This window comes from Tinamus guttatus, unplaced genomic scaffold (genome assembly GCF_059628265.1).
Source record: "Tinamus guttatus ecotype Peru unplaced genomic scaffold, ASM5962826v1 Tinamus_guttatus_pri_ptg000018l, whole genome shotgun sequence".
NCBI lineage: Eukaryota > Metazoa > Chordata > Aves > Tinamiformes > Tinamidae > Tinamus > Tinamus guttatus.
In genome coordinates this window covers 526,777-598,598 of record NW_028288552.1, presented here as the reverse complement: position 1 = coordinate 598,598, position 71,822 = coordinate 526,777, and the positions used below count along the sequence as shown (strand labels likewise).

Sequence of the window (71,822 nt, the reverse complement as noted above, 5' to 3'; positions counted from 1 at the left end):
ACAAACCAGATGTGTGCATCTGTGTGCATGCAAGTTGGATAATGCATTCATCTGTTCATATATGTACAGTACATGCCTTTCGGGGCTGCGTGAAGATGAGCTAATATTGTAATTTGTTCTTCTACATGCAGGATGCCTCTGTCTGCATGTTAATGTTCCTCAGCAACTTGCCATTTGAATCAGTCATTATGTAAGGAAGGCTGCACTGCTTCCCAGTGGAGAATATTTATTTTAGGTTTTCATTTTCTGAAATGATTTCAAGATGATGCTCCACCGTTATGAGAAAAAAAAAAAAAAGTGTTTTGACTGACTGAACTATTTATTGAGATTGGGAGCAATGATAAACGTGGCACTTCAGGTCATTTCTGAATTCAATGGGTGGGATCCATCTCTCCTAATGTTAGCTGTCCTCAAATCAGCCTAGTCTAGGCCGATTCTTTCTGCAGTCACTGGAAGAAGCCCAAGCCCCTGCAGTGCATGTCTTCATAGACATCCCATATTAAAGCAGCTGGGCGGATGGGCTGTCTCAGAGCAGGTATTTGTTGCTTGCTAATGGAGGAGGAGAGCTTTATGCCTTTATCCTGGGACTCCAGGAAAGTCAAAATAGCTTAACAGAACCTAGCAGTCCTCTCCTTCTATCTTTCGTAGCCAGAGATGCCTGCAAGCAGGTTTTTTAAGTCTAGACATGGACCAGAGCAGATGAAAGGCATGAATGGGCTGGGAATATGTGAACTATAAATGGCACGACCATTTCATAGCATGGATGCTAGATGGATATCTGAACAGAGGAACACAAAACTAACCCCAAAGCCAATGAAATCCCCTTGAATTTCAGGGGTTCGAATCCTGTCCTACAGGTGAAAGATGATTATCTTGCAAATGATGAAATCCTCTGTCTTTAGAGCTCTACCCAGCAGACCAGCAAGGCCAGATAATGTTTGTATTAACCTGGAGCTGCTGTGCAGACAAACACAAAACTGCAGGGCTAATCTCATTGATAAGCTCCAGAATTTAAAGCAATGATCCTCCGAAGGGTAATGGTGAGTAAAAACAAGACCCAGGAAATAAACAACAAATATCCCCTTTTTTTAGTGATTTCCCCATTTCCCTCCCAATCCTCTGCAGTATTTTCTGAAGGAAAGATGCCAATCCTAGGCAAAACCCGCTTTATTGGTCATCTTGTAACTAATGAAGCATAAAACAGGCACAGATTCAAACTGGGCATAATATCATAGAATCATAGAATCACAGAATCACAGAATGCTTAGGGTTGGAAGGGACCTCTAGAGATCATCTAGTCCAACCCCCCTGCATACGCAGGGTCACCTAGAGCACGTGGCACAGGACTGCATCCAAGCGGGTTTTGAAGATCTCCAGAGAAGGAGACTCCACAACCTCTCTGGGCAGCCTGTTCCAGTGCTCTGTCACCCTCACTGTCAAGAAATTTTTCTTTAAGTTCCTATGGAATTTTTGGTGTTTCAGTTTCCGGCCATTTCCTCTAGTCCTATCAGTGGCCACCACTGAAAAGAGACCATCACTGTCCTCTGCACTCCCTCCCTTGAGGTACTTATAGACACCGATTAGATCCCCTCTCAGCCTTCTCTTCTCCAGGCTGAACAGGCCCAGCTCCCTCAGTCTCTCCTCATAGGGCAGATGTTCCAGGCCCCTGATCATCCTTGTGGCCTTGCGCTGGACTCTCTCCAGAAGCTCCACATCTTGTACTGGAACTAATTCTCTGTGGTTTTGCCCTCATTAAAAGAGAACTGAAAGTCTATCTAACGCGAGACTCAGATTTGAACAAAAAGGAATGATATGAACTTTCCCCTTTTTTAGCCTTGCTACACTTGGGACTATCAGTAAGTCCGTGGGCCTGGAGGAGCACATTTATTTATAGAAGAGAAAGTTTATTTATGAGTATCAAGTTGTTGATATGCATAAAATTTTTCAGAACTGGGCTCTTACTGTGTTCCAAGCCTCTCTGTTTAGGATGGATTCTTTACAAGTGACCAGTGTCCCATAGCGCTTGCAGTTTATCGTTATGCAGGGTACCAGAATGACACAATTCAAGGAATTAACTGCCAATGCTTATTTTTAAGGGGTGAGAGACTTGTTAAGTACAAGAACTTCAAGGGGCTTTGGGTGGAGCTGGATCCAATTCCATGTTTTAACAAGAATGTTTTGAATTTGGCTGATTTTACTGTTCTCAATATGGAAATATTTTGATTAATACATTTTTAGGACAATAATACCCAGCGTCTCTTAGGCACACTTCATAGCTGTAGCCTTTTATTATCTGCTCTTTTCGACCTCTCCTTGATTATTCCATGACCCGTGACTCCTTGGCATCCCTGCCTTTGGAGATCTATAGCACTGTATTTCCTTATCGCCAAGCAGCATGTCCTTTCGCTCTGAGATTTGAACTTGGGAGTGGGAAAAAAATCAGGCAACATAAATAAACCATACAATTCTTTCTCTTCTGTTCATCAGGCCTGGCAATACTTCATCTCTCTCTCACATATCTTATCTTTAATGTTGGCATGCTTCACTGTGGAGGTTTGCCTTGTGGAACTACTGCTTTTGGATAGTTAGGAACTACTGCTTTTGGTGATGACTTGTTACTTTTTGTCTCTTGTTATCATGTCTGAGCTAACTCAACAACTTTCAGTAGCTGCCAGACTGTCAACACAGGAGACGACGTTTTCTGTGTACAGAACAAACGTAGTAATAGCTTTAAAAGCACAGTGTCTGAGAGCCTGCTGCTCTCTGTTTCTCACCTCTCCACACCAGATATACCCCTGGCCTTTCCTGGAGGGCTCTTGTTGCAGGAAGGAGGGGGAATCAGCTTCCTTGCCCACTTTTTAATCTCTTTCTGTTGAGTCTGCCAGCCTGGGGTCTGTGGTGGTTGTGGTGTTGCGATGTGGCTTAAAGCAGACCCGCAATGACTATTTCCCATCTGGTTCTGAACAGCTGTCAGCTGGAGGTGGATGCCAATGTGCATGGAGGGGCGCCTGTTTGCACCGTGTGTGCACGCTGGCGTTCATGTGTGTGCAGCTTCGGAGATCGTTGCTGGGAACCACCCAGCAGCTCTCTTCTCGTTGCGAATGCATCTGCAGAACACCTTGCTTAAACATCCAGAGTGTTGTGCATTACTGTTTGCAAGCAATAGTTTGGGTTGCTATGGCGTACTACCCAAAAGGCTGCATTCATGTGTGGGTCAAAGTATTTCAACAAGGCAGTGTAGCTGGAGAAACATTTTATTTGGTTTTGCAGAGAGATCTGGGAGAGCTGCCAGCTCGATATGTTGATTAAGAATCAGAAATGATGGTGATAAGTCCAGCTTTCCCTTACAGTATGACCCAACACCGAAAACATCAGCTACAGTGTTTATATCTGGTTTTGGCATATGTACCACATCAGACCTTTAGGGTAGTTTTTCTTCAAGCATAGCATGTTTTCAAGATGCATACAAGTATCTAGTGCAATACCTGCCTGTAGCATGCCCACAAAAAGGAAATGGGTTTGAAACTTTCCCAAGAAGGAAACGTTCAAATAAAAATGAATCTGCCATTCTTATAGCAGGTCAGTTTAGATGTTCACCTAAGGAAAAGTGAGGATTATTTAGGTGACTGGATGGAAGCAATGGACACTAAATAAAAAGCAGCATATGTTAGAAATACAGCTGCTTGTTGGCGTGTCTGAACAAGCCTTTTGTGAAGTTTTAGTTACCTCTGGAACCACTTGGGTAATGGGACCAGCTTTCCAGCACTTGCTATTGTCCATCTGGCTATGGGGCTTTGTGTGCTTGGCCAGGACCTCACAAGTTTTGGGACTGCTGGTGTGTGCCATTTAACCAAGGAAAGCAGCTGCTGCCTATCGTGAAGCCAAGATCTTGTCCAGTTCCCCATTGTGAGCTTGTCATATGAGCCATCACCATGATGGAGATGATAACATTTGCCCTTCTTTGGAAATTATTTTGTTATCTGCCAAAGGGAAGGGCCTTTTCAAATGCAAACCCTGATGCTTTTATTTATTAATAGATATTGTGCCAGAGTCACCAATCTGCTCCTGATGCCTAGTGCTCCTCTGAAAACACAGAGATGCTGCCTGCTAGATTTAACCCAGCCAGCAAATTGAGGCCTATGGCTGCTTTGTGATATTAGAAGCAGCATGAAACAGCCAGATTTTAGCTAGCAACTGTCCAAGCTCAATGTTTCCCAGCCTACTACTCCCCTAAAACTTGAGCAGATGTTGAACTGCCTACGCAATTTTGACATGAGCACCACTATTTAATACTGATTTGAAAGACTGGGCTTCTCAAAATACTAACAGAATTAGTTATTCTTTTAAAATACAGGGATTTGAGGAAAATCTATCATTTCATATAGGAATATTTTTAGTTAACATGATGGTAGCTGCTTTGTGTACTGCAGAACACAGTTCTGGACTAACTGGGTTCACCTGATTTGAACTAACCCAGGCTAACTAGGTTCACCTGACCAATACTTCAGACTAAACTTGCATTCCTGGAGTCTGGCTCAGCTTTATCCTAGCCAAATTTTTTAGGGAAAACATGCAGCAAACAAAGCAAACAACAACGAAAACTCCTTTCAAGGACAGTGTTGCCCAGGCTTGATTCATTTGCAATGCAAGGTTTAGTAGGTGGGAATTTTGCTTTTCTAATTTTGTGCTATCCCTGTTCTCTTTTCAGCTGTGCTTTCATGGTGTGAAAAGTCTTGTGCAAAGCAGAGCTTTGCTGGATCTGTTTTTGCTAGTCTCAAGAGAGTGCTTTTTTAGATTATTTTCCTGTCCTCACTTGCAGTGACACTTCTATGAGAAAGTGGAGGGCAGGTCTCTGCAGGGGCTGACAAACATTTGTTTTGCCAGGTGAAATGCAAGTGGAAGTGACTTCTCACATGCATTTTTGCTATGTCAGTTGTTCCCCTGACGTTTGCACCTATTTATTTTATTCCTCACGTTCATGGAAGCGTTTTTATTCCAGAAATCACGCGGGCACACGTATAATTAAATGCAGCCCTGTTTCCCTCGGAAGTCGCTGCGGGTATAGCAGAGGAATATTGCTAGGCGTCTAAGGAGGTGTTTTCTAAGACGACGACGGGATCGCTGCTGTTCTGGGAGGCGAAGGGGCGTTTTGCAGCGTTCGGAGCAGCGCTGCAGCGTTGCGGCCGGGAGGTGGCGGCGTCGCGTTGCGCTGGGCCCGGCCGCCCCCACGGCCCCGCGAGCGCAGCCCGGGCGCCTTTCCCAGCGCGATTCCCGCTCGTCCTGGGTGAAACTGGAATCTCTGGTGCTCTAGCTACATACTCAGGCATAGGTGAATTAAAACGAACAAACAAACAGACACCCCCTCCCCCCCAATTTTCCACCAAAACATTTATTGTGCCGCTGCTCAGTCCTAAAGCTCTCCAAAGTGTGGCCACATCACGAGGGAGAAAAGGCTCCCGGTCCACCCGAATTTGCTTCTGTTGTGGCTTTTGTGGGTGAATTGCACCCACAAAAAAAGAAAAAGAGGTTACAGCAAGACAAACAGGATGTGAGGAGTATTAAGCATAGTGACCATGTTTGGATAGACGAAGGTCTAATTTTCAGCTGGTTTAGATCAGTATCTTGAATAAACTGTAGAGGAGGATCTCTGGAGAAAACCGTGAGAAAAAAAAAAAAAGAGTAAATCCTGTTTGTCTTGCTCCAATTAGTAATACTTTTTAATGATGCTATCCCTCACTATGGGGTGGGATTTTCCTTGGCTTAGTTCAGTTTCCATTGAAATAGCTTGGAAAATTCCAATGAGTTTGGTGGAAACAAATTCAAATAATCTGGGATTCTCTGAAATGTTCTTCCTTTTCAAGGAACATCACTCCTTTGAGATCCAGAGAGTTCTACCTTTCATAGAGGTTTTACGCTTCTTCGCTTTTGATGGTGAAAATGCAATACATCAGAAGTAAAGCATAATGTAAATGAGATTATACAATGAGCTACCTGCTCAAAAAGATTAAATCACACAGCATTTTAAATAGTATTCTTATTAGTATTCTTTGGTCCTTTATTTCATTTATTTATCTGACATTTGTAATTTATTGAATAGTCCAAGTTTCCCTAGTTTAAATCATTGTCTCCAAGGAGTTGACACTCAGCAAATTCGGCTCACTGTCTTAAAGACAGATTTCTGCTTTTTTGTAAGCAAATTCCTTGAATAGGTTATGCACCTTCAGCTTTTGTACCTTCACATCTCAGCTGTGAATCACACGGAAAGCAAAGCTATTTTCGGGTGTCTCCCCTGTCAATAAGGGAAAATATTCCTCTTGCAAATGAAAACTGTTTCTCTTCTGCATGAGTCATGACTCTGCTTGTATGCACAGAACGAACGATTTCCAGCTTCTCAGGCTTCCACTGGCATTTGGGAGAGGCTTCAGCCAGCCAAGATCCAAATGTGGAAACTAAATATGGTCATAGGGTTACACTCCCATTTTTTGCCCATTACTCAGGATCATGCATGCTGTATTTCAGTGCCTACTCCCTTTCTGCCCTTCTGCAGTGACAATTTCCTCTGTGGTTAAGTCTAGTAAGATCTTAGAGGGCACCAATTACACTAGAGGAATGTATTTCATATTCTGCTTAAGAGTATGCATAAATAAAAAAGACCTAGTGTTGATGTTGAAGGGAAACATATTGCTGAATACCTTTATAAAGCTCCATGCTAGAGGGTGTCATCTTAAGTCTTTGCACCAACTTCCAGCTGTAGTAATTGCTGCAGCTTTCATGGCGGAACCTGCCAAAAATAGGAAAACAAGAGGGAGAGAACATGTTATTTTTAAACAAAACAGCCTGTGTATTTTCAGTACCAAGAAGTCAGAGGTACATTTTTTATAATTACATACAAAAAGGGGTATGATGTCATGGGAGCCAGGAAAATGCATCCTAAATTATACCACATTTTAGTGCGGAGCTTCATCAGATAGCCAACGTACATTTAGGTACCTGTAAGGATGTTCAGCCCCTGCTTGCGACCCATCAGAATGTGTGACTGCATCAGATGCAGTGATGAACATGAGCTCGCAGGGGTGTTTTAGCTTCATAGTGCTCTCACAGCGTGAGACAGGAACGGTTCACTTTGCTTTGCTCTCCCCATAAGCTCTCATCCCCTTCTTGGGCACTTCATGGACCTGCGTGGGAGGAAGGAGGAGCCTGGTCTTACCCTGCAGGGCTGGATTTGACTTCCTGAATAACTCAGTACTCTCCACTTGCCTTGAAACTATTGCATGCCCTGCAGAAACATAAAACTTCAGGTATTTGTCTGGGAAGATGTACCATTTGCTTTGTTCACAGCTCCTATTCAATATTTATTATGGACTGCTGCTGAAAAGTTTCTGTTTTCCCTTTTCTGCAAGGCATTTACCTAATGTCAAATGCGTAAGGATGCCAGTGAATTCCGTGACACTGTGTATGTGGGCTTCTGCTCAGGTCGCTGGCTGGATTACCATTTTGGTTGGGAGATGTTTTGTTAACTGACGATTTATTTTTGCACTGACCAACCTCAGTCTGACTTTGTTGTTTACTTCAGCACCTCTGTCAGGAACCAGAGACAAGATTTGTATAGAATAGCTGTGACAACTATGTGTATTAGCAGACTTGAACTGGAAGCATTTAATACAAAATTTTCACTCAAACTTTTCCTTTCAGATTGCAATGACTCTTCATGCAGTTTTTTTAAATTATAAGATTCAAGTAAAAAAAAATCCACAAAAAGTCATTATAACTTTTATTATAAACACGAGGAATTTCTATGAGAACTGCCACCCATTAAAGAACTACAGAGTTTGGAATTCACATCAGAACAGATTCACTGCGACCAAGTTACTACTCAGTGGCCACTGAAGCTTTTCTACAGCATCAGTACCTCCAGTTTCAGCCCTGTGTCCATCCAGTGCAAAATTACCAGAATAAAAAGGCTATCAGTGTTAGAAGAGTGAAACAGCAGCTTATTTCTTTGTCTCTAAGAATCAGTTCTTTGAGGAGACACTTTTGCATGGCATTTTCATTTCAACTGTGAGTACCAATATTTATCCTGGAAACAGAGAACTTGTTTTGTGAGAAGTATTCTATTTCATGCTCCTTTTCAAGACTATCAAACTCTCTTCAGAAGCTTGCCTGGTGCCAATTATTTGCACCTGTCACATACTTCATGCATATTTAGGTTTGTCTTTTTAGAACCCATGGCTAAATCACTGGTTCTTTCATAATGCTCCTAGGAGATGTATATTCTGCTTCAGAAAGTCATTTGGCATTTTTATACACTGAAATTAAATATTAAAGGAATTAACATTGCTGTTCATCTGGACCAAAAATATCCACATATCGCTGTTGGACAGATAAATTGTTGTTTCTTCAGATAAAATTGTTATTACTTCACATACTTTCATTGATAGCAGTGCTTTGTGAACAGGACAGCTGAGTTGTTGGGAGTGATTCAGAGTTTGCATGAATTAATTCAGAGACAAATTTGACACACACATTGTTCATAGGGCCAGTGCAAGTAACTTTATTATACAGGGAAAGAACTAGATCTAATACATGTGTACCTATCTAACCTAATACCTATCTGTCTGATGGGCACTTGAAAACTAGTACTCAATAGACAGTAATGAAATTATTATCTGCTACTTATTCACTGGTTTAAATGTGGTCAGTTGCCCACAAAATATTGGTTTTTTTTGCTTCTACTTAGAGCTCGTAAAGAGAGACAAAAATGAATACAAGTTCCACCCTGGAGAAAAGTATCTAATATTGAACACGGAATTACAGAGTGATTTTATTTGCATTAAAATTTCTACCCAGAATAACCTACATGACATACTGGAAACTTGCTCAAAGCACATCGATGCACTGAAATCAAGAAGGGAGAAAAAAATAGAAATAATAAAGGAATTAGGAAAAGAGACTTCCTTTAGGATTTCTGCACATTTTTGACCTTCTGCAATGTCTGTAGACACTGTGATGAGTTAATTTGGAGGTTTGTTGTGGGGAGGGAAACTGCTTGAGCTGAGCTGTACAGCAGCAGGGCCTGTGGGTTCCTGTCAAGTCTTCTTAAACGAGTAAGGTACAGCTGAGCTTCGCAAGGGCTGGTGATATGCCTGGGTGAATAAATTAATTTCTGGATATAGTGGCAATGTAACCACTGATGATTAAGCAGGGCAAAGGGGTAGCAGGAACCACAGTAGTGACAGTCAGTTGTTGAAAGAAATATCATTGCTAGGGCTATGAAACTATGTCAAATGTTACAGGATGGCACTTTTTGACTAAATTATCATTGTTAATTCTTCCCAGGTTTATTTTACTTTCCCCATATACACACTCAGTCTTGTAAAAGAGAAACACTGTTTATCAAGAGAGTCAAGGTTCAAACTTCCCCAGAACTCAAGGCAGGGAGTCAAACTGGAGGTTTTTGTAAGCGTTAGGAGGAACCCCTCTGCATGTAAGATCAGGTCCTGCTGTTATCAGCAACTGGGTGGCTTTGAGCTTTCCTTGCTAGTGCATGAATCAACAGATCATAGATAGTAAAGATTTACGTATATTGGATGAATATCCACCAACAGTTGTCACAGTACAATTTCAGTTATAATGTTTCAATCAAGAAGGGAAATAATAAAGTGGTACATGCAGAGCTTCAAGTTTTTTGGAGAACTCTGCAGAAAGTTTTTACCCATTACAGTGTGGAGCTGAGAAAAGCAGGATTGTAGTTGTACTCCTTGTACTGAATACTGGTATTTGGTCAGACAATTCTGCAAGAGAGGTGCAAATCTGTATTTTAGTGACCTTTCTCAAAGGCTGCTGGTTAGAGATATTTCAAGAAATTTTAGCTGTAGAAATGATACTCCAAAGATACTCTAACTCACACCACAAGACAAAATCCTGCTAAAATATGAGAAAAACAGTGGCAGTTTTTTGTCCCTGGACATCTCTATTTCATAGGATTCTTCACACTGTATCAGATGCTTGCTACAGACATACGAGACAAGATGAAAAATTGTCAAAGTACAAATAAACATCGACGATGCTTGTCCAAACCTGTAAGAACGTGTTGTCAGATACTATTGCTGGGATACTTACCATCATATAGTGAACCTAGACGACAGTGGAGGATTTCTGTAGATCATATTCACAAAATGAGTGGCCTGGTAAGTCGACACATACTTAGCCTAGTGGGTGTATGTGCGTTATGGATCCCCAACACATTTGGGACTGCCTGCAGACTGTTCTTCTTGCTTCCCGAGTTTGAGTCCAGCCTGCAACTTTCAGTGATTCCCCAGTGTGGTTCTCAGTGTGCTCTTGTTATCCCTCCTTAGAGTATACCTCTTCCTTTTGATATAATTTTCTTTTTTTTTCCTGAATTTTAGCACTAGGGTTCATTCCATTTCGCTCTTTAGTTTCCACATCACTTTTTTCACTCTTATTTTCTGCCAGTAGGGTTTCTGGCAACATGAACATCTGGCAAACTAACTACATCTGGAGCTCTGGTTGCTAGAGATGGGCATGCTGAATGTTTTGATGAGTAATAGATGAACGCCTCCATTCTGACAGCTGCCAAAAAGTTATACAATGACAGATCCTCTGGTGCTTTAAAGGTTGTCTCTGCTGATCCTCAAGTGTAAGGCATATTTTGTAGGTCAGGATAACTAGCCAGGAAAATATTGTTAGTGCCCAGATGTGCTGATGGGTACCCACCTCCTGGATAAGGGTTCAAAGATTTGATCATGTGAGATTGTCATATGAGGGTGCCAAAACACCCACCAAGGGCAACAGTCAGTCTGTAGAGAACAGAAGATCCTTCAGCCTAGACCCCCACTCTTTCAAACTATGGAACAGAATTATCTGTATAAGTGTTGGGACTGGAGAATATGACAGTGATCGAAAGGTGCTTTTACTCCTCTCTGCACTACTGAGAGCTTGCTGGAAGAGAAAACCTGGGTCTGAAGAGTTTAGGCCAGTAGACAAGGTGCCACGATGGTCAGACAGTACCTGTCAGGCAACCAGATGCCTACTGGAAGCCATCATGGCCTATTGTTAGAGGTCTACAGCTAGTTCCTGGGCAGCACATGAGGAAAGCAGGCCATATGAAGAGGGAACCCCGATAGTTAGTAACCTGACCCATGAGCTGCTCACACAGTAGGGCGTGCAGTGGGAAGAGTTTAGCTCCCCTTTATTTCAGGAAGCTGACTGCTTGACTGTGAGCCTCAAGGAGGTATTTCTGAGCTGGTGTTAGCAACTCTGGGAATGCCAATTACCTTGAGTTCCCAAAAATGACGAAGGAAGGAAAAGCAACATCTCGTCTGTAGGTCCCAGCTATACTTAGGTATAACCTGGTCACCGTTACTGTCAGTTTTACTGGCAATTATGTGCCAGTAAACTCTGCAGATCAGACATCTCCAGAGTTACGTTAAATCAGGTTTTCAAAGCAAAAACAGATAACAGTACTGAGCCTAAGGTCTTTTGTGAATTGTATCTGGACACAGCAATAAAATGTGCCTTTCACAGGGTTATGTAAGGAGCAAAACTAAGGCCACATGGAAGGACACAGACTAGTGACTAGGATCTAATCACAGTCTTCCCACTTTCACTATCTTTGGTAAAAACAATTATAAATATGTGAGGCTGTGCATTTAGATATTGTCATAAATAACAAATGTACAATGTTTTACCAGTTTGCCACAAGAAAGAAAAGCATCCTGAAGGCAGGATGTGCTAATTGAACTATACAGTTGAAAACTCAATTAAAGGTATTAGAGAAGGAAGCAAGATGGGAATAAGATAACCTGTAAAATATGACATCAGGTAAGATGAATGCAAAATAAAATCTAGTAAGACAAAAGTGAAGATGACAGAGATCTAGTCTGGTAGTGACTTTTACTCTGTACTTCCCTCCTCTTCCTCTGGAGGCAAGTAAAAGAGGAAGAAGGATGAAGCAGTCGCCTGAGACAATAAAAGCAAGCATTTGAACAGAGAGCAATTCTAGTGTAAATCGAGAGAGAGATAATAGTTGGCCTAGATGCAGTCATGGAAAGTCTCCATCATTAACAAAATCTTGTGGCTTGTAATTACACCTTTTGGCAACCTGATTAAAAAAGAATATTTCAAACAAGTATTCTGTAGAGTACATATTCCTCTGTGCTTAAAAAACCAAAGAGAATGAATCCCAAGACCAAGCATTGCACTCTTTAACAACTGCTCTGGATTGTTTAGACTGACCACTTTGCTCTCCCACACCTGGTCCCTGGGTGCTCAGAGGGAAATAGGTCATGTTAAACGGCATAGTTTAAGAATCAGGTGTGGTTCCATCCAAGAAAGTTTTTTGGTGCATGTTGAAAGCACTGTTGAGTCCACATGAAGCCATGTCTAGCAGTATAAGACTATTTACACTACATGTGTAGCCACAATAGGCAGTTGTCTGATATTATTGGCTCCTAATACTGTTATAGGCAAGCACAGATCTTGGTATGGGATGTATAAGGACCATGGTGTTGATCTTGAGTATTACTGTGCAGGAGCACCAGGCTGAGATTCACCCACAGCACATGCCTGTGAATGCTGCCCAGAGAGGTGCTATGGGCAATGCAGTAAGTAATAGGACAAATCTGCACATTCTTCTCAGGAAGAGTCTAGGCAATGTGAGATTGTAAATGGTTAAGATGAGTAGTTGTGTCTGTTCTAAATCTACCAGGCTCTTTTCAAAAGAAAGATGTTTTTGAATACTGGCATACTCTTTTGCTTTACTTTTTCATTGCAATCTTCAATTTACTTTTCATAATCTTCTTTTGAATTTTCTCCTAATTCCTCGTCCAAGACATTCAATGCACTATTTACTGCCATTGTACTATTAAATCACCATTTTATCACCAAATTATCACCAAAACACCATTCTGCTGTTGGAAAACATAAACTGGATAATCCTATACTGTTTTTTTCATCTGAACATTAAAATATATCTAATAGATTTGTAAGTGGAATTGTAATAGCCTACTATTGGACTGTAATGGACTTTTATGTATTAGGGTAAAGATGAGACAGGTATTGTGCAATAACCTCAAAGAAAAGGACTGCTCTGTCACAAGTTGTGTGTGTGTAAGGGTGGGGAAAAGTTGTCGTTCGCTAGTTACATGTAGTAAATACTTAGGTTAAAACAAACTTTCATTAGGAAAAGTTCTTTTTTCTCCCAAGTCTAAAGGAAAGATTTAAATGATTTTAACTGGAGAGCTATCAGGACAATCTGGCACTGAATTTTAGATGGCCAAGGTCTTTTATGTAAAATGGATTACAAGCACTCTTTTTATTACAATATTGTTCCATTTATTGGATCTTAAGTCTGTTTATAGGCAAATAGCATTACTCTCATTTGAAATATAGAGAAACTGAGAAACAAAATTCAAAAGAATTTGCCCAAGGTCATTATTAAACACCTTTGCTAGTCCTTCTGCTATTTACTCAGTAACAGAAAATATTTATTTGTAAAAAACTATTTCTTTTTCTGAGGTAGGGAACAGTCTTCATGGGTCAGATATTGTGACATAAATTACTTTTGCACATTCTTTCCTGAGAAACATGACATAGCTTCTTCTACCTTTATCAAGAAATATTAAGACTGGCTTCCTAGTAACATGAGATTTGTTCACTTGATTTTCTAGGAATAAAAGTCAGACAGGAGCTACCATTAAACATCTTTTTATTATAGTCTTTAATGTACATGCAGAATAAAAAAAAGTGTCAGTTATGTCTGTAAGCATATAACAATGAATTAAATGTTTTTGATCAGCAAGGTATTTGGATTAGGGATTAATAAATCTAAGTGAACAGACATCTTTCAGGATATACATTTTATATGGTAAATCAAGAAGGTTTCTTTCAGACTGATTTTCCTCATAAAATATTTCTTGTTTACAGTGTTGCTTGTTTTTAATACTGCAAAACTCTATAATAGTACACTCTCCATTATGTACATAGAAAAACATAAAATTCTATCCATACCAGTGTCTGTTTTAAATGCAAACAATAGTAGTTAATATGTTTGTAACTTCTGTGTGCACCCTCCCACCCCCACCCCCCCATTAAAAAATGCAGCATTTTCTACACAATCATCAATGCTTTGGCAGCAATCGAACTGAAGGCACTCCTGTGTTAGGTAAAGCAATACGTGGGATATCAGCACTAATTTTGAAAGCTGTAGGTGTACCAGGCAGCTCCATGCTCTTTCCAAAGGCCACATCTTGCATTCGCAGAGGTCAAGAACTGTTTTGTCACAGATCCCAACTGGAGCAGGCTCAGATCCCAGTTAAGTTTACAATAAAGCTGGTGAGCCTCACGACTATTTTTACAAATGCTTCATGCAAACCATATGAGGATACACACAGTATCTCTGAACACAGTACTGTCCAGAGGGCAAAAAGCTCTTGTAAGTCACAGCATCAGAATATGTTGCAAAGGCTATATATTCTAGGCCTTGCACTTTGCAACGTACGATAGTTTCACACAATACCCTCCATTTAAGACTTCTTGCAGCTCAGCTAAAGAAAAAAAAACAAACAAAAAACAAAACAAAACAAAACCCCGCAATGTGAAGTTTCTAAGTCATCTCTTGAGATGGATTAGTTTAGATTCAGTAAAGCATCAATTCTCCAGAAAACATTCTGTGGACTCTGTGTACTAGTGGTATGCTGACATCTGCTGATAGGAAAGTGTTTAAAGCTCACAGGAAAGTTTCTCTCAGAGGCAGCTCCTCCTCAGCATTATGTGGCTTGCATTTGGCACACCTCAATTTTCTTTGCAACTCTGGGTTATCTTTGGCATACTTGATATATGTATTTATATGAATACTTGGGAAAAAAAAGCATTATGAGATAAGCACCTAAATGCTAAATAAGGGTTGTGTCATAAGTCACAGTCAGGAAAACATTTCCATAATGACCAGTTTTAGTTTTCAACTTCAGTTTGCCTCCGCAGTTCTAGCAAGGGTAGAAAAACAACTGGCTGCAGGCTTCGAAAAGTGAGAATGAGATAGAAAGTCACTAACTGAAGCTTTTTATGGACATGAAAACTTTCATATGTCAATGTCTCCAACCTGATAAAGTGTTAGATTTTCAAAGCATACATTAGTTTAAGCAATTTGTTTGCTTAACTAATTTATTCACAGAACACCATATCTGACCATGACTCTAAACGGCTGTGGTCATCTGACAGTACAATAGAAAAAGAACATTCTGCTAAAAACCTGCCAGCTTGTCATGTTCATTCTGCTGCAGTAGCTCTACACTCTTTGGCCACAATGGCTCTATAAAGTTGGAAAGCACTTTTGTAGTTCTTCAACACTGCTGTGGATTTTGCTTACAAGGAATGAATGACAGGATAAAAAGGAATCCAACAACAGCACATCAGTCTCTGAACTGTCAGTAAGATGATATGCAACCGGTAAGGAGGAATAGCAATGTAAGGTTAGTTTGAAAGGTAGATTTAAGGGAAGGAAAAAAAAAAAAAAAAAAAAAAACGGCAAGTAGTCCAGTAGGAATAAACAGTAGAAAAGGACACTGAGCAAATTATTATTTTGGGCCAGTCTATCCACCACCAGTTGCCGCATGTTGCTTTGGAAAACTTGAAACTGGCACCAAAAAACTCCAAAAGAAACAAAATACCCAATCCCACTCTAGGCTGATGACTCTCCTTGAAAGGTCCCTCAAATCTCTTTCCGTACTGTGGCTCGGATGCTGCTGAACATTTTGCCTATGGCCTCAAACAGTGGGTCGCAGAACGTGTGGATGCAGATAGAGTAGACACGGCTAATGCACTGGATCTCAATCAGGTAGCTCCTTATGCAAGGCACCACAGCCCAGATGTGCAGGAATGACAAAATGGCAAAGTAGATGCCCCAGATGAGAGCCATGGGAATGCCAAAGATTGCTGACAGTAAGCGATAAAACCAGTATTTTGTTACAGTGAAGGTGGTGAAACTGGCCTTCCAAATCCCATCAAAGCTGTGTGTTCCCTCTGGCTCAGCAATCACATCTTCAAAATCAATCTGCAGCAAAGAAGAGCACAAATTCAGGTCAAGTGGACACTCAGCAAGCGCAGCTTCCAGAATCCCCTTTCCTGGAAAGCAATGGCTCCCTGGAACCAAATGCTGAAGCTTGTACTTCCTACATCCTAAAGTGATGCTCATTCTAGCATATTGTCTAAGACATCGATCAGCATTATTGTTTTCTAGTGACTGTCAGGAAACATAGATAATTAGCTCAGAATTAGTCATTTAATGTTAGATAGAGATGAACTCACCACAGACATGAATATATTTTCCTCCCCTCCTAGAGACTTAAGGGTATGGAATGTCCCTAAAGTCTACTTAAAGGGAAGACCAGGTGAACAAGGTCATCATGACTTACTTGTCTTAACTTAACCTTTTCAGATCTTTCCAAATGGAATGGAAGTAGTTAGTCACTTCTGCCCCATCTCCAACATACATCAATAAAACAAGTGAATAAAAAAAAAGTTTATCTGGGTTTTCCCATCTTTTCTTGTTTACCGTTGGTGGATTTTGACAGTGAATAAATGCTGAGGTAGCTATTTGAATATATACTTTGAAACAGGCATAGTTTTAAGCAGTCTGAAAAAAGAAAATACTAGATTTTCATCTAGTAGCGGATTTTTCATCTGCTCCTCTTCAGTAGGGAAGGGTAGGGATCTCTTCAGCAGTACTAAATATAAGGAGGCTCTTCATATTAAAGTCATTTTGTCCAAACACAACCTGTTTATGTGATAACACTGCTCATGAAAGACATGCCAGACTAACATAGTAATATTTATAAGAAACATACTCTTTCACATATTTCATAGTTTTGACTATTATTCATAGCTCGTCCAAAATGTCACCCAAGGAAGCAGTACATTCCAACGTGCATATTTTACTGATCTCTGTTGAAATACTAAGCTATGCAGGAAGCTTAATTGTCATAACATTTCTATTAGAAAATTAACAGAATTGTCATGATTGTTCAACTCCATGTCACACAAACATGTGTTTGATATAACCCACGATACAGGATATTTAATTTAGTCAGCACAACAAAATTGTATAGGTACTGCACTGAATAGGAAAAAAGAATGTCACAATATGTAAGAATAGTACTCTTCTGTAAAACAAAACAAAACAAAACAAATCTGCAAAAAGCTAAATGATTGTATAAATTAGATGGAAAAAAAAAAAAAAAAGCATTCCTAGGACTGGATCCTAAAGTCAGATGACACTGCTGTCATAAGTGAAGATTTACAGGAGCAGGCTAAGTATGATATGGGCCAAAGCCTTCAGAAACTAAAGAAATAGTATCTTAGCATGCTGGAAGGAGCTGATCTGTAACAGCAGTGCGTTTACATTTCTTTTGATCTAAAATATACATTAGAATAGGAAGATTTCCTCTCTGTTTCCTGCTGAGTCTCCAATCAGCTCCAAATACCAGCTCTGCAGCAGGAAAAAAAAAAAAAAAGGGCTATAAACCACTGTAGTTTCCAGTTTCCTTTACAAAAAGATGATTCCAAAACAACACCGTATAATCTACGGACTATTGCTTAGTTTCCTTGTAGAAGTTGGTAGCCTTTTCTCATTTGAGCTGTTCAGCATTTTCCTACCAATTTTAGTAAATCCATGTCTTCCTTCAGAAGTTCCAGGCATTTAACTACATCAGTGACTAAGTCTGCTTGGCTAAAATTATTAAAAATCCTTGGGAGTAAATTTCTGAATCACTTGGGATGTCAAATATCTTGAATGTGTAACATCAAACAGTCTTAACATATTATTGGTCATAAAGAACTCTACCTGACATGGTCAGTGTTTCTCTCTAGGCAACACGCACAGCAAACTATGAGCTTTTTCCTTATTATCCTCTATTGTGATATAGGCTCTAGTGATTCAGAAATGATTTAAGGTTCTTTTAGAAAAAAAAATAATCCTCACACCTAAAATAGAATTTGCGTTGAAATTCTTTTGTTGAAAACTTGTGTTGAAATCAACATTAAAATTTGCATTGGCTGGATATCCAAGGAATACAGCACAGCTCTTTGCACTTGTCTGTAAAGATGCGCAGTGTCAGAAATCTATTTGGAATTCCTGAAATTGAAGAGCATAATTTTAAATAATAGCTACAAAATGAGAACATGAAGAGATAGTTAGAATCACAGCTCTGTTTTGCAATAATTGCATATGGATAAAATAACTTATGCTTCCATGAGTCATAACCATGAATTTTTGTTAGAAATCTCAGCAAATAGTTTCATTGAAATTAGTGTATAAACACAGTGTATAAAGCACAATTTATATCTACACTCAAAATCACCACTGAATAAAAGCAGGAAATTGCAAATTATTTGGGCTCTGTAATTTCAGCAAGTAAAACAATGCAGATCTTGTGGGAATAATTCTAATTCTGGGAAAGGCATCACAGGCAATAATATACTCCATATCACTTATATACTTTATATCACTTATAAGTGACATAAGAATAGTTTTATGAAGTACAATGACTGTGAAATAATGGTTTGAATTTGTCATTAAAAGTTAGCTGAATTCTAGCATGGAACTTTGCTGGATATACTGTGATCTTGTTTCCCAAATGAAACAACGAGAAGTGGATTTTAAAACTGCATCACAGGGTAAAAGAAAAGATTGGGATGTATATATGGAGAGGTGAGTAACATTCCCACAATGGCATCACTGGTACAGCCAGATTGTGCACATAACCATGATGGAGCAGTTAAGTGCATGTTAAGGTCATGCCTAAATTTGGGGCAGAGTCTCTCTCTCTTTTTTTCAGCTATCTGATAAGCAAAGTATTAAATCCTTTCTAAAAGGACAACGACATTGAGTTCCATCAGGGTTTTCATGCCTACATCTTTAATTTGCTATCTGGGATATGTTTTTATCAGCAAGATATGCTTATGGCATACAGAAAGAAACTATGGGTTAATACAATATTCATAAACCATTTAAAATAAATAGTAAAACTGCCTGTAATTTGACATTTGCTTTTAAAATGATTCATTGTAATGAATGCTTTACTGAAGAATGGAAGTTGGTAATCTCATTGGTTTCAAGATCAAAGAGCAAAATTTCTGCAATCACCATTTTGAGCAAGCATCAGTCTTCTGTCCTGCACCCCCAAGATGTGTACAGATTGATGCTGTGGAGCTGGTAGAAGAATCGGGCCACATAACACTTCCAGATGGGCACCAAGGGATGATGCTGGTGTCAGAACATCACATCTTTAGCTGGGTTTTCTCAGCTCAAGTGAAACACATTTGTCCTAAAAGCACTCAGAAATCAGTGTGCCTGCAGGGTGATAACGGATGGATATTCAGGTCTCCAGCAACTGGCAAGAGGTTCCTTCCTGGAGTAACTTTAGCAGCACAGGATGTGTTTACACCAGCTACGCATAACCTGAATAGATGGTGTTACAGGATCAGTAATTGGTGTCTCACAACTTTATCTTCTCTAATTATGACTCAGGCTCCATTTTCCAAATTGCTTCACTTGGAATAGAGAGAGATACTAAACTGTATTGGAGAGTAAAAAGATTGATAAAAATAAAAAATAATAAAAGATAAAAAGTCCGATAACACTAAGAACTCTCAGATTAATACAGTGTGAAAAGGAAACTGTGAACTGCTTAAAGGCTATAATAATGTTATGAAATAACATACATATCAAGTATGTGTGTACAAGTCTAGCTACAACTGAAATGCTAACACCTGAGGTGCAAAGAACTCATGTAAACTGGGCTCTTCCAATTCTCAGTTGCTACCAGATCACATATTAATCCCACTAGCTGGGAAATGCTCTATTTATTTCATAGTGCAGGCAGTACAGATAAGTTGTTATGCTGCAGGAACTGAGATATCACCCTGATTCTTCCTGAACTGAACCACTCCCATGAAAGATCCTGTTTTTAACTCACAGGGTTCTGCACAGACAGCAGCAGAAATAGGTCACTGAATGCATTTTGTCTTGCAAAAGTGTTATTTATGTCATTCAGATTACTCACCTTCATTTCTGTTATTTTCCTCTGTTTTTTAGTTCAGTAGCACTCACTGTGGTGAGTGTCATCAGATTGACAACAGGAGTCAAAATGAACTAAGTAATGTAAAAATAGGAATGATAGGAGAGACAGAAGGGGCCAGAAATATGCTCTAGGAAAGGAGGACACTCTGCAACTCTCCACTAGTTTGTAGAAAGGAACCTAACTGGTTCACAAGTATAAGATACCTTTATTTAAGGTATTTTTCTCAACTGCACTTTTGCCAAAGCATCAAACATATGTAAATCTGTGAAGAACTCTGTTTTATCTACATGAAGACATGCTTAGGTTATACATAAGTCTTGTTCGAAAAACTACAGGTTGAGTGTGTAGTTTGTTCTAGAGTTGTCAGGGTGTGCTCTGAAATAACCATGAGTTATTTACCAAGCTAATGAAAACACAGGCACATTCACTTGTGAGAAGGACATAAGTAAAGGAAATTTGTTTTGACCCACTAAAGGATGCTAATAACTCACTATAGCCTTCTGATTCAGCCAAAGCTATTAAACATTATCAACTTCTGTTCCATGCCTACAATACACTTCCTGACTTCAGCTATTCTTTGTTTCCTTCTATTCAGTTTTGTAAAGCCAGTTTTTACATTGCTTGAAGTTTTTGTCTTGTTCTGCTAGAGAAGTACGGCAACTTCTTTTGCTCTGCATGTGTTTATCAAAATTTTGCAAAGAAATTAAAGAACCTGTTGTGGTTCTAAAAGATTTACAAGAAAGGGAAATGGTGTGAAAGATGTCTTATTTTTCAAAGTCGGTTTAAAGAAATTCCTACTGATTGGAAAAGCTTAAGAGTGTGAAGTGATTGTTTTATAAAATAAACAGCTGACTCATGAATACATGCCTTATATGTGAAAATAATTGACCCTGGCATTTTATTCTCTATGTAGCACAATCTGGCAGACTAGTAAATTGTCTTAAAATCCAACCCCAATTTGCCTATGAACAGTTTTTTTTGCTCTTTAAAGCTTGTTCTTTGAGGTACTACCTTAGAAACCTCATTGTACTGGGTCAGTCAGAAAAAAATAATCAAACCCACCACATTTTATGGGGGCTTTAACCTAATATAAATTTTAGGGAATATAACTATAATTATTCAAATCTTTGTGTGTGGTATCTGTGTTCTATTACTGTGCTGAAAACATACAGCTTGCACTAGCAGACACTAACACTGCTCTTTTTAGGAGGATTCAGACAGCTGTTGAACATGCCTAGTTTCTGAATATCTTCAATGTCTTGTGGGGTCAGTGAAAAGATGCTTGGGTCCTTACAGAATCACAGTATCTCTTGTGATTGATCACTAATGTCTCCAGTCAGGTAGATTTTTTAAATAGGCACACAACCTGAAAAATGGGAACTATCCCATCAAAGTGGGATCACTGCACTTAAATATTCTGCCTGGTTAGGGCTATAGTCAAGCCAGACTGCAAGCCAGGTCTTTGATGAATAATTTACATGCCTGAATATATGTGTATTCAAGAAAGAGTCATGGGGTAGTTTTTCTTTACATTTTTAACACCAAATACAGAGGCTGTCTTTACTGCTAACCTTGTGCTATGATAAAACAGGCTTTTCCCTTATACGAAGACAGTAAGTATCTGCTTCCCCAGGTTACGTTGTATCTCTGGAAATCTAGTAACAAATCAATGTATAGCAGAAATAGACAAAATCTTATTTTCTGTTGCAAATAATGTACTTTGTGGAATCCCCAGGGCACTCTGCTTCCTTTCAAAAACAAACAAACAAACAAAAACCTCTACTGAAACAAATGTTTAAATGATCACACAATACCAAGCTGTCCTATGGCATGAGTCACATTTTTGAGGTGCACATTCAGGACAAGTTCAACTGCAAATTTTGGGCAAGCATGTTATAAAAAAATAGAAAATATGTGAGCATATAATTTTTTTTTTTGTTTTTTCTACTTCCACCCACTGTTTGGAAGCTAAAAATGGCCAGTTACAGTGCTGGGAGAATAAAGGCATCACAGCAAATGCAAAAAGATTAAGCAATCAACCATGCTTTTAAATTGGTGGTATCAACTAAACTCGCCCTTTAAAATTTTATGTTCACATGCTAGTTACTCTTTTTCTGACCACTGTCACAGTTTATCAGAAAATAATAAAAAACATATTAGGTAGTTTCTACTGAACCTGAGGGAAAGAGCATGGGAGGTGTTGGGTTGTAGGGGTAGAGCTGTCTCTTCCCCTCCCTCCTCCCAGACAGAAGCTCCTAGACATTGGGAGATTTCACTGTTCTGAAGGTGTCGGATACAGCACATTGCAGAATGTCATGTTTGCAAGGCCTGTATGAAGAGGAACAGGAGGCTGCTCTGCACAGTCCTCCAGCACAGTCCTCCCTTCTGCCTGAGGATGCACAGTTATGCCTTGGAGATCACAAAGAGGAAGAGTCATAGTTTTTAAGAGCAAGTATTAGGGGCTGCCAGGTGTACTACAAAGGCAAAACTCCATTCCCTTCCACAGTATTTACATCAGCCTCAGATTGCGGCATGAATGGTTACCAAATATGAAGCCCCAGTAGGCCCAGGGATGGCATGAGCTCCATCAGAAGCCAGGAGCCCCAAGAGTCTCTCTATATTGGACTTAGCAAAATTAGACTCTGGCTGTCAACCTTGAACACTGACTTCAGAATATACCGCTCTCACTAGGACTCCAGATTAGCTGGCACGAGACTCATTTCTTTGAAAAGAGAAAGAAATGCCATGACTGCAAATGGCTAGAACATGTAAATACAGAAAAAAAAAGTCAACCAGATAAATCTATGGCAAATAAAACCCTAAACAAGCAAGCAGAAGGGTTCCACTCCAGTTATTTGTTCAAACTGACTAATTAATTTGAATTACATTCCATTTCTCCATGTCTATTTTCCATAATATTTCAGGAAAAGAGCTTTTTGCTGGCAGATATCTTCATGGAAACAGTGAATTTTTACTGAGTAGTACTGAATATGCCAAAAAGCAAACAATGCTTTAATAATTTAATGCTTTAATTTTCTGTTGGAAAATAGAATTGAAGGACTATGCCCATCTAGCCAGAGAAGAAAAACCATGTCCACGCATAAATGACCATTACTACACAAATAGCAAATATTCACATGGATTGTGAACAATCTGAAATAATGTCATAACTCGGAAAAAGGGCATGATTGCAGATCATCATTTCACCGGCTAAAAATCAGTGAAAATAGTCAAAAAAATAATTCACTAGTAATTACCAAGCAAACAACATCTCACTTCCTCACCATTCTGAGTTATTGATCCATCCTTGAAAAGTCCTAATCAGATGGACAATTTCATTCAAGTCTGCAGAACTACGTGAGAAAAATGCTATCGATGCTAACAGGACAGTGCTGCAGCAGCAGGGCTTGCTCCAGAGATCTCCTCCTGAAGCATTTGCCTGCCCTATCTCAATTTAGTCTAGCAGAAGGAATAAATAACAGCTTGAAGGAGACATCTGTTCTGCTCTGAAACATAGCTAAACTTCCTGTGCAGGTGGGGATACTGTATCAGTCAGTTCCCTTGGAAAATACATGGATGCTGTCAGAGTAAGCATTTGGACAGAAAATAAAGTGGCTGTTTTCCTCCCTGGTAACTAAGCTGCTGGGATGTCATTACACTTTTCCCAAAGTGGAAGTCCTATTAAGCATTTTTCTGTGTTTCATGCTCCATCTTGTGTTTGATACAGCTGTTTTAGCAAGGAATGACATATTTGTCTATGTGTACAAGCATGCACAAGCGTATGTATCTGTATGTTTAAAGATGCATATTCACCAACACTGATATCAGGGTGAAATTCTGACCATGTAGAAGCTAATGGAAATCTTTTTATTGATTCCAATGGGGTTTGGAGTTAATCCAGAAACCTTAACAAAAATACAGGGATTTTGTTAAACAGATTTTTAGATGACTATATTGCTTTTTAATACAATTGGAAGGGTCTTACAAGCCTTCTGACATAAATGTTCCTGTGAACTCCCTTGAGCTCTGGTTCCTGTAGAAGGTTCTAGCATTTACACTTCTAAATGCTCCAGCAGGACTCAGGCTTAATCTCTGTCTGCTGTTCATGTTACTGAAGTGCCCACTTGCACAGGTTATATACAGGCATTTTCTTAACAAAAACATTACAACCAAACCCTCTATTCATGAGATGTAGATGGAATTTTTAGCAAGGAAATAAACCACTATTATCAGCCTTAAGTATCACTTTCTAGGGCTTGCTCTAGATTCACCTCCCACTAGATTTAGGCACCAATGGGAAAAGGGGGAAAATGATCTTAGACTCTTTTGATGGTAAAGAGACATCGTTCTGAGGGAGATTTAGATCTAAAATCCAGTTTTTCTCTACCATTTGTAAAGCAAGACTAAGGAGAGGAGACTTAACTAGATACAGTTATACACAGATACATTCCTGCTAATTGCTGCAATTATTTATAGCAAATCTGCACAACTTAAACACATGTGCCCCTCTGCTCCTTTAAAAAAGATTTGCCTCTGCATTTCTTGTATCAGCATGTTGTCTTTCCAATGGAAGATCTTAAGTTACTGGTCCTTGAATATGAGATAGATACTATTTTCTAATATACTGCAAAATAAAAAGCAAGGTGTCACAACTCTACAGTTGCAGTTTTGCCATAAACTGCACTGGAAGAGACAGAGATGAACTTGGGCTTTACAAAAGGATAGGAGACTTTGAGACTGAGGTCTACAGGAGGTATTGACCTGATCCTGAGGGAAAACTGAATGTGCTTTTTTTAAATATTTACTTGGATTCTGAGAAGGGATTTCAAAGGCAACAGAGGAAGTGATGTAATTAACCTAGGAGGTTCCTTGAGACTTTTCTGCGACTCCAGGCCTAAATTCAGCACAGCAGGAGTTTGGACAGGGAATGTGATCCTTTCACCTTAAGCTGTGATGGCATCTTCTCACTTCTTATCTGAGAAGCTGAATTTATCAGTTCCCCTTTATTTGAAAACAAAGCATATGTCCAGATAAGGAAAAGGTTACAGAGAAAAGTTATCCTTGTTCAGCTCTGTTCAACACTAAAATTTGCAGCATAACTCTTGAGCAGACGGAAATTCAAACTTATCCTTAGTTTAGAACTATTTTTCTCTTTGTTTATCAGAGATCGTGACTTTTATGAGACCATATGAGTTCATCTATATTTGTTCCTTTCTGGTGCTTACAATAGATCAAAGATCAAATTCTCATTGGGGACTTCATGATAGACCACTCTAACTTAAGAATTTCCTTGTTCCCAATAATTTTGATCCATTTGGGTAATAATTTTTATCAGATGGTATCTCTTTAGATCCCATGGGGAACAGAAGACAGTATTTGTATCCATAAATTGGCTAAGAATTCTAAAATGAATTCAAAGTGTTCTCAAGAATTTCTGAAGCATTCTGTTAAAGTATAAACTTCAACAAAAACTAAAAATATTTGACTTCTCTGAATCTGAGATAGTGTCCAATAAATTTTAACAAAAGGAACATCCATGTTGAATAGTTGGCTCTGTCCCCCTGGTCATTAAATGAACATTTTCCTATGGAGTTATGAGTCATGTTCATCTTGCAAGAAGCAGTGCATAAGGCTTTAATAATACCACAAGCTTGAATACAAGTAGAATTTTCAAGAAAGAAGATACTATTGCTATCTGTAGTCCTTGAGAATGTTCAAAACGCCATGTCTAGCAAAAAGGTATCCAGAAACTACTAATTCCCGTGGGAAAAAAAAAAAAAAAAAACATTTTTCAGAAGTTGGAGGCCTCACGCAGTTCTTCTATTGTGTTACCTTCATAAAGATTCCCCCTTTTAACCTCTGAATCCTAAACTAGCCGGAGAAGAATAACTTGAATCAGACTTGTATCATGTATAGCCAAGCTTAAAGATTTGAACTTTACTGCTTTTTTGTTTTTTGTAAATCTAAAAAACATGCCTGGATGTTAATATGGCATGATGTTTAAGAATCAGTTCATCAAATGTAGTTGTGTAAAAGTAAGATGTTATGGCTAGGCCAAATGTACAGCCAATGTAGACACACAGTCCTGAGGCGTGGAGAAGGAAGGTGCTCTGTCCAGTTGTCTGTTCGTGCACTTACTTACTCAGCAGTGAGTGGTGGAAATGGTAGTAAAGTGGTAAATGGTTTTAAACACAGCTTAAAATGACTGTGTAGTACTCTTTTCCATAAAGCCTCCCTAACTGTGTTATAGTGTTTGTCAACATCTGACTAAAAATTCCAGACTTTTCACTGCAGTAAGCTGAATTGCCTTTAACTGCATTGCTTTTAAGTGGCAGTCATGAATAGATAATTGTTTAAAAGTTGGTACAAAAGCTCAGCATTGTTATATGTATAGCCAAGTACCGGCATTTTCTTTTCCTGAGAGAAAAGGACTCTTTCTTACACAACAAACGGTAGAGAGACATCACTTGTTTAAAACAAAATAATACTTATGTTCTGGATGGTAAAACAGGCAAAGGCCTTTTCCTCTAGCTCACTGCTGCAGGAAAGAATTATAAACTATGGATGTGTCTGCCTGTTTGGGGCTCACTAGTCCAAAAGCAGCAGGTTACGCAGGACAGGCTACACAGCCCGCCCCTATCCCATGCAAGGACCAAGGAAGTACCAAGAAGCACAAGCCAGCTTCAAGCTGGCTTGACTTTCTCCTCTGTTTCTCCCCAGTCCAGCAAATTTTGTACAGACACAGATGCTCTGAGAAACTTTAAACTCCAAAGAGCTGGACGACTGTAATTTAACCATGATCTGGAAAACACAATCACTGTTTTGGGAAACAGAAAAGCAAAGTCAGGGAGTTCTGGAAGAGAAGAAAGATGACTTCAAGTACTTTCAAATGAATCCTGAGTCATCAGGGAATGGATGACAGATGAGAGAAAAAGACTTATGTCACTCATATGTGAAAATTGTGGGATACATGTTGAAGAGAAGAATCTGCCAGTAAAAGACATACGAACATACGACATATGAATCAAAAGGTGAAATATATATATATATAAAATCATCCAAGTGATTACTGGAAGGCACTCTCTGGTGCACATTTCTCTTGATAAAGTCCCTATTTGCCTCCTATTTGCCTAGCCAACCTTCCCACTGCCTCAAGCAATGGCACCACTCTGCCCTGCTCTCATCCTCCTGAGGTGACGTGTGAGGGCAGTGGCATGAGGAAGAGACTCCTTCTTTTCCATTCCTTGCTGAAGGAATTCGAGCAGGAAGGAAATTCTGGCCATTTTACTAGAACATGCTTCCTCCTGTGCAGCACTGCTGGCTTTGCTGTCTGCATACCTCAGCTTTCATCCTTTAGGTATGTAGTAAGGTCTCATTTCTATTCTTTTCCAAAAAAAAAAAAAAAAAAAAAAAAACACATTATTTGTCCCACTTTCTTGGAAACTTCACAGGTATTAGCTTCCACTTCACGGATAATTTGAAGATAAAATGTAAGCAAAGTCAAGCTCACCACTATCTTTGACGTAAAGCTGCTCCATCTGTCCAGTTTCACAAAAGGATCTGGATCAGGTGCCTCTCCTGGGCCTGGCTTGCTGCCTGCACCATTTTATCTCCTGCAGAGGAAGCTGGGCAGATACTCTGCACTACACATCAAGGGAACATGTCTCCTGATCCTCACAAGCAAGGGTTATTTTTAAAATGTGCTATGGGAAGTATTTGAATACAGACAACACTGAGGCCTTTTAGAGAGCTGCTTACCGAGCAGATTCCTCGTTCTCTGCCTAATCATCTCTGTTTCATGGTTGACTGCCTTGTCCCCAGCTTCCATGCTATTGTGTCTCATAGCCAAGTGGCAAGAAATGCGGCAAACGCTGACTAAAAGGTGGAAAAATCTAAAAAAAAAAAAAAATCTAGAAAAACACTCTCTAAACAAAGTTGGGCTAAGGCTGAACTGCTCCTCTGGCTTTAAAACTACTCCAAACTTTTTTTATTATTTTTCTTTTTTCGTCTATGTCTTTTATTGATTGAGGATTCGTTGTGTTATACTAGCATTTTTTTTTTACATCTGCCCTGGACAACTCACAACTGAAGCAAGAAAGGCAGGAGAGGGGTCACAGATGGCTAAGAAACAACAGAATCTGTAACTTTTTTGGCCCAGTCAGAGTTTGTCCACAAGGAGATGGATTTATGGCTACTTCTAATAAGGCAAACTTGAAAACAGGATCCAAACACTCCAACCGTGGCAAAATTCCTCTCTAGACAGTTCAGGTTGGACCTATCTGTGGAATATTGTAAATGTTTATGAAAATCAAAATCATCATTTTTTGTCCTTGAAACAAGACAGAAAAATGTCATTTTGCAATGCCCACATTTGTAACACATGCTGTTGCTGTTACAATGCAGAATGGATCCGGTCTGGTAAAGATCACATTGTTTTTGATACGTTTGTATGTCTTGACACGACTACCAGACACTCTCTTGCTGTTACAGAGGCAGAACTGGTGCTTGGGCTGTTTGCTGCGTTCAGTAAATGCATTTGTTGGTCCATGATTATTTAGAAAGCACAAACTGGAGTAGCTTGTTTTTTCCGTCCCTATAACTCTTATTTTGCCCCTGTGGGAGGCAGAGAGGGCAGGGCAGGGTTTGTACATTTTGATCTCCTTTTAGCCTGTTAGGAGTTTTTTCCAGCAGCGCTGTCCCTCTTTCCCAGCAGGATCTTTCGTTCTCTCGTTAAGTTTGTGGATACCCAGATTCCAACTTACTTGGGGGCTATGACTCATCCTCAGAAGGTTTGGTTGCTTTGGGGACTTCTACTGTTGCTGCATGCAACAAGCTGTGGTGTAGTCTCATTTCTCAGCTCTTGCATTTTCCCTGCCTGCTTAGCTGCGCCTCCAGGGCTAAAATAAAAAGGAATTGCTCTGTCCTTATCAAAGCCAACCATTTTAATAGAAGTTTTGTACCATGAAGTACTTTTTCCAAAAGTATGCAAACTGTACTCTTTTTTTCCTTCTAGATCTCAAAGCTGGTGATGGCTCCTTAAAGACAGAACCTGCGCTGTGCAATAACTTTTAGGGCTGATCCAACAAGATGGCTAGATATGTTCAGCACCTTCTGTGTGTGTTGAAGTCAGTGGGATCTGAAGATACTTGAGACATTATTATATTGTCTGCATATGGTGTAAATCATCTTTGTGACATACATTCAGGGGCCAAGGTCGATCTTTTTATCCTCTGTAAAGAATACAGTTTCCCTTTTTCAATGATGGGTCTTCCTGACCAAGGGACTGGGTGAACTAGGACTGTGCTGTTCTGGACTTAAACTAAGCAAGCCAGTTAGTGGGTTAGTTTCACACTAAGACTGGGTAACTCCTGTTTTTCCTAGGGTCAGACAAGCCCAGGTAACAGTATCCCTAGCCTTCACATACACAGTGCTCTGCTAAAGGAAAAAAAATGGTTTTATGATTTTCTGACCAAGATGACTCCAAGAAAATATCTCCACTGATCCAGATTTGTCAAAACAGTCTAGCTCTGGATTAAAAAACATGGTAAAAAAAAAAAAAAAACAGGCAAGAGTGCAGTCAGCTTTTGCTTAACCCATTTCCTTTTATCATTTCTAATGGAAAGGAAAAACGCCAGGAAAAAAAAAAAAAGGGCAAAGAAATGCAAGCTATGACCAACACCTCTGCTTTTGCACCCACATGGCGGGCGATCTGTGTCGGGTCCTGCAGGTCGTGCAGGACTGCGCTGCCCAGCGCGGGCGGGTGCCCCCTCCCTTGCCAGCCTCCTCTGTGCGCGCCCGGGGGAAGGAAAATCCCTCTGCCAGGCGTTGCATAAGGGAGAGCAGCTCCTTCCCGCTGCCCCGGGACGCCGCGGGCCTGGGCGGAACGGCGGGGCTGCCGTGAGCCCCTGCGCGCCCGCGGGCAGCGCGGCGGGGGCGCCCAGCGCGCACTCCGCCGTGCTCGCTTTTCCGAAAAAAAAAAAAAAAAAAAAAATGGAGCGCCCCCCCGGGTCGTGCAGCAGGTGGAGGGAGGCGGCTCTAGAGGTTTTAGAGCTGCTCTCCCCTGGACGCCCTGTCGCTACCGGGGCAGGACCGGCCGCTGCTGCCAAGCGAGTAGCATCCCCCCCGCCCGTGGCCTCACCTTGACCACGTCGTCGTTGAGGTGTTTGGGGTCGCGGTTGACCAGGTCGATCTCCTTGGTGTGCACGTCGTGCACCGCCTTCTCGCTCAGCTCGTCTGCCATCATCTTGTTGTTGGGCTTGTAGATGTTGCCCTGCTCCCTGACGGGCGCCGCGTACAGAAAGCTCTGCGGAGAGGCGCGGGCGGCGGGAGGGACGGAGCGCCGAGGCGGGGCGGGCGGCGGGGGGCGGCCGCGGCTCCCGCGGCGCTGCGCGGCCCCGGCTCTCGCCGCCGCTATTTAAACGCCGCGGGGGCCGCCCCGCTCCCCCCGCGCCACCGGGCTCGGCGCTGCCGCCCGCTCCCGCCGCCAGGCGTCCCGGGAGAGCGCGCCCGGCCCCGCGCCCGGCACCGGCCCGAGCTCCGAACCCGGCACTGCTCCCGTGCCCCTCGCTCGGCTCCGGGACCGGCCCCGGGGCTGGCGGGGAGCGGGCGGCTGCGGCGGCTCGCCCCGAGCCCTTGCTATAGCGCCCACCACGGCCCCCTCTCCTGCAGCGCTCCCGCCTTGCTGCCCTCGCCATAGCGCCCTCACGGCGGTACCCTCACCCTCCTGCCCTGACCTCACTGCTCCCATCGCAGCCCTCCTCGCCATAGTGCCCTCGCCGCAGCTGCAGCCCCGGCCCTCGGGGAGCCGCGTGCCCCGTGCCCCGCCGCAGCCGTCACCCCCTTCCCTCCCCGCGGCTCCCGCAAAGGCGCTGCCCTCGGCGCGGGAGGCAGCAGCGAGGCAGCCCCGACGGCGCCCCCGGAGCCGCGGGTCCCGCTCGGCTCGGAGGGGCTGCGACAGGTCCGCGGTGCCCCGCGGGACCGCGGCGTGAGGCGGCCCTACCTCCGCGTCCACGTATTTGGTACCGGACATGCTGCCCCGGGCTCGGTGGCGGTTCTGCCTCGGGTTTTTCTCTGCACTATGATTTAAACGAGCGGAGGAAGGAAGACCCGTGCAGTAGAGCAGCGAGCCAGGGGGAGGTAGCTACGCGGGAGAGCGCTGGCCGCGGGCCAGGGGCTGTTCCTCTCCGCGCTTGCCTTGCATGAGAGCGGCGGCAGGACTAGGCATCGCCCCGGGGCTGCAGGCGGGAAGCGCCCGCAAGCCGCCCGCGAGTCCTCCGACCCCGATCCCGGCCCCGACCGGGTCCTGGCCCCGACCCCGACCCGGTCCCGGCCTCGCTGCAGCCCGCGCTGGAGGCGACGAGGCCGCGGTGAGCAAGGAGGCAAGTGAGGAGATGGAAAACTTTAGCGATGTTTCAGGAGTGAGGGTTTTTTGTTGTTTTTGTTGTTGTGTTTTTTTTCCTCTCTCTCGTCTGCTTGACAATAGTTTACAAATAGCCACTAGCGCCCCGGGAACAATTGTGGAAACTTGGACATCCTTGGGTTGAAGAGAAAGCGACTTTCCTGAATGGTTCATTTCCACGCTATGCAGGGAGGTCCTGCGCTTTGACTGTACAATATGTTTTTTTTTCCTGTGAGGAGACCGACCCATGCATGCCTGTCATGCATCTCAACTGCTGGGACTTCGCTTTTACAGAGGTGTGGTGACACAGTGACACTTTGCCATGCTCTGTTCTGAAGGTCCTCTACAAGCTCCGATGTGTGTGCTCGTGTGATAGCTCTCAGGGTCCATCATGGTGTTCAAGATGCTTCAGGTTAAGATTACAGTGGCACGGCGCATCTGTAAACTACTAGTTTTAGCCCTGTGTTTTTTGATGTTTGCAATCATCAGTCCTCTGCCAAGAGATCAGCTTATCAATGTAACATTTGTCACATTAACAGAAGTTATGCCCTTTAGCATCGAATTGCAGCAAGAAAAGTCAAAACTTTCACACTGTGCTATATTTGGTTCTGGCAACTTAGCAGAGAAATAACCTCGAAAAGGCTGTTTTAGCCAAGATGGAAGCAGGCTCCACAAAATAAAAGCACCTGTCAGAAATGTAGACTACATGGACACCTATTACTGGCATGGTCATCAGTTAGCAGTGAAATTTAAGGGTTCCTGTTGCTCATAAAATTTAAAACAAATGCTTTTGAGATGGATATTTTCCAACTTTCCAAGTTGCTTGGAATTTTTAAAAGTAATTTTATTGATGCAATAGTTTGCTTAAGCCATTGTTAAAATATCTTCTGTTTTCCAAACATTTCAGTGTGTGCATGAAGTCAAATGGATGGACATAATCTTGGACAAAAAATTCAGCCTATCTGAAAAAAGATACGTCTTTGTTTTACAGGATTTTTTTTTAATTAGCTAGTTTCCTGCACGGGCATCAGATTTTGACCCATCATTTTGTACCATTGCATACCTCAAAGACAACTAACTTAAAGGACCTATTTTTTTAGTTTGAAATGCAACACTTGGAAAAGTTTCTATGGAACTGCAACCTCCTTAAAAAAGATCTGAGTCACACAATTTTGGGCAGCAGTAAAGCTAGAGGAACACTGGAAACTGGTGGAATTTATAACCTCTATGAGATGAATCCCAGAGAAGGCCACTTACCAGCTGAAATGATCTGTTGCATCTGCCGAAACACAGAAACACTTACTTGGGCTTGAATACTATGAAGACATCCTAGAGAGAAAACTACATATGTACTAACAACTTATGGATGTGTGGGAATTATGTCTGCAGAGAGAGAAATCATAGCCCATTTCTACATGGCCCATTGTATTAAAAATGCACCCAAACTCTCTTCTCATTGAGCATGTTTTTATATGTCTTTATTTGACCTGGACTTAATATATTGATATATACCACTTTAGCTGGCCACTTCACTACCTTTCATCCTTCTCCATCACACCAACTTTAGGCTTTTCCCGCCTATTTAAGAAGAAGAAAAAAAAAGAAAGAAAGAAAGAAAAAAGTTTTGTATGCCCCAAAGCTTTGCTTTAGATGAATTTTTGAAATTCAGGATCTCTGAGTCTGAACTTAACTAAGAACTGACTGTAAATATGGAGCAGTGTATGTCCAAGCTGTGAGCAGTTCTTCACATTTTGAAAAAAAATCTCCTGCTGGTAGGAATTATCCCTTCCAAAAAGCCAACAACAAAAAAATCATATTGGATGAAATTCTTCAAACAACAATGTGTGTGAGAACTGAGTCATGACAGTGAAGTAGACAAGCACGACTGAGTGTCTTCATCTGGTGTCCTTCTCACTCTGCTCTGCAGACCTCCTCACACCATGAGTTACAGACTTGGAGGGTTCTGCTTGCATGGTGGTTGGTCCGTCTCCAGCCCAGGAAGCTTTCTGCACTTTCATTTTTAAGTCACTGGTTCTGAACAGTTCCACTTAGGTGGGTGCCCCTCATCACCAATTAAAAAAAATATACAGTCCTATCCTGTAATTTTTTTTTTTCTGGCCTGTCTGGTGCTTGAGTCAAGGGAGTAGTTTTATCAGGGATGGAGAGATCACCTCGCGTTCTTCCCTTCTCACAACCTCTAGAAACTGATGATTTCCTTTTAAATGGGGAAACACTACACATTTGACAAGAGCTTGGTGGTTAGAAGATTAATCCTGCATGTGGGAGAGCTGAGATTATTTTTGCCTTCCAAGGCAATGCTAGTGCCTCATATGCTAGAGGCTCACTCTGGGAAAAGTGCTCATGTGCACCAAGGGTATTTGCAGGGTGCTGGGGCAATCTTTCCCCTTATTTTTGGGTTCTGAGGGGCTTAGGTGCGAGTTGGGGACCAAGTTACTCAAGCAAGGACAGTTCTACGCATGACCAAAAATAAAACTGTAGGTACTGAGGAAACATTACGAGAAAGGGAGGTGCCTTCTACGTTTGGGCATGTTCCTGGTCGGGTGGCAGCTCAGCAGGGGTTATGATTTTGGATTGAAATGGCTGACAGCCATCTTAATCCTGCCTTAGGGACATACTTCTTCTATTAGAGTTAGTCCCTGTAGATCTTGGTCAGGACAGCCTGTATTTACCAGCCTTGGCTGGTAAATCAAGCAGATTGAAAGCTTAATTCTGTCACCTGGAGGTAAGGTTTTGCGAATTTGAGCAATTTGAATCACACTTTTATCAGTCCTTTTTAATGTCAAATTCTCTGACAAATGGCAAGCTGGACCATTTCCATTTGTCTCAGTGTCACTACTCTTCCATATCTTTCCACTAGGGCTAATGTATTATTAACTGGCCTGATTTCCTATAGACATATCAGACTGTGAGAACTGGACTCAAACATCCAGTCCTTGAGGTTTAGGACAGGTCTTTTCTTTTTAGCTGTCTAAAACTTTTATGCTCAATCCTCACTTTTATTTGTAGTATTATAATAGCTATGATAGTAAAAAGAAAAAAATAGAGGCCAAGTACATGGGGAAGAAAAGTAGCTGTTATGACATTCAGGCAGTTGGAAAAATAGACAAGCTTTTCTCTAAATTTGAAATAAAAGTGTCAGTCTCTAGATTTTATTCCGTGTTGATTCTGTGCACTCACTGGAGGTTTTTGGCTCTGGTTTCCAAGTGCATAGTGTACTAATGGACAACACTGGTAGAAAGTATCTGGTGTTTGACCTTGTTCCATTTGCATTTTTTTTTTTAAAACAAAAACATACATTTTTTCCATGTACTTTTAAAGCATTTTAGCAATAGTTTTATCTCTGCAGGTGGGGGAAAGATCACACCCTGTGGAAATAATTCACTTCCTATTCTTTGGCTTCCACCAAATATGAGTGTGTGGTCTGAGTCCCAGAGCTGCAGGGATATTCTGAACTTTACAATCAGGTCATGCCTAAGTGAGGTTTTGGATAGCTGTGAAGAGTCTCCTCCTTCACTCCTGTGTCAAAGTTTCAGTTAGGAATTTTTAAGATTTTATATAGTGAACAAGTAAGGTGAGGAAAAATAAGATGTTACTATAAAACTTCTGCAGTCACACTGAAAGGATTTTATTCAATAGCTATCATAAGGAAGTAGGCTAAATTTCTTTCAAAATGAGAAAAAAAATATAAAGACAATTCTGAGGTTAATTCCTATGTTACTTGTTCTTCCCTGGAAAAAAATCATAACTGCATAAATAATTCTGCACAACAGGTTATAAGTCTAAAATCTGTGGTAACAGGAGGTGCAATCTGAACATCTCACACTTTTATACTGAATTCTCCTCAGAACCCTACTTTTTTGCCAAATTTCCATGTGTTAGTTGTTGTTAATGCAGCAGCTGGTATGATTTACTCTCAGTTTGGAAGGAACAGCCAAAATTAAGGAATCTGTCTGTACATGTAAGAACACGGTTCAGTGTCAATGCCCATTCAGTCCTTGTTGTTCAACAGCACTATAAGCTACTGACTGTTGACACTGTGGCAACACTTTTTGATGTGTGCCAGTACTGTGGAACCCATAAAAAGCAGTGAATATTTGTTAGCCATCATTGCCTGGGGCGGCTTCACACCTATGTATGGAAAAGTGTGTGTATATTCACTCCCTTTCATGGACGAATTAAGTGTATCTACCAAATCTCCTCCTGTAAGCATAAAAGCCATTTTGGTATTTTCTTCTAGTGAAAGCACATCTATTTCATAGAGAGATACTGCTGTAAACTGTACTACTACTGCTGGTAGGAAACGAACAGCTTTCATTATTCAGTAAGATATTTTTCACTGCAAGCTTGCTTTAGTCTTGTGATGCAGTTAGAGAAATGATGAAAAGAATCAATTAATAGCAAATTGAAAAAAGTTGATTAAAAAAGTCAATTAATAGTAAGTGGAAAGGCCCAAATCAACATAAGAATAAGTCATTCTACTTGATTCTCTGTGGTAGCTAGAGCTGGGATGACATCAGTAAGCTATTTAAAAATGCATATATTCAGCAGTGCACAACCTAGAGTGATGTATTTTCCCCTAGGGAATAGCCTTAGCCTCAGCCTCAAAGTTTGGACTCAGACCGGAGTTCCTGCAAAGCCTAAGCTTTTTATAGGACTTGTTTTAGGGGCAAGCACTAGCAGTAATTGATTTTTTTAAAAAAATGTAATTCATTAAGGGATTTTTTTCTTGTGTGGAAAATATCTTTGTAAAAATACTTAGGCTTTGGAAAATAACTCCTGAAAGCTTCAAGCCAGACCATTTTGTAATTTTCCAAAAAGATATTCCCATTTTTGACAGAACAAAGATACTTTGAAGAGTGTATTTGAAAAGTAAGTTTAATTTCTTGCAGAAGAAAAAAGCTCTAAAGTTTCACTGGGCACTAATTGTTAAGATTCAGCTTTAAAAACCATATGAAACCCTTCCTGAATGTCACAAATGGGAAACATGTTTTTAATGTACAAAGAATATGCAATGTTAGCTACCTTCTGTAGAGTATGAAAAGGAAAATTTTGCAGCTCATCTATAAATAAAGCATGAGTCCTTTAAAAAGAATTAAGCATTTTTTCATGAATGTAGCCAAAATTCCTCCCTGAGTGACCTGCTTCAGAGAAAACATTCTGCTTGGTTTAATCCAGCACAGAAAGATACTGCACTTTCTAATATAAATAAGTTGCATGCAATTGGTAACAGTGGAATTATATTGATGCTCTTTCCTTTCTATCTCTTATTTTGTATTTTGGAAAAAAAAATGCATAGTATTCTATGCTGCTCTACACTTTAAAGGGCTTTAAAAAAGTTGAAGAGGCTGAAAAAATGAAGTTGAAAATATGAAAAAGCTGAAATTTTATTTTTTATTACACATCTCATTTGATAAGAAATCTGTGACATTTTAGAAAGTAACATAATAAATGGTACAAACATTTTACAATTGCAGCTTATAATCAGTATTTAAATAAAACAGCAGCATAAACCCATCAGAAGGCTAAAGTAATCTTAATGTACCTCTGCATATGTTCTGTTACTCTGGTTTACAAAGTTCTTTTAAGTGCAGAAGGAAGAAGGGCTCTTTATGGGTTAGGCTTTAAAGTAGTAAAAAAGCAACATGGAGATTGAGGTCAGTAGGTGAGGAGAATCAGACAAGGTTACCAATTACACTCATGTGCCTTATATTAGAGCTTGCTATCTAGTTAAAGTGCCTGCATAGTGTCTATCATTTTATATGTCACAATATTGATGATAATACACAGAAATAGGCAGGGTTGCGTTTACTGCAGCCCATCTTTAATAAAAAACAATTCTCATAAACAGATATTTCCAACTCTTTTGCATAGTCTTTTAAGAAAACACTTAAAATCTTGCTCTTACACACAACTATATATAAAGGATATACTAGAATTGCACAGCAACACTTCAAAAATCTGCATAATTTATAAACTAAATTTTATTTATTTAATTTGTTAGGTATTTTTTGCAGGTGTCATTCTTTATGCCGAGAAAGTTTGTTAGAATACAAATACTATAGAAATAATGCTTCAAAGACTAATGATCAAGTGCCATTTACATACGTACAAAATATACATTAAATAAAATATACAGATTAGCTGATGTTCCAATCATTAGCGAACACCTTATTATGGGGAGCTTTTCCCCATTATGGAAGAGTTACACAACAGGTTGCTTCTCCGTATGCAGCACGCAATTAATGGCATTAAATCTACCTGCTGCAAATAATAATTGAGCACATCATGCCGAGGGCCAGAATGATCTCTGGTGGAATCCAGTAGTCAGTGTGAAACCCTGGAGATCAGTGTCACCCAAAGTATCGTGTCCTACCAATCTGAATATTTATAGCAATAACCCCAGTCATAGCAATTTAAAACATTATCACTCTAATAACTATTAAACCCTTATGAGAATTCTTCTGTATTCTACCAATCAATGTGCCATTAAAATAAAGCATTGCCAATGTATTCCATGGTCCTTCTGTTGTTAAAATAGTGAGATATGAAAACTGCCTAATTTTATCTTAAGCTGATCCCTGAAAATAAATGAAAAATAGTATGTTCCCACTTAAACCAGCCACTGTAGCTGTGACAGTTTGGAACGAGCAGTAAATGTTTGTGTGGTACATTAACAGAGAGGTCTAACACCTTCTGCAAGTACATGCCATCACAGTTGTCACATTCCTGACAGTTACTCTCGATCCAGGCGTATATTAACCATGGCAAAGCATCGGCCTATGCTATGAAAAAATGGTACAATAAAAACATCTGTCAGGCTCTTCCATACAGTCTGCACTGAAGGCAACACCATGAGACAAGTTTTCACGAAGGGCACCACAATCCTGTAAAGGAGAAAATGGAAGATGTGGATGTTACTAAACCTATAGCATAGGAAATCCAGATGACAAAACTCAAACATTAATCTTATGGAATAAGAAGGTGATTTTATTAAACAAAATCTGTAAGCAAGTTGACCACCTCTTGTGCTCATTCTCCAGATTTTGTTGTCATTCATATTACATTCCATCCCATCTAGCCTTTGTTACAAGTTTCTTCAGTACAAGAGAAACAGTAAAGCAATCTTTAGTTACATTTGATTAATATAGAGACATTCAGATGTCCAGAAAAATGGGATCTCGCTAATACTGGCATGTTTTCCTTTTATCGGTGAGACACTGAAGATGTGCTATACTCAAGGTATAATATACTCAAGGTATACTCAAATACATACTCAAGGTATAGTCACATACTTCACGGAATTGTGCTTCCCATCTGCTAGGCACTAGTAATTATTTGTGTATGCTCTTCATATGTCCCCATCCCAAAGCAATGTCATTAGCGGTGGCTTAAGTTAAGCTCACTAAAAACAGAGAAGAGCCAGAACTCCACATATGGCTGGTTCACCATGGCAGCAGTTATGTAATCATAAGTGACCACAGTATTTTAAGTTATTCTCTCTCTCTGTCTTTTTTTTTTTCTTTTTAAATATTTACTTGCTAAAACCCCTAGTCACTTGGTCATTTTCTTTAGTTGGATATTTTTATTTGAGTGCAGATAAATTACATGTATAAATCATTTACGTGATGCTGAAATATTACTAGAACATGGTTTTCAAAAACCTCTGTGACATATGAATTACGATCCATTCCTAAATTAGCCAGAAAGAGCCATAGATTCCTTTCACAAAGATAACAAATTCCATTGTAGTTTGCTGTTGAGATCTAATTTAAAAGACCTATCCTTCTTCAATTAAATTCAGTTGCAGAACTGTAATTGATTTTGGGGGAAATGAGAGGAAAAATTATTCAAAATATTTACTTACTATTTTATTATAGTCTGAAAAATATACGAGAATTGTAAGTTACCAATAAATATCACTGAGAACAACACAGTGGAAACCCAAGGAAAGCACCAGAAATGGCTACTAGCTTGTGTTGACTTTTCCATTTCATCTTTGTTTGTAAGGCCTGTATCACTGCTCCTTCCCTGATATCTAAATTTAATTCAGGATGGATAGTTTTTATTATTATTTATTTATGTGTTTATTTATTTATTTAAATACAACTCAATTGCAGGAAAGAAGCAAAAGCTTATATTTTTTATTGGACCCACCCGAGACTGGATCACAATAACTGCAGGCATCATTAAAAAAATAGACAAATGCCAGGCTAGGAAAGAGTGTCTCAAAAGGTTGTCAGGAACCACCAAGATTTTACTAGGAAAGACTGAGATTGGAAAAGCACTGATCATACTACTTAGGACTGCTACAGACCACCCACTCAGTATCAGAACCAAACCTCTTCTGATAATCTTAAACATAACAAATATCAAAACATTATGATACTTTTTTTACATTTATTTTCTAATTTTATGCTAAATAGATGAAAAAATACAAGGTAGGCATATCTCCAGAAGAAGATACAGGAAACGTACTGACAAGCAAAGCATATAGGAGCAATTTTTCATTTTAGAATAAAACTTGGTCTATTTAGACAAGAAAGTTGAGTTAGATGAGAATTTCTCAAATACACTTCCTCACCCTTTCACCCAACAAAGCACTAAAAAATATGATTCATGATTTATAAAATCTATGTACATGTACAGTTCTCTGAATTATCTATATTGAATATGTATTGTGTTCTGCATAGCTTCTCTGGTGTTCTGTTTTCCTTCCATGCAGAATTTTTAAATCATCAGGTTGTGATATGACATAATATGATCTTCCATAGGATAATCAGGCACAATTGAAAAAAAAAGTAACAAAATACCCCTAGAAAGTATCTACCTTATTGCAAACTGCCTAACAAACACTTACTCCTTAATCACAGCGCTGCATATTTAGTCCAGTGTGGCATTTCCATCACGTGGGTATAACTTCTCACTTGAGCAATGCCTATCAGTGGGAGTACAGTTGACATATCCCGAGGATATTGACATTTTCTGCAATATTGGCATCAGTAGTATTGCCATGTAATACAGTGCGGAGAAGAAAAACAAAGCTCTGTTGAATGTGATGCCTGAGCTGAAGCATAGCCAAAGTATTTCAACTACCTTTATGAGCTGTGATTGAATTGTGCTACGTAGACTTAGAATAATCATCCGTTCAATAAGTAGAACTCACCTGTTTTGGGAGCTGTTGATCTGAAAAGAATAAATTATTCCTTATGCTACTCTTCTCATCTTTCTGTTCTAGGCATGATAGACAAAGTTATTTCCATCAAACATTCTCATTTTTGTTCATACTACTTTTTCTTGCCAATTCCCAAGAGACATATTTTGTCAGGAACCAAATGCCACTTGCAAATGGCAGATCATAATTTCTCACTGATCAGGGTATTTTCAGATTGTCAGGAAGTGGCTCAACTTTTCATATATTTGGGCAATGTGCTTTATGTCATTTTATGTTTATTCAGATTTCTGCTTTTAAGTGAAAAACCACATCTTCTCCTGTGAATTTTTCCAAAATGGAATCTCAAACATGTCTTAATGCTATTTTTCAAATACTATACCATTCAGTGACTAAATTATCCAATTCATGGTTTACATGTGAATTACACAGGGATCTTCAATTAAAGTCTTGCATGGTAGTACAGTACAGCAAGGATTGTGAAAAGATCATTAACTATCAGCGAGCAGCTCTAGAACTTCTTGAAGGGTCACATTAGTCCCTGGGATATTTATGAGTGACAACCCTCCGAGCAAGAGAGTTTCCTTTTCAGAAAACAAAGGATATATGCTGGACATGAACCAGAAGGCAGCAAGGTAACATGAGATCATAAAACAGGCCTTCATTTATCACTTTTCCTTTGATTTCAGATGGTCAGTAGATTGTTTCAGTTCTACACATTTGAGTGCAATAGCCCTATGCCATAAAAGCGGAGCTGTGGAAAAAGGGGTAAGAGATGTATGTACACGTTTACCTCTTTATGCATCTGTCCTTGGCTACATATTAGTAGTATGACTGCAAGTACAAGTCAGGAAGGACTCCAGGTACTTGCCAAGCTGGCTGAGGCCTTGTGTGAGTGTGTTTGGAGTACACGGCCCAGTTCAGACCCAACACGCAGGGAAGAGAACCCCAAATGAATACGTGATTCTCATCATAAATGCCAAGCTTTTATATAAAACACACCTGAGAACCCTCCAGACATGACTACAACAAAATTTATGTGAGATTTTGCCTAATTTTCAAGAGGTGGCAAAGATACCACATGGGGTAAGATTAGTGCTTGAATCTATAAAAAAAAAAAAAGGTCACAATTTTACATGTATTGCCTGGAAAATCAGCATTGTTCTGATCAAGTTTGAAACCTTACCGGGATTTAAGGACATGTTTAAGAGACAGAATCTGAATACACTCATTTTTAATAGGTAAAATTTGCAATTAAAGTGTGCTATTATGTGGTTCTTGCTCAGTTTTCTTTCCATTTTCCATGATGTTCCCTGTGCTTGTGCCCTTCTTCTTGCTGGTGAGGGGAAACATTTATTTTCAGATATGGGGGTGTGCAACTCATGCATTAGGGGCCCTTCATGCATAGGAGTGCTAAGTCTGTCTTCTGGGGATTTTTAGCATGCTGAGAAAGCTGCAAGAGCACGTGTGGCAAACAACAGAACTTTGTGTTTGAAGACTGCCAGGCATTTTAGAAACAGCTTCAAATTTAGACTCATAGAAAGCTCCCCAAAGCCCACATCGTCACCTTGATTGTTTGGGTTACAAAGAGAAGACACAAGGACGGTGCTAAGCCCTCCTGCACTTGCCACATGGGAGGGTGTGTCCAGAGTTTCCCATGATCTTATATTTGAGTTATACTGGAATTCCCTTCCTCTCAGCCACCAAACAAGGAGCTATGATTTTTCCAGACCCAGTGAGACTCCATGAGAACCAGTGCCTTGTGCTTGCTCTCTGTGGACTCTTCATCACATGCTCCTGTCCTTCCCTCTGAAATGCAGAGGGGCCTGACTCGCAACAAATCTGCAACACTCTGAGCCCCACAGATGTTAACACAAGCTCGGTGTGTTCCACCTTTGCGCTGGAACAAATCCAGCTCATTCCTGTGCAAGACTAGACTGTTCTGGCCTTGGATCCTAGTACTGGAGGGGGCCTGAGCCAGTGCAGACAGAGCTACTGCATTATACTGTTCTTTCACATCCAGCCTATATGTGCAAGAAAGATCAAAATGAAAGATCAGCCTGGTATAGCCAAAGATTTTAAGAAAAAAAAAGGTAGGAAAATAAATGTGTAGACAAAAGGTCAAGGCAAACTCACAAAATCAAGTGCCACATTCAGATAGTTCTATTTTGGATGTACCCAGAACCTACAGTTCCTGATAAAGCCCTTTGGGACTACTTGCAGAAATAGAAATTGACCTTGGAGTTCTGCTTCAGTGAAATTCAAATCCAAGATCATCAAGCACAAAACCCCAGCAGAGTCATAGTAAACGGGATATTAATGAATTGGCCCATGAACATCCCACTAATGAAAGTCTGTGCAGCCACCATGCTCTCCTGCATCACGTGGTGCAGTGCAGCCCAGTGGCAGCCCACAGAGCTAGAAATCTGGGCACATTCTGCTCAGAATAATTTGGAGCCTGGAGAAGTAACCTGTGAGGTATTTCAGGCTCTGAACTAGCAGGTGGGCTGCTCTAATTTTAACTGAAGCTCCTCTGGAAAGACAGAGGATATGTAAACTCTATACTCCAAACTTCTAGTTAATCACTCTCCAAGGTGACGCCTAACAATGTTGTCAATCCATAAACTTCCACTCTACTTTTGAAAACCTAAATACCCAACCAAAGGATTGCAATCAGATGTTCACATAACCAACCAATGTATTCATACTGTGGGTTTCCCGCCTGCCTCCCCCCTCCCCCCCCCCCCGAGTTTCTGGACTTTATTTTGTTTTCTTTACCTCACACTGCCTTAGAATATTTATGAAACTTGCTTCAGAATAAACAATCTGTGTGATTCCAGTGCTACTCAGGTCAAACGAGACTTTACTAAAAAAGTATATGGAAAATCCTGGTTTGGAATGGTGGGGATCACCTGTATGCATCCTTTCCTCTACACACTGACAGATTCCCAGTTCTTTCGTCAATCTTATCCTTTTCCCTTCATTTCCTCCTTCTCCACAATCAGCTGTCTGTCTAGTCTCAAGATTCACTTTCCTGACATTTTGCCAGTATTTTCTATTTAAAGTACATCAACTTTGCTGTGACTTGGAGAGCTACTGTATTCACATGTGAACCTGGGCCGTGGCCAGGAGGGCCTTCCTGAGATCAGCAGGAGTTTTTTGCTGGTGTGGAAGTGCTTTGAGGCCGTGCTCCTAGAGATGGCCATGAACCACAGACAAGGCAGCAACAGTAGATTTAGAGACAGTAAAAAGAAAGAAAGTGGGGCCTGAAAAGCTTTCTTCAATCTGTGAGGATACAATCAATGAGGTAACCTGACTGAGAAGGTGTCAAATAGGTAAAAACATGAGATGTAAGTAATATTTTCATTTAAAAAGCAAACAAACACGACTGTTACTACACAAGCCAGCCAAGGCCAGGCTGCCCAGTGGCAGGGACTGCGTCTCTGCCTCGAGGAGGGCAGCTAGTCAGAGCCATATTAAGGGTAGAGAACTGAATCACAAATACTATAATATTTCTATTTCTCTCTCTTCAGAAATAAAGTTGTGGTTCGCTGCTGAGCCCATGGCCGGCAACACCTCGCAGGGACAGGCGACAAAGCAACTTACCAGATGTGCAGGCAGCTAAGTGCTGCGAAGATGATCCCGGCAACCAGGGCCAGCGGGATGGCCAGGAGCAGCGTCACCAACTTGTAGACCAGGTACTTGCTGAGCTCAAAGAGAGCGTGGCTGCAGATCCAGACCTTGTCGAAGGAGTGCGTTAACTCCGGCTCCGCGATCACATCCTCAAAGCCCAGCTAAAATAACAGAGAGCAAAAGCAGCAGCGTGGTGGGCACCTGCCCCCGAGTGCGCCCGGGCGCAGAGCCCCGCGGAGCTCCCGGGCCAAGGGCCCGCGCCGCACCTTGAGGTGGCCGTTGAGCCCGTTGGGATCCCTGTCCGCGCCGTCCTCGGCGCTCTTCTCCGCGTCGGAGAGCGCGGGGCCGCCGCCGCGGCTCAAGTTGTCGTCGTCCATGAAAATCCGCGTCTCCGCCTTCTCCTTCTCCAGCCCCATGGCGAGCGCGGCGCTGCGCTGCCCTGCGCGGCGCCTCCGAGCCCCGGTCGCTCTCCGCAGGCGCGGCCCGGCCCGGACGCCCGCTCGGCCCCGCGGCGCTGGGGCGGAGCGGCGCTGCCCGCGCCCCGCCCCGCGCCCGACACCGGCACCGACACCGGCACCGGAACCGGGAGCCCCCGAGCCCGCGGAGCGGCGCAGAGCGCCGGCCGTCGGGGCCGCCCCAGCTCCGCGGGCAGCGCGCGCGCCCCGCGCCGCCTCCCCCCGCGCCGCGGCCCCGTCCCGTCGCGCCCGCGGCTAATCCGCGCCTCGGGAAGCGCGCGCTGCCCGCGCTGCCGCCATTCCGCGTCTCCACCGAGCCGTGCCGGGGCGCGGGGCGGATTTGCCTGCCCCATTCATCCGAAATCCCCCGGCGCCGCGGTGCGACGCTGCCCTCGCTGCAGCCGGACGGAGGGCAGGACTGCGGGAGCCAGCGCTTGTGGTGCCCAAGCCACAGGCACCGGGGAACAGCGTGGCTGCCTGTGCGAGAGGCTCGGGGCACATTCGCTCTTCTCTCTCCAACCTGAGGGGGGGCGGGGGAGGTAGGTGCAAAAGGAGGAGGAGGAGGGAAGATGCTCTGACGCTGCCCAGCAAGGCTCCTGTGTCCAGGCTCATAAGTCTGCTGCAGGCCAAACTTTGACTTCCTTCAACTGCCAGACTGTTGCTGCAGTAAAATAAAGCAGCCATTATTATACACTAGCATCATGTCCTTCTTGGGTTTTAGCGCCAGCCTGTACAAATTATTCCTACTGTTTTATATGAGAGTGTATGTTAAGCCTGAATGGGCTGTATCTCTATGACAGGCAGCAAATTGCTATAATGACTGCAAAAGACATTTGGTAGTATTGATGTACGCTGTGAGCTCATGGACTGTCAGAAGTACATTCCTGCTGCGTTTAGGAACTGCAGTCACCTTTCACCCTCAGAAAGAGAAGTGACATTGCATTAATCAGTGGTTCAGACTTGTGAAATGAAAAAGAAGCTGGCACTAGTCATTTTCTTTGGTTTTCACCACGGTGTTAAATTAACGGTAGGGTCAAGCTTTGCATAGCTCACAGGAAAGTGATATAAAAATAACTCTGTGAGTTTTGCGTAGGAAATCACCTAGTACAATGCCATGGACCACACTGCATTGTTCTCGACCGGATAACTTCTGCAGAAAAGCTTTGCGTCTATGTGTAACTCAGTTTGATGCTTTTTACCCACCCTCAACACATACTGATGCGCTTAGTGTTTTTGGTATCATGTAAATTGTTTAAACCCAGAAGTGTAGCTGTAGCTCATTTAGTATAAAAACTTGCAAACACAAGTCTGCAGTTTGTTTGAATGCAAGCAAAGGAACAGTGTGGTGACTTGAGGCAGACTTGTGAGCTGCGTTTCTGTCCTTCAGTTCCCATTTGTGCTGCGAGTGGGAGGAATAAAAAGGACAATTGACAGCCCTGTGGTTCAAATCTGCCCTTTAGGATGCTTCTGCTCAGCAATATTTTTAACATATGGGCACTGCTGTTGCCCCAGTGCATGCAGCCCACAGCATTTAGCTTCTAGTCCACTGCTTGAGTGGGACACACAAATTTGGGGTTGGTGTTGCTAAAACCGGCCAAGGCAACCAGCAGAGGATCCCAAACTAGCTCTAAATGTCAACTACTTTTTGCCTTCCCCCTCACTAGAGACATAGAACAGTGTGAAATGCACAGCAACAGAGCTGTTTTTAAAGGCAAAACAGCTCCACCTTTGCCCCCGACAATTTAGGATGCTCCTAAAAGAATATTTTTTCATGAAAAGCCTTTGTAAAAACAATTAAAGTTCAAGGCCATAGATGACTTCAGTCATTGTTTATTAAGAACTCTTTATAGCATTTTTTTTCCAAAAACCCTATCAGTTCTTTGGAAATAATTGGTATATGAATTATCAAACAATGATTGATATGAAAGTCTGAATGGTGTCTAGCGCTGATCCTTGACTTTTCTGGTCAAAGCACAGAAAACAGAGGTACATGCAATGTTCAATAAGGGAGATGTTTTCAGTCCCCCTTGCCCAGCCTGTCTGGTCTCTACACAGTGCTGCCAGGCTCAGCTTTCTGCCAGCATGGCTGGAGGGTACAGCAGAGACCAATGATGGCAAACAGTGGAAATCAGGCCCTCTCTATCTTCTCCAATCTCTTCAGGAGATATGTGATGCCTTCATTTTCTGTGTTACATATTTAGCTGCTGTAATAGTCATTATTGGACAGTTTATTCATTATTATTTCTTTGTATTAGAATCCTCCTTAGACACCTATAACCCTATAGAGCAAGCATTGAAAAAGTTGTCTCTCAAGGAGCTGTTGGTCAGAAATACAAGCCCAGAGATGACAGGATTACAGAGAAATAGTTGGGTCATATAAGGGCATAGGCAAGACCGTATAGGCTCAGTAGTTTTATCACTGTGCTTTTATTGGCATTCTGACAAAGAGAGTTTTAAGAAGGCATTTGAAGAAGCGTTACAAAGACTTTAGAGATGTTCACAGGCATTCCTCAGAGGCATGAGGTGCAGTGTAAGGGTGAACATTTCTGCTCACCTATAGCTTATTGGAAAGTTCTCAGTGAAAAGGTTTTAATATTTGTCAGAATGGCAAAGAATAGGTTAAGTCTCTCTTTAGACTCTAACCAGTGTTTAATTTTATTGAAAATTATCAAGTCAGCTTATCCTTTGTTCTGTAAGTAAAGGATGTTCCTGTTTAATATTTGAACATTACTTGACATTGTAGTACTTTATATATAAATCAAAACTATCTTTCCTGAACATGGCAAGGATGCCAGTTACATGTCTTCTGACAAAAGACATGTAACTTTGCTTTGAAAATGCTCTCCAATCTTTGCAACAAGACTATGACTAATGTCTAGATTGTCCTCATCTATTCTTTGCTTGCCTGGCTGAATACAGTTCTCAGGGTTTCTTTTCCTCTCCGTCAGAGACAGAGTATATGAATAAAAATGAATTATATTAATTGCTCTTTTAATGTCATTGGCATTCTCCACATGTGTGGTTGGAGCAACCTATTTTCTTTTTATGGTTGGTATTGAAAATTTTGGTAATTTCAGAGGAGCCATGAGAAGGAGGAGTTTTCTATTTTATCGTCAAGTCTCTATGACATATACGGGAAATTTTTGTTACTACATTTCACAGATGGTCTACTGCAATGTGGAAGGTCATCTGGGCTCTAAGTAGTTGTGTGCCCTACAAGTGAACTGTAAAAGCCCTGATGTGAACTTGTAGTGAGGATGGAGAGGAGAGGACGCTGCACAGCTGGGATTCCTGAGGTAAACCAGGAAATGCTAATGGAGAAGTTACAACCCTTTTCCCCAATTTTGCTTGTGGTAAGTGCATGCTTGCATATAAATTCAGATAATGAAAGTGGGCATAGAGCCAAGAAGTGAGCCGAGAAGTCTGTGTGCCATTGAGAGAGATGCAAGATGAATTAAAATGAAACAAAACTTAGAGAAGTTTGGAGGCTAAAGGTACATATTAACTTTTTTAGCTTTCAGAGTGAGTTGAGTAGATATTCAGATTTGACACATGCAGAGAGGCTTGGTCTGCAAGTCCCAACCTGTACTCTTGATTTAGTCCTGTTTGTATAAGCAAAACAATTTTACTTCTTTCAAGAGAGCTTTAAAGAAAAGTATCTGACGGGAGACTCTTGAAAACTGTGGGCACATCGTTCATACACTAATTTATCACTGCTGAGCCAACTTTGAGAAACTCTAATGTCATGAAAAAGTAAAATTAGAGTCTGTGTGTATGGAAACTCTTGCTCTCAGCTGCTTTTCTTGCAATGTTTTCTGCGCTGTGGAGTGTAAATTTCACTTTATTTTCAGTGATCAATCAATGTAAACAAAGGCAAGCCACAGCTAAGCAGTTATATTTATTTTCCAAATTATATCCAAGGCTGTTAAGTTTAAGCCAAAAGCTTCTATGATGAGGTCTGTTTTTGTATGTGTCAGGATGAAATCTAGTTAGAGACTCAGAGTAGATAGGACATGACAAATGCACTCAGGTCAAAAACTGGTTGCAGATCTGAGAACAGATTTTAGGATTATCTGGATCTCATGTAGCCAGGCTAGGTTAGAAATAATAAAGATACTTCTAGCAGCTTCCAGCTTAGCCTCTGAGTTCTGGTATGAGAAAGGAAGAGAGAAAGTATTCCCATAAGGTCTCCTGCATTACTGTTCTGATGATTTACCAGTTTGTGCTCAAATTATCTCCAGGGTGGGGGTGAGAGGTTTCTGTTAAATACCAGCAACGGGAACTCAGTTCCTACTGTGCTTGGGGAACAGCAAAGGGGCTGGGCTGAGACATTTTTAGTTGCCTTTTTTTTTTTTTTTAATTCTTTTTCTCCTATGAGTGATACTCTGGAAATGTTTTCAGTGTGTTTTCATAATTCATGACATTTCATAATTCACACTTCACTATTTTAGTTTTTTTTAAAAAATTTCTTCTCACTGCCATTTATAGGCTATATCAGCAGAGCTGTTCTTAATATGTTGGCGTGTGTTACAGTGTAAAATGCAATAGCTCAGTAGGACCTGAGTCTGAATGCTGAAGAAACTGTGGTCTAGAGAATAAGGGCCCAAATTGGGCCTTCTGGGGCTAGCTTGATATGTGATACATACCTCAATGTTATAGCAGTACAAGGAAGATTACAATATATTTTCCCATGTGCTTAAACATGTTAAAGACTGCCTGGAGCTATAAGGGAGGTTAAAAGTATTTAAAACTGGTTCCTCATAACTGGGTCACCTACATGTGCAAAAGGTTTGGTAAAGACTGCGTGGAGAGCTGCTCTGCTTGGAATGGCAGCCCCTTGTGCATGGCCATGCTCCAAGTTTGCTGGGCTCGTGGAACAGAAGTGTTGATTCTAATGTTAAATGGGGTGTTCAAACAGCAGCTACAGCTGGCCACGCAGCGAAGAGAGGCATTAAACTAATGTATCACAAAGCCAGGCCCTGAATGCTGATCAAAACTTGAGGGCTTTTATTGGGAGTCCACTAGAATAAAAAAGTGGTATTGTGGAGGTGATGTGCAAACAGCACTGATGATGGTGTGATCTGTAGAAAGCAACAGGCAGTGAGTTTGCCTTGAGCATCCTACGGTTAAGCTACAGCTTCTGGTGGAAAATCTTTATAAAAGTAAAAGTCATGTTTGGTATTTTATAAATGTTCTGGGTTTAGCTGTTAAGTGACTGATGGAGAATATGTACTTTAGCTGGGATTACATCATGTTTGCTGAAGATTGTTAAATTCTCTCTTTGAAGTAAGACTTTGTTAATGATCATTTTATGATTCTGTTAATTGAAGGTCCCTTCAGAATATCACTAAAGTCCTTTAGAAATTAGGTGATGGTTAGGCTGTCATTAGTAGATTACTTTTAAAAATTAAATAATTGTCAGAAGCTTTAGGGTTTTGGACTTTTAAAAAATGCTTGATACTTTTTTGGAAGGTGAAGCTACATTTTTGATTCTTATCCATTCAGCAGCTGGATCAAAAATGTCTCAGAGCAGTTTATGAAAGCGGGAATTCCATCTGGAATCTGACTTCAATGTGACAGTCACTGACTTAGGTCTAGCAAGGTAAAGTTTTCATTTCTACACTCAACTTCTGTGGTTTGCTACCACTAAGTTTTCCAGATGATTCCTGCAACTAACTTCTTAACAACTTTGTATGTTGAAGGTTTTTTTGATCTTTTCATAGATTTCAGGTCTTTTCATAGTTTGGAAATGGAATACTGAGCATGTTATGCTTGAATTAGGTCATTCTCTTTAGAGTTATTTACAGTTCTTTTGCTTCTACAGAAATACTTATGATCTGATAAACTACTTATCCTAAGGGTGCATTTTTTGGTCTGGATGCAATATGTTGATGAGCCAGAAAGTCTCCAAGGGATTTAGGACATTCTCAGCCCTCTGAAGAAACAACTTTTTTTTTTTTTTTTTTTTAATAAAATAGAGAAGAAACAACAAAACTTTTTTTTTTTTGATAAAATAGAGAATACAATTGTTTCACATTCTCATTCACCATAAAGGTTTAAAATACCAGATTGGGAGGACAGAAATAAATATGGGTCAGCAGTGTACAGAGCAATCTGTTTTCCTTTCCAAAGCATTGGCTATCCCTACACTTATGATCTACTACAGAGACTGGCTGACTTGCACAAAGAGTGCTTCACAAGTGCTACCTTTTTTTTTTTTTTTCCTAACATAGACTTTTATTTATCTTTTTATATTCTGAAGGTTTGCTCAAATCTGGACTTCTGTGGATAAATAAGTCATTAAGTAATTCTCAGGCTAAAAACTTTCCCTTATAAGACTCAGTGCTACTTTGGAAAAAGTATAATTTGCCGAATACTTTTCAGCATGCAGTGTAAAAATAGCAATTTTAGAACTCCAGTAAGAGTGAGAGAAAAAGGAAGACAAATGCTCAGGTAAACAATTGGTGTTTTTGCTGTTTTGAGTCAAGAAAATACACTTGTTTCCCTTCTTGAAGATGTACCTGGATTACATTCCTTCTCTGTGTAAGATTTTACCAGTGTCATTTGATCTTCCTCCACAGTGTCCAATGCAACTAGTCCATTATGAAAATAATATATATATTGTCTGTCTGTCTGTCTGTCTATCAACTCATGTTTTGGTCTGTCTATCTTATTGAAAAGAAGGGGGTGGGAACAGATAGACTGCTAAGTTAGTTACTCTCCGTACAGGATGTACATGATAAATCATCAAAGTCTAGCAAACTTTGATTAACCTTCAACTGGCTGCTGTCTATTTTTTTTTCCCTCCAGGCTGCTCCCTCCCAAGTCTATGTGCTCTTTCTCTCTTCAAATAACTTTCTATTAAATCCAGATGGAATAAGGAAACTCTTGCCTAAATGAGTCAGCAGCACCCAGTAGATTCAACAAAAGCTGAAAAGATTTATATGTATGCACTGCTTGCTTAAAATTTCCTTCAGCATCTGTGCCTGTGACAGCAGTGGTAGGAGACGTAGCAGAGAACAGCGACTAAATTAGGAATCAATTTATTCTCCAAAACTGTTTTGACCAGAGCTAGATGATCCTTGAATAAAGTACCAGCTACTAGTCTTCATTAATAGCAAGTAACATTGAGTTATGGAGATGAACTAGTAAGAACGAGAACAAAAAAGTTTTGAGAAACCTACGATAGACAAGTTTGGAAGGAAAAAGAAGTGTTAGTCTTAGATTATCTTTATGGATCTTTTACACATTCTATGCTTGGGAAACTACTCAGTCTACTGCAATTTTTCTGGAAGATTTGGGAACGTTCAGCTTACATTTTCTTGTCTTATTTTATTGCTGTTTCCCTTAATCATTCCTCTTTTGCCATAAAAGTCCATTTCTTTTTGCATTTGTGCTTTTCAAAGTGTAGATTTCTGTACCTCTTTAACTGTCATTGAGCCAAGGTCTTTAAAATCCATTCTATTTTAGTCACTCACAATGTCTCTCCGTCTCTCTGATCATTTTTATTTTTGCTCATTTCTGGACTCCTTCCATTTTGTATCTCGACTTTTCAGATAGTTAGCTGGCTATAATTGCATGTAAAAATCCTGGCGTACTCGCAAAGAGTAAGGTCATATATAGACAGATTTTCAACTGCTTTCTGTATGACATGAGCTTGAAACTTTTTATTTATACCTATATTGCACTCAAAATCGTGTGTTTCGTTTTTCCTGTTTATTACCACTATGGGATCTCAGACTGTATAGCTTTAAGATTTTTTGAAGTAAATGCTGGGCCTCAGCTTTTCCTATTTATGCCCACTAGAGACCTAACCACTTTATTTTGTTTAGGTTGCTTCAATTTCTATCTGGGTTTTTGCTTAGGTTTTGTGCATGTCTGTGTGTGTCCATGTTCCTGCATTCATGCTATCTATGCTCTCTACAGCTTTTTTTTTTTTTCTTTTTCCCTTTGACAAATCTGTATGAAGATCCCCATTTTCCTGTGAGCAACCTGTTAGTCTTGCATGTGGTGTAGGTCAGAGCTCCAGCTTTTCCCACTGAAGCCGCTGGGAACAAGGGCAGAATCCCAGGGATTTGGATGCCGGAGTACTTGATGACCATATCGAGGCCATATATGGTAGAACAACCTCGGGAATACTCTGACTGCCAGGCCACCCCTGGGACTTATCCCCATCCTGCCCTTTGAAGCAGTTTTCCCCCCACCAGGGGTCTGCCCACTTGCAAATCTTGCTGCCAGAGGTGGTTTGCTGGGACAGGCTCTTGGTGCCCCTCTAAGGAAGCACCTGGGGAACATCTGCCCTGGACAGAGGGGCTGTGGGGGTGGCAGGAAGGGGCAGACAAAACACTGCTTCTCCCGCACTGTGTGTAGCGGGCGGCTCTTCAGCACAAGGTCCCTTCTCCCATTGCCCAGCCGTGCCAGCAGCAGCATCCTCAGGCTAAGGAACCCCTACACAGTGTGGATGGATGGTTTTTTGGGCTTGGAGCTGTGGCCTGGGGCAGCCCAAGAGGGAATAAGCAGGTGCCTGGCTCTCCTTGCATTAGCTCTGCAGTGCTTCCCAGTGTGGGTTAAGTGGAAGGGTGAAGGCAGAAGGGCTGCCTGCTGCTCAGCCCTGTCACCTCTCAGCTGCACTAGTAAGCAGATGAATTTCTAGACTTTGTTTTGGTGTTGATTATCTAAAATGCATACTGGGCATTGTGAACCTTTTCTTAATACCAAGTTTATTAAATAATATTGAAATATTATGCTAAAAGTATGGCAAGCCTGAGGCATTTCTTGGAATATGACTCACTGTATTTTCCATTTCAGCAGCTCCAGGTTTATTTTAGCCTCCTCACCAAGTATTTTAGATTTTTTTATTGCTTTTCATTGTGAGCTTTCTAGTTTACTTCATTTTTTTTTAGTAAAAGTGAGGCAAAACACAAGAAGAACACAGCCTTTGAGCATCTTCTGACATGAATACGGTCATCTGAACACTGAGAGCTGACATATGGGTTTTATTTTTCTCCATGTATGAACTTTGGCAAGGCATCTGTGCTTTTTGTGCTATCTCCGTGACTCATTACTATTTCATTATATAAGGAATGCAATTAAGTGATTTTATCAGGCTCACGTTTATTAATCCTATGAAGTATATCATGGAACCTATTTGCCTCTACACCTGCCCACTATGCTATATAAAACTTATTAATGTATACTGCACTGTCCTATGTCCATCACTTCTGGCTGTGTGATGAAAATTCAAAACGTTTTGGCAAAGCCTCTTGCATTCATTTTATAGTCCACATTCCGGTGTCATTGCACAAGTACCCAAATTCTCAGAAACATTTGCCCCTGTTGGCATAGCCTTTGCTCTTTACACTGATTTGTGATGAGGAAAGGTGCTCTTCAGTATGCTTGCTATGTAAAGCTATGTGAAGACTGTTTCAAATAGACTATGGCTGTTGCATGCAGTAATTTGAATGCAGCCTGCCTCTTCACATGGATTTTGAAAAAAAGCATTCAGGATTGCTCTGGAATCACCAAAAAGCCTAACTAAGGAGCCACATAAGAAGTTGCTTTCTGGTTTTCCCTTGCTCCAGTGGTGACATGTTTTGCAATAGATGATGTCAACAATATGGGTAAGGTCAGAAACTGGCCATTCCTCTTCCTACTTACTGCCTGTCCTTCCCATGGTTGGAAGCACACGACCGGTGTCCCACTGTGTTGTTGCCTGGGATGACCTGTGTCAATGCTGTGAGGAAATCTGAGGTGTAAAGTGACAGAATCCCTTGTTTTCTGCAATGAGAGCACAGGAGGCAGCATAACCTGCTCCCAATTTTTAATCAGTTGAAATGGCAGTGTGCAGCTGAGGCGCTTCACAGAAATGCGTTTTATTGAAAATGCCCAGTCTGCCTGGGACAGATCACATGCTAGAGGCTCCCTAGGAACAGTTCGTGGTTGTTGCACAAGAGTTGTTCAATTTAACCTTTTCCCCCATAGGTGTCAGAAGAAATGAAGGCTCACCTTCTCCTGTCATATATAGGATGTAGGTTACTCTGGTATTACTCTGAAACCAAGATGCAGGTTTATAAAGACAGGCCTTGGAGGAAATGCCTTTGTTTTGTGTTTTGAGAGAGGCAGACACATTCAGAGACAGTCTTTCCGGACAGCTGTGAAGAGAAACAGCATGTATTTACAGAATATTATGGAGTGCTTCTGACAAAATAGAGCTGAAGGCAATATGATCTGAAGAAAGATGCCTCATAAATTCCACCTTATCCCATGACCCATCCGGTAAAGGTGGTTTTGTTCAGACACTTCAAGGAACAACTATCATCATGTAGGTGATTGATAGACAACATTGTACTTAGAATTCACAATGGAGTGAGTGGTGAATAAAAATCTAAAGAAAATTTGGGGGTGGAGCTGAAGTCTGATTAAGCTGAAGCCTCATGATTAACAGAAGCATGCTTTTGTAATTACTGTGTTCTCAACAGCGAAAATTCTTCCCTACTTACTAAATACTCTGTAAAAGTCGATGAGTAAAACTGGCCAAACATTTCTGCTTGCAAAGAAGTGCAACATGCCTCCATTGGGTGCCATGTGTGAAAATGATGCAAAATTCTTTTTCTCAAACCAGCCACAAGACACAGAAGCACAGAGGCTGGACTAAGCGCTCCCCAGTGAGAAGGTGGCTCTCCCACCCGCTCCAGCAGCATGTACCTCCTCTGGCACTTGTGCCCGCTAAATGCAAAGACCCTAGGGCAAAATCAGGCAAGCTGCATGATTCAAAGCCTGATCCCATGGTAGAGAAAAAGATGAAAACAAAAGGCAAGGAGAAGAAAATGACTATTAAAGCAGCATTATCTTTCTCTTTAGATGATACACAAATCATGGATAGCTTGAATAGCAGGATTTTATAGAGCACAGTGGATGAAAAGGTATTTTGCCTCTTGTGTGTCTGGCTCTGGAGACTTCTGTACACAGTGTCTCAAAGAAGTTGAGCAGTGCCCACATCTCGCTATGTTTCCCAGGTACAGAAGTTACAGAAACAAAGGCTGTTTTCTGCGTTTTATCTGGGAATGCCTGGCAGGGAGACAGGGGCTTGGCCTGCAGAGCCTGGGTACAGCTTCCCCAAATACTTTGTGTCAACTCAACTTTAGAGAAAGCAAAGAGAGATTCAGCACAAAGAAATTGTTTGCATTCTGGGGCTGCCCTTCGGCAGGTCTAAGTCAGGGTAGCCCTGCTCTGAAAGCCTGAAGAACGGAGACGTGAAAAGGTCAAGAGCACTTACCCTTTGTGTTTGCTGTGGGGCAGGTTTATTTGGCCTCATTCTTGTATGAAAAGTGTTTGAAATATATTGAGGTAGAAATCCATAAAGTGACTGCCTCCTGGAATAAGAATTTGTGATTCATAAATTGCATAATGCAATAACTACTAACCCATTGTGCTTGTTGTTCTATTAATAGTCAAAGAGCTTGATAACAAAAATAAGCTGCTAAAATTACTATTTAAATTTTCTCATATTCACAGAAAGTTTCTAAGCATGGTCTTAGCCCTGCCATCAGGTCAGTTTCTTGAAAGAATGAGAGGTTTGGGAACTGATAATATTTGACTGGAACTGGCGAAACGCCAGCCTGAAGCCCAATCTGAGTTAAGTCTATGGATCTAATATAAAGTTTTAACGTCTCGCCAGTAAAACAAAGAGTGGCAGTTTTACACCTGTCTGTTGTGGTTTCTTACTCCTCTACACTCATTTAGAGAGAATTTGTGCTTTTACCAGTGGAGTAAGGTTGGTGCTAGGCAAGTTACAGTTTTCCTTTTGTGAAGAATGGAAACATTAGAATCATAGAATCATAGAATTGTTAAGGTTGGAAAGGACCTCTAGAGATCATCTAGTCCAACCCCCCTGCACACACAGGGTCACCTAGAGCACGTGGCACAGGACTGCATCCAAGCGGGTTTTGAAGATCACCAAAGAAGGAGATTCTACAACCTCTCCTGGCAACCTGTTTCAGTGCTCTGTTACCCTCACTGTTAAAAAATTTTTCCTTAAGTTCCTGTGGAACTTTTGGTGTTTCAGTTTGTGTCCATTACCTCTACTTCTGTTGGTGGCTACCACTGAAAAGAGGCCAGCACCATCCTCTTCACTCCCTCCCTTGAGGTATTTATAGACACTGATCAGATCCCCTCTCAGTCTTCTCTTCTCCAGGCTGAACAGGCCCAGCTTCCTCAGCCTCTCCTCATAGGGCAGATGTTCCAGGCCCCTGATCATCCTTGTAGCCCTGCGCTGGACTCTCTCCAGAAGCTCCACATCCCTCTTGTACTGTGGAGCCCAGAACTGGACACAATACTCCAGATGTGGCCTCACCAGGGCTGAGTAGAGGGGCAGGATCACCTCCCTCGACCTGCTGGAGATGCTCTTCTTAATGCAGCCCAGGATCCCATTGGCCTTCTTGGCCACGAGGGCACTCTGCTGCCTCATGGTCAACTTGTCATCCATCATAATGCCCAGGTCCTTCTCCGCAGAGCTGCTCTCCAGAAGGTCAGTCTCCAGCCTGTACTGATGTCTGTGATTATTCCTCCCCAGGTGCAGGACTTTGCACTTGGCCTTGTTGAATTTCATAAGTTTTCTCACTGTCCAATTGTCCAATCTGTCCAGGTGCCTCTGGATGGCAGCACAGCCCTCTGGGGTATCAGCTACTTCTCTCAGTTTGGTATCATCAGCGAACTTGCTGAGGGAGCACTCTGTGCCTTCATCCAGGTCATTGATGAATAAATTGAACAGGACTGGACCAAGGACTGACCCCTGGGGGACACTGCTAGCTACAGGCCTTCAACTAGACTTGGCACCGCTGATCACCAACCTCTGAGCTCTGCCATCCAGCCAACTCCTAATCCACCTCAGCATCCACTCATCTATCCCACACTTCCAGAGCTTGCCCAGGAGGATGCTGTGAGGGACCGCATCAAAATCCTTGCTGAAATCCAGATATATGACATCCACCGCTCTCCCCTTATCTACCCAGCTGGTCATTCCATCATAGAACGCTATCAGGTTAGTCAAGCATGATTTCCCCTTGGTGAATCCATGCTGACTACTCCTGAGCACCTTCTTATCCTCCACATGTTTGGAGACAACAGTCATGCTTTTTACATGGTTTTATGATATTAATCATATCTAAATTTTGCTTTTTGTGAAGTTCGGAAAGCTGGGTGATTTCGTGGCTTCTTGTGTGTTTCAGTGTCAAAACTGTGTGCTTTTTTTTTTTTTAATGAAGCCAGTTTTACTGAAAAATATTGGCAACATCTACACAAGGACTTTTTTTACCTTTTCAGTGAGATGGGAGCAGTTAGTTCATTCATATTTTATGCCTGTCAAAACCACAATATCCTGTTTCTTCCCCCGTACTGGGTGGTGAAGGCACTCCCCTGTGGTTTGCAGCTTTAGTTTCCATCCTCCTGAAGCTGAAAGAGCCTAGAGTGATTATAGAGAGATTATAGAGTGATTCTCCTTACCACAAAAATACTGTACAAAGGTAGGTAGTACCACAGACTTTTCCTTTTTGGTCTAATTGTATTTTGAGTTTAAGGGTATCTATTCTGTGAATTGCAGATACTTCAGCTGGAGATATATCAGCAGAAGCTCAGCCAGCAATGTAGTTCTTTTGGGAGGGAATTAATGAGCAGGAGAATGCTGGAGGCAGTCTAATCATATATGTACTATCTTTACTTAGAGACACAGCTTACTGTATTATATACCACTGTTATTTTTAGTTAAAGAACTTATCAGGAAAATGTATTTAAGCCGTGAATTTAACTTAGAGCTAAAAAAGCAACATGGGAGATAAATTGTGCTCAGCTCCATAAAAACCATCTCCAGATGACATCATTTAAAAAAGAGTAAAACAAATAAATATCCAAAATACTGTCTGTTGCTGCACCGGCAAAGTTTGCAGTACTATGACTTTTACATCCTGGAAAGCAAATGTCATTCAGGCACTTTCTTAGACTCTTGGATAGCAGGTTTACAAATCTCTGTCATCAGTCAAGGATACAGGAAACACTTGTTGCTTCTAATCCTGATTAGAATAAAGATCTATAGTAGCCCCTACCTGTACTTTCTCTCTCTTTCATTGCAGAACAATAATCTAGAACGTGCTTCAGAGTAAAAAATAATAATAATAAAGAGAACAAAAAGTGTCATATACATTTCACCTCACATTACATGGAGGAGCTCCAGCTTCAGGATAGCTTTTAAAAACAGATTTATCCTTCCTTTTATAAATAGGCAAAGAAGAAAATCTCCATTGGAAATGAAAAAGGGTCTCTCTAGCCTGGGACTATTATTGCCTAGTCTGGTTTGTGGTTTGGTATTTCTGTTTATGTTATCACTAGCATGCTGCTGTTTTTAAAATCACCTTGTGTCCTGCAGGATAAGATAGTAACATACTTTCCTTTGGCTTTCAAACTGTAATTAGGTTGGGTTTAGTTTACCATTTTAATGAGGAGAACTTCCTACACAATTCTCTGTATCATGCATAAACACAGATTCCTGTTTATTCATACAGCGAGATCTGTTAGTACTGTTTTTTAACATCTGCATCTTGAAATATAATACACCCATTTTTTAAAATTTATGAATGGATAACATGAATAAGTAGTTTTATGGAATGTCAAATGTAAACCATCATAGTAAGCCACCTGAGCCCATTTAAGTAGTATTCAGACAAAAATGAACATGCATTCTCATACGTTTTGACACATTTTTTTGCTCTTCCACCCACCAAGATACAATAGAAGTCGAGGGATTGTTTAATGGCTAGGTCACTGAGGATATAATAAGGCCTGTTTGTATATCCAACATCCTGACTACATTAGGGAGCTGGCAGCAATGGCCTGCAGCAATGGCCTGCAGCTCCCTTGCAGGCCACTCACCAAGGCTTGATCTCCTTGGGAATATGTTGATGATGGAGAGGGAGCCATCACATCCCCCGCTCCCTGTAATGGACTGAGCCCTGGGCACTTCCCGCCCTCACATCTAAGACTCAGCTCTTATAAACTAGATGCAACAAGACTTTACATGGGAAGACAGAGTTGGTGCAGAAAGTAAAATGTTTGCAACACAGTTCACTTGAATTAGTGTGCCTGCACAGACACGAACACAGAGACTGCTCCCTGTCTATTACTTTGATATGTTTAGGTGATGTGAGAAGTTAGAAGAAAAAAAACAGTAACTTCATGAAGTATCCTATGATAGAAATTACTGTAAAAGCAACATGGCTGTGCTTAAATAGAATTATCTGTAGCAAAGAACTTGCTTTTATGTCCCCTGATATCAACAGAGAAGAAAGTAACAGTGAAGGTGCTACCACAGTATCTAATAATAAGTTGATCCTAAGAGAGTGAAGGCTGCTTTTTTTTTCAAGAAAATTTTTGGGTAGTCCCACCAGGGTTCAAGCTGCTGTACTGATAGGAAATGCATTGTCATAGCAGAAATGCAGCAGAGCTCTAGATTAAGGAACCACTCTGATGTAGTCACCAAATAACCATAATCCCAAATGTAGGACCATTCAGTACAGCACAGTATCCAAGAAATTAGAATGCAGTTCTTACCTAGAGTTCTTACCTAAGTTCCCTCATGTCCTGCCCCAGAAAGTTGAGAGTGGTGAAGTATTTATCTACAGGCAAGTGAAAAATGAGAAAGCATTTTCAAGTGGTGATATAAATGCTTGTATGAATGCTCTATGAATGCTTGTGATCTCATAGGAGAATATTTTTACTGAGATGGCAGTACTGAAGTACTGAAGTGGTGATGAAACAATGCCAGAGTGGGGAATAAAGAATGGCTTAAAAATGGACTTCTAGTGATAAAATGAAGAATAAATTTCATCCATAGAAGAAAAAAAAAGAAAACTTCCTTCAAGGGCTTTCAATGTATATTCTGTGTCTGTCTCTATGAAACATAAGTTTTGGAGGCTTTTGGAAAACACCTAAAGCTCTAACATTCTCTATTTTATATATCCCTATTTTACCTAAGTTTTTTTTTTTTTTTACTGTTTGAATACTGCGTTACCAGTCTGATGTCTGATGCTAATTTATATCTATAAAGATGTTTTTAATGGTTAAATACAAAAGTACTTTTAGCTTGTACAATAAGAGATGACTGTGTAGGTTTATGAGGCTCCTGTGAAAATAGCAAATCTGTATTTTTCAAGAAAATAGAGGATTCCTTTAGCAGGCCATAGGGCTTGCCCTAATCTACAGTTAACCAGCTCCAGTACCTTTGTTACAGATGAATTTACCAAGAGCATGTCTATGAAAGGTCATGTCTGTGAAGATTGCTCAGTCTAGCCAAACATCTCTCCAAGTTTTAGATTGCACAAATTTGAGTCTTGAGAAAGATCCCCTTGAGTGATTCCCTTTTTATAAAATATAGTGCTGTTATGCCAGTGAAGTATCTTTTTTTTTTTCCCTTAAATGTGTTGCTAAGGCACACTGCCCTGTTTTCTATTTGCCATATGTGCAACACTGCTACCATACATGGTGAAAATCACTTTGAGCAACATGGGCTGCAAACTGATCCAACACTTGTGAGTTGCTATCCATGACATGAACCTGTCCAGCAAAAGGTGGGAAGCAGCATCTGGTGCTGGTGCTTCGAGACAAACAAATCCTGTGTCACTTCACTCAGTAGAAAATGTATTTGGCACTTTGAGGCTGACGCTGTAATCATTATTGCCCAATGGCACGTTACAGTTCTTTCCAGGCTCGTATTGTTCATGCCTTACTCACTTCCCAATTTAACTATTTCTGTTCCTGTTTTTGTGATCTCAACTCTTCTAGTTTCTTGGTGTCCAAAGATCAGTGGCTAAATTACAGACTTACTCAAGGAAATGGAAACATCATATCCTTCTCCTCAGTCACCTTTCACTGGCCTTTTAGAAAACTTTAAGGACAATTCAAAATTTGCTCTTTGTTTTCCAAACCTTTCCTCTATAAGCTGAAGTAAATGTCCACTCTGTGATGACAACTTCGACCAAATTGTAATTGAGTTATTCATGATTTTCAAATTGGCCAGATGGCTGCCTCATATTCTTTTTTGTAGCTCAGGAATAAAGTTTCTCATGAACTACAATTATTACCTAATATGTCAGTAAAGAGAATTTCAACAAGATATCTCTGAGCACTGCCTTCTGGACATGATTTTCAGGAGAGAAGGTGGGCATGGCAAAGAAGTCCAAATCTCATGGGGTTCCCTGGGTATAACCTCAGGTCTTCAAAGCCAATATGCACCTTTGAGGTTCTCACAGTTGCAGCAGCTACCTATATAAACATGAACAGTCGTTCTGTACAAAAAGATCCAGTGAAATTGGGTGAAATCTTGGTCCCCACAGATTGATAATAAAACATATAGTAGGTAAAGATGTCTCTCTTCCAAGTTTAATCATCTTTAAAAACAGGAATTCTTCAGTTTAGACCTTTAGCCTAAGCATGGACTCCCTTTGCAACTAGCTGAAGGAGAAGTCTTCCAGAAGGTGATTTGGCTACTTATTTAGATATCTATTTTATGACTGAGATGAGCTTAGGAGGCAGTTCCTCACCCTTGACTATGGATAGCCTAAGGGATTGACTTAGAATAATATTAAAATCCACCTTTTCTATAGCTGTTGCCAGGTATGCGTTGACCTCCACAATTTTGTCTGTACAGTATTGGCCTCAGTCCAACATTCTGCACTGTGCTGCCCTGCCTGGAGTCACCCTGATTTTAATGGAAGAACATTTGGTGGTTTAAGGCCACAATCAGGATTGGTGTGAAGCAATAGGGTTTTTTTTTTTTTTCATATTTAATTAAAATGGGGACATTCAGTATGTGCATGTCAATTTTAATACTATTTTGTAAGAAAAAGACAGGAACAAAACATCTTGATTCATAAGAAACAACAGGAAATTTTGAGGCTCTTTGTTCAGTTTTTATCACATTTTGTGTAGTTTTCCATTTAATGGAAAATCCAACTCCTGCAAAGCTCTGCTCAAAGTGGAGGCACCTTCTCAGAGATTTGCTTTAGTTGTGAAAACCGCTAACAAGTAATAGTTATGTAGCATTTGCTATAAGCTTTTTTAGTTAAACTGCAGTTGTTTGATGGAACTTTTCCAAGGTTGAAGATACTCAAAAAGTAGAGGATATCAGAAATAAAGAAAATAATAAAATCTTTTGTATTTTAACTCCCTTTGTCCTCAGATGCTATAGTACTTTTTGCTTCCACTGTTTACCACTGTTTCTCAGTGGTTGCTTCTCTCTGACTTCAGAGATAAGCAAGAAGTTGTGTCTTCCTTAGGCTGTCTCAGAAAGTGGCATAGTATAGTAGAATATAGAGATTTCCACTTCTTTCCATCATCTCATGTTCATAAAATTAGTCATCCTTTGCTTCCCCTTGTTCAGGCTTACACAATAGATATAGAGGAATCCACTGGGATAACCATGGAGTTCCAAACCACTGAACTATATTTATTTAGATTACAAAAACAAAAGCAGCAAACCTTACTGATGAACATCACAGGCTAAAGGAACAATGCCTTTAGAAACAAGCAAATAGATTTCCTTTAATTCTGGAAGGAGGTCTTTGAAATAAATAGTGTGGTAAATTATTTAGCCAGTATTTTTCTGGAGGTTGGGCTTGCTAATGTTCCAGATGTGAGAGAACAGGAAGTTCTATAATTTCCTCAGAATATGTGATGTGTACACCTTTTTTTTTCTTTTTTCTTTTTTTTTTTTTTTTTACTGTGGGTTAGTAGTATAAAATAATAAGAAAAATAAAACAGTCTTTTCCTTTTACAAATATGTTATGGTGTTAGTGTTATTCATAACATGACTTTTTCTGTTTTTTTTTTCCCAAGTATCATAGTTGTTTTCTGTTTTGTAAGAATCATTAGAGAGTCATATCCATTTTTACTGCAAGTGGGCTGAGAAAGCATTAGGATGATATTTTGAAAATTGAATTACAGAGTATTAAGTACTTCTAATAATAACCAAACAACCTTACTATAACAATGGAATCTATACTGGCTATTAGCGTTGATTATGTGTGGAAACACATTTTCCACTACAAGTACTGTAATATGTTTTGTGATATCATTGGTTAGGCATATTTCTCAATTAGTCAATGAGATTAGAAAAACAGTCTTTGAAATTAAAAAGACATAATTAAAATATATATAGATAACTGTAAAACCTTCTCCAGTTTAGTAGCAGCTAAGGTGCAGTATATGTTCATGTTTCATATTCATGTTAATTTTTTTCAAGCCTTTCTTCTTCTGTAAACTTGTTTCTTCCAGATTGTGCACTTTTCTTAAATATAGAAATTACTAGAATAAATTATTTCCATAACAATGCATATTGCCATGTGTATGCATGCAGACTTTATGTATTTTTCTTAAGAAAAGTAATGAGCAAAAGAAATGCTGAGCATTGTGTTTTCATCATCCTCCTTAGGGCTCTGTTCTGCAAACTCTCTCTGTTTCACTCAGTTAGAGTGTAGCCTAAGGTTCTCAGAGTTGTTTATGATAAACATGTATAGTTTAGCTGAGAAAGCAGGAGAAACAAAATGGTAGAGCAGATGGCCCTGTCCTCAGATGTTCACAGAACATTAGATGTTAACAGAAAGAAACAAAACGGTATTAAAAACTGCTACAAGCACTGACATTGTATGAGTTTTCAATCTGATAATTTTATGGATTTCACCAATGTAAGTCTTCAAGTATAGGTAAAACTTGAATTATGTACAAATCATAGAATCATTATGGTTGGAAAAGACCTTCAAGATCATCAAGTTCAGCTGTAAACCCATTGCCACCCTGACTGCTAAACCATGTATCTAAGCACCTCATCTACATGTTTCTTGAACACTGCCAGGGATGGTGACACCGCTGCTTCCCTGGGCAGCCTGTTCCAATTCTTGACCACTCTTTGCATGTAGAAGTTTCTCCTTGTATCTAACCTGAACCTCCCCTGGCACAACTTGAGGCCATTTCCTCTTCTCCTATTGGTAGTTATTTTGGAGAAGAGAATGACCTCCACCTCACTACAACCTCCCTGGTAGTTGTAGAGAGTAATAAGGTCACCCTTGAGCGTCCAGTCTAAATAATCCCAGTTCCCTCAGTTACTCCTCATAAGGTATGTGCATATGTCCTGAAGGATAAAACAGGCAAGCTAGAGTTTTCTATATATATCTTTTTGGATCTTCTTTTTTAGGATCTTCTTTTAAAATTACTACATCCTATTAGCAGTCCCTATATGGTCTTGAAATATTTACATTCTAAAATATATGTTGACATACGAATAAGCAAACATGTCTAAATGGTTTTCTAGTTAAAATCTAGTGTCAACAACTCAGGAATGAAACAAATTCACTAAAAAAGCTTACAAGACAGGGATTCTCCTGTTTCTAGTTATATTAAAACCTGTTTTTCATGAAACAACCAATTGTTTAATCTATTGCACTATACTTAGGTTTGTTTCTGTCTAACTCTGATCAATAAAGATGAGGTATGGGAATTCTAGGTTTAATTCAGGTGTGAGTTGCACAGGGAGATAGTAGGGTCATGACTTAGAGTCCTGCTATTGTCCCAAGTCTGAAAGAATGCCAGCATACCTTTGTAAAAAGCCCGGCCAGGCAGCAGGTATGTCATATCACAAATAAAGCATCTACTGATTTCAAGTTCTTTCCAGTTCATTTCTGGTTTTCTTGGAAAGGGATATAATAACTAGTTACATTTGGAGAGAAGAGAATATAAATTGTGAGTACAAATACTACTTAATAATTGAGGACTATTTCATATCATATATTTACTTTCAAGAAGCCACCTCACAATACGGCAACCTATTCAAATTTGTCACTGATTCATCTCAGACACTTGTGCTCTGCAAAGTGTGAGAACTCCTCAGATATTTTTCTAGGAAACACATTTTGAGAAGGCTGTTCTACAGAAGCTGCTAAGAGGCTATCGATAAATTAGCAAAGAGCCTGTCATTGGCATCTTGGTTGGTAACCAAGAACTTGACAATACCTTACCAAAAGTTGTGCTGTGATAAAGGGAAAGGGGATCACACTCTTGGCAATAAATAGTGCTTTTTTATCATGAAGTAGAGATGTGGAAGATGTGTTTGGATACTGAGTTACCTCTCAAATGTCATCTGCAGATGCACTGATCACTCTGATATCTTCACAGAATTGCGTAGTTCCCAGGAGTGGGTATCAGAAGTATGGGTATTTCCATACTTGAACACACATTTGAGATAGATACATTCTATTTTTTCATGTTGCTTGGATGATTCTCAGTTTTGACAGTAATTTGGGAGATGTGGCTGGATTGGAAAGCAGAGGCCTACATATTTTGTAATCTACCTAAAAGAAAGATTGAACTACTTTCCACCAGCTCAGCTACTTTGTCAACTGGAATTCCGTGGAGGTTCTTTTGACTCATGGAGACACTTGAAAATATGCAGGCTACTGAACTGGACTGAGCAGGTATCTACAGACCCTGACTTTTCACATTTTGAGTATGTTTTTTTCTGTTTTGTTTTAATATATGGCATAAGGATCCCCATGTTGGTACTATTTTGACTAATACTTGGAGAACTAAGTATTGCAAAAACAACTTGCTCTCTTCTCAACTCAAATGCCCAGTATTCTTATCCTATGGATGCATAGCTGCAGTTTATTTGCTTTGTTATTAGAAAAAAATCAAAAGTACTAATAAATGTTATGTCACCTAGAACAACAAAGACATATGTCTGTGATGGGCACATTGGTGTTTATTGTGAAGTAGTTAATATGTTTAATATCATAGCATGAAGTGAGTGAAGAACAGATGGATAGCTATTTTTACCCAGATTTCGTGAAACAAGTAACAGAACAAAACAGAGTCATAAAATGCAAAATAATTTGGATCGCACTGATATAAACCAGGAGTAATTCTCAGGAAATCACTGACATTACTCTCAAGTTGCTACTGCAGCTTTCAGAATAATTTGTTCCCCCAAAGGTGCACTTTTAAGAACCATCTAAAAAACAGGAAACTATATTCAGCAATCCTGAAAACACCTTGGACCATGGCAAGGAAATAAATAGCTCCTTTCTACTCCAAGCTCCTTTCTACTTTTGGCCATGCTCACGCATTGTTTTTTGGCTGGGTAACAGCTATGAAGAGAGGAATATTTTCCAAACAGAACTATAAAAATGCCCTTAGGATGCAGACATTTTAATCACTCTTTAGGAACAGTGCATTCTGTTTTAGATATTAAAAATTCAGCATACAGCACATCGTTCACACCTATTCACTGAAACTCTAATAATGGTGGTTGGCCTAAATAGCACTGTGCATGGCAAGGAAGGAAAGTCTCAATGGAAATGCCTCATAATATATGGACTTCACAGAATTGCTTTTAAACATTCTCATTCTTGTGCTAGTCCTTCTCTTAGCAAAGTCAGTGACAAAACTTCTAGTGACTTCAGTGGTACACAGTCAAATCTTTTTCTTTCAGCACATTATCTTGAAAATATCTCCATGTCTAACACAGTAAGGCATGTTTTATTACCCTGCAGAGAATAAGCTACCATGAGTCAGTGTTCTCTGCACTAAATCATATCCTTGTTATGAAATACAATGTCCTCAAAGCCTAGGATCATTAAAAAATAGCAAGGATCCCTCACAGGACTTTTCATAAACAGTCAAAGAGGAAACTGCATATAAGAATTATTTCTTTTTCATTTAGCTCGTAAATCCAGTATCAATTAGATTTCCTGGTCCTGTTTAAAGAACACTTGAAAGTCATTCATAGTCTATTTTCTTTTGATTAGGAATGGACTGAGATTTTCCCAAAGAAAGTTTTCCATGAGAAAATATTGATCTGATTATATTGAAAACTATCCCAGATTTATTTCCATTGAAAGCACTAGCAAAAGCCAGAGTTAAAGTAAAAGCTTGCAAAGTTTCCAGCTTCCCACTTGTCTTATTCACTTTTTCCTATTCACTAGCTCCTTAGCTGCATAATTGATCTAGACCAAGAAAATAAGCTTTGCCATCATGGACAATTTGACATTTTACATTCTTCATCTAATTCAGGGGAGAAGCAATGGTTATGTGACATTCAGTTGTTTGTTTGATTGCTTGTTTTTTACTGAAAGTGCTGTCTCCACACAAGAACAGTTACTAATTTAGATGAAGAAGAGACAGGTCCCTCTGAATTTCAACCTAACCTTAGCTCTTAATCTGAAGCAAAGATTTGTAAGGAAGTATGAATGAAAAGTGAATGTCAATAAATACAAATATTTATTCTTGACTTCTTTCTGTCAGGTTTGACTTTGCTGTAACTCTGTTATTTTAAAAATAATGTAGCTGTATGTTTCTTATTCTACACTACTTCTACACAATGTAACTATTGTTTCATTACTGAAACTTCTATAATATGCCATTAGAAATCAAAAAGCTGTATAAACAGAGAAAGCAATATTAATGCTTATGCCAAATGGCATAAATTCTAGGAAATGTTCACAGTAGGGTTGACATTATATCTCCTATTAGACACTCAGGAAAACTGAACCATCTATTAGCGTTAAGGTGGAGGCATTTTATCTTCATCAATCTTCTCAGCAAGATTGGAGCATGCCTGTCACTCCAGGTGTGAAGAGTGAAAGCAAAGTGCTGTTAGTATTCATATTGCAAATGCATTTTTCCCAGTGTTTTCCATCCCCTCCTCTAGCAACTCAGGCTCATGTTTGGCATAGAATGCAAAGTTAGAGAGCTGAATGGCCAGACTCACAGTTCAGGCACCTACATTTCAATATAAGTCCAGTTTTGGAGCCCAGACTTCCTCAATTTCATGTAAAGCCTGCTTGGGCTGCTTAGGTGCTCAGATACTCATCCTATAAGGCTTACTTGGATACCTTGAGTGATCTTGCTATACGTGACGAAGAGACCATGTTATTTGACTAAATGAAGCAATTTAGTGCCTCTCTCTGGAAGAATAAGAAGGTAGCAGTTTGTTAGAAATGGTCTGAGGAAGAATAAGAAGGTAGCAGTTTGTTAGAAATGGTCTGAGCACTCCCAATGAGCAAGAGATAACAATAAGCTACTAGGGAAGAGGGGAAGGCACTGGTCATGTTGACTTTTGATAGCCTCATGGTTGAAGCACTTGCCTGGGAAGTGGGAGAACTGATTCAACTTCCTCCACATCCTGAGGAAGTCCCAGCCCCCTCTCATTTCCCAGTCTGTGTGCAAAGCAGGGATGGAATCACACTCCATCCTTCCTATCAGTTACACTATCAGTATAGGTAAGTATACTGATATACTTACTTATACACTATCAGTATAGGTAAGACCAAGAAATCATGAGCCCAGAGAAAGGATGAGGAGGGATGCCTTGTGGGTTGTAGTGTCTTATGAGCAGACGATCAGGGCTTCTGTTCTCTGATCTAAGTTTAAAATATGTAAATAACTTGAGAAGTCCAAGATCCTAAGTGTTACCATCTGAGTGACTAATATCATCTCTGGGTAATATCACAATCTGTGATTTTGGGACGACGACATGACTGGCTTATCACTTGTGAAGTCTGTACTGCTGTTCTGTGTACATCACCACTATCAGTGGAACGTTCCTTTCAGCCCATTTAGAAAAGTAACAAAGTAACAATATATGCAATGAGAAAACGTGAGGTGACTAATGAGTTAAGGCATTTTTAGCAAGAATGCCAAAGACATTAAGCATTTTTCAGAGATAAGAAATAATAATAACCCACTGGACTGCCATTAAAAGACAGTGCTAAAGTAAGTGAAAAAGAAAACAGTCGTACACTTCTTCCCAAACAAACAGGGGGCTGAAGAGTTCACAATCTTCATTAATTTGTGAAACAACAGGAACTTTTGCTGAAGGACAGAAAAGGAAATAAAATAGCAGAAGAATGTTCCTTTCAGACAATTCATTTCTTTGCATCCTTGAGCGCAAATCTTGTGTTGATTTTATAGTTTGGTTAAGTTTTAGTATTTTCTCACACAGAGAAGTACCTCTGTGGTTTCATATCCTATTCACTAATCTTTTTCTCATCCTTTTCCTTCTTCCCTTTAGTTCCATCTTCCTCATGAGAGTGGAGCAGAGAGAGTACTCTGTCAGGAGCATGGAGCAACTTTAATCTCAAATGCCTATGTGTTTTTACACTTGTGTGTTTGTGGATGCATTTGTATAAAATTCCATCTGATGCTGACAAAATACATCCAAAGGAAGAAGTGATGGTATTTCCTCCTTTTGTTCCGAAAGAAGGTAAGACATGTTTCTCTGCACACAAGTTCTACTGTGTGCCCGACACAATCACTTTCAAAATGTGCTGTCCCACCCAAATGAGCATTGTATCCTACTTTTCTTCTCTGGGGACTGAAAGTATTGGCTTAGAGAGCTTGTCTCTACAAGTCCAGTCTTTACTTCCCTCTCCCTCCACGTGAGCAAAGAGAGAAAAGAATCTGGTCCTGCAGGCACTATGCAGATCATATATCTCAACCCACACTCATCTGTTAATTTTGAAAAAGCAGGCCACCTCTTAAAACCTGGGTGGAACCTCAGGGTAGATTAAAAAAAGTCTGTAACTTTATGATTGCATTTAATAATCATCAAATCTTCACAATCACAAAATCTTAACTCTGGTATTTTGATATTGTATAATCTCAGTCTGCATTATCTGTGATCTTCTCAGTAGTCTCCAGGATGGCAGAGGTAGGTGATGAGCCTGAGGCTGATAGCTCGCTCTGACTCAGAAGGGCACCTTGCCAAGAGAAGCGGTAGTTCCCAGCCCTTGTTAATGGGCACATGGGGAGATCTTTCTATTTACAGGATCAAAGATTGGCTGACACGTATTCTGGTACTAAAAAGATTATAAATAAGGACCCTGCTTTTGTCAGTTCAAATCTCTTTGACCTTGGTGAAGTAGAGGAAAAAGAGATTGTAAATAAAACTATAAAATCATTGTGAAGTCTTCATATTCACATAGCACAGCAGTGAGGAATATCAGGAGCTGAGCATCCTCAGGATACCAAAACCTCAGGACAGTTGCAATCAGAGCGCCCTCTCTCTTTTTTTTTTTTTTTTCTGAAGCCAGCATAAATTTATAAATGTGTTTGGAATACAAAGATGTTACAGTTTTCTGAAATAACCATTGGAAGAAATGACCCTGTGATATGGGTGAAATTATGCCAAATGTCTTAGATGATGAGTAATGATACTATATTGTATCTGATCACATAGTTCCTGAATAGGCATACTTTGGCTGAAGGAAGGGTATTAGCCTGGATATTTGTTATTTTCTTTTCATGTTATGAAAACAACCAAAATGTGGATTGACTATGTACAGTTTACATAAAAAGATGTAGTTTGTTTACTGTTATTGACCAACAAAATAAAAGATACTATTGTAATGAAAAAGTACAGTTCTCTCTATTTGTAGTAGATAATTGAATAAACATCATCATAGTCAATTTTTTGTCTGTGGGGCAGTACCTTGCTTCAATAACTAAGTGTATATTTGTTTTCAGTTTATTTACTTTTCTGTTTTTTTCACAGCTTATCAGTAATGAAACATTAATAATTTATCATTTTATATAAACTACAAATAGTAAGGTGCAAAAGTTAGCAATAATTTGGTTCTGTGGAACATCCCTGAACTACTTAATGTCTCATGAAAAGGAATTTTTTTATGTTTGATTTGCTTAGCTGAATTTGACTTCCATTTGTGTTCGGCTCATAAAGTCCAGGTCATGGGATATTATTGATGGTGCATACAAGCAGATCCTTGATAAAACAGGCCAATTTAACAACATTTATCTGTATGGCAGAATTCTCAATGCTTTATTTCAGATGCTTTTTGATCTATTCATGTTCCAAGTACTTCATCTTTATGCTCAACCTTTTTCTTTTTGTAGAGAAAAAAAATGAATATTCCTACATACATATATATTTTTTAAAGTAGATGATACTACAAACATCATATTTGGCTCCAACATATTAACTGAATCTAAAATATGCT

General features: G+C 40.3%; 2 protein-coding genes across 2 annotated transcripts; both read right to left on the bottom strand.

Annotated features, from left to right (window-relative positions):
- Positions 1–15,162: 15,162 nt before the first annotated feature.
- Positions 15,163–31,232, bottom strand: CAV1 (caveolin 1). The gene is made up of 3 exons (XM_088523725.1): positions 31,096–31,232; positions 30,235–30,399; positions 15,163–16,069 (listed from the first exon to the last, which is right to left on the bottom strand). The coding sequence occupies exons 1-3, from the start codon at positions 31,123–31,125 to the stop codon at positions 15,728–15,730; spliced, it is 537 nt and encodes a 178-aa protein (XP_088379851.1). The 5' UTR covers positions 31,126–31,232; the 3' UTR covers positions 15,163–15,727.
- Positions 31,233–38,004: 6,772 nt separating this feature from the next.
- Positions 38,005–44,808, bottom strand: CAV2 (caveolin 2). Its single transcript, XM_010227937.2, has 3 exons — positions 44,584–44,808; positions 44,291–44,478; positions 38,005–38,399 (listed from the first exon to the last, which is right to left on the bottom strand). The coding sequence occupies exons 1-3, from the start codon at positions 44,731–44,733 to the stop codon at positions 38,249–38,251; spliced, it is 489 nt and encodes a 162-aa protein (XP_010226239.2). The 5' UTR covers positions 44,734–44,808; the 3' UTR covers positions 38,005–38,248.
- Positions 44,809–71,822: the final 27,014 nt, after the last annotated feature.

Excerpts from the sequence above, each read along its gene's own strand:
- CAV1 (XM_088523725.1), bottom strand. The coding sequence starts at position 31,125 with ATGTCCGGTACCAAATACGTGGACGCGGAG. Across the intron at positions 30,400-31,095 it reads CCAAATACGTGGACGCGGAG|AGCTTTCTGTACGCGGCGCC; the intron begins GTAGGGCCGCCT and ends GCCTCTCCGCAG. Across the intron at positions 16,070-30,234 it reads TCAACGACGACGTGGTCAAG|ATTGATTTTGAAGATGTGAT; the intron begins GTGAGGCCACGG and ends TCTTTGCTGCAG.
- CAV2 (XM_010227937.2), bottom strand. The coding sequence starts at position 44,733 with ATGGGGCTGGAGAAGGAGAAGGCGGAGACGCGGATTTTCATGGACGAC. Across the intron at positions 44,479-44,583 it reads GGCTCAACGGCCACCTCAAG|CTGGGCTTTGAGGATGTGAT; the intron begins GTGCGGCGCGGG and ends CTGTTATTTTAG. Across the intron at positions 38,400-44,290 it reads CTTAGCTGCCTGCACATCTG|GATTGTGGTGCCCTTCGTGA; the intron begins GTAAGTTGCTTT and ends TCTCCTTTACAG.